Below are 72,089 nucleotides of genomic sequence, written 5' to 3'. Positions count from 1 at the left end.
TATTTTATTGTCATTATCAGTGACCAAGCCCCCCACCCCCGTGTCATCCAGTGACGCTACGCCACTGCCTGGGGGTACCCGGAATATATCCGGGTGTAGTCTATTTGGTGAGGCTACCAATCACCTTATCATCGTATTTTAATGTGATTTAATGGGTTTTAATTCAATTCATATTCAAGCAACTTGCCCGGGGTACCCGGAACATGTCCAAGTGTGTCCAATGTGGTCTGGAACACTTAAAACGACTTGCATTGATCTTATTTTTGAATTCTGTAGTAATTTGATGTGTCGCATGATGGTTTTGATACGTTTTCCGTTAAATCCAGTGTGAAGGCCCATATTCACCGGATCTTATTCCGGCCATATCTCCGGAACCGGTTCACCGATTCCAAAACCGTTCAATAGCGTTCAATGAGACCCCAAGACCTATCATTTGGCGCCGAGTTTGTCGAAATCGGTTGAGCGGTTGCTGAGAAACGTGAGCGCATTCATTTCGTTACATACACACACACACACATACACACATACACACGTACACACACACACAGACATGTTCCGATCTCGTCGAGCTGAGTCGAATGGTATATGACACTCGGCCCTCCGGGCCTCGGATCGATAGTCGGTTTTTCAAGTGATATCTATACCCTTCTTTGTAAGAAGGGTACAAAGTTATACCTTTGATCTTGACTTTTTACCTATGGGATGAGTACTTAAGGGGTTAGAATTTGATAAGTTCTTATATGCTCCCTAGACAAATCCTGATGAATGTGGGCGTCTTAGTGGAATACCTGTATAATGAGAGACAGGCAGGAAGTATAAAAAGACCAGAATTGGCTGATGTTCTTCTGATCTAAATTAGAGAGTTGCTAAAAAAAGGATGACTTAAGAATGTGCTTAGGTTTTTGAATATCATATTGCTTCAAACGGATAGATCAACTTTCTACACGGTATTTTCCAAATTTAAACCATACAATCTGGAAATCCAGCAAGCGGATGCGACGAGATTTTGAATCATATTCCGGTGCTGCGCCGATGCTGGTGGAAACATGGTGATTTGATCTGTGGGGAGACGTGCTGTCAAATCAACTTACTGGTCATTCTTGTATGAAATTGGTTCCAAACGTAAATAAACCCTGTAGGTTTCTTATGGCTTGTTTACGTTTGGAATCAGTTATGCGAGGTAGGCGACGATTGCTCGTATTGGACAGCCACCTCAATTGGATTTGATTGGTTTATCTGGTGCAGGTTGTAGCGATGTCTGTACGACTTTCGGGTCAACCGTTTGTTGTAGATGGTGGCGCTTGGTGGTCGCTTTGTGGAATTGGTACCGATACTCACTGTTGATATGCAAAGGCATTATCGTTATCTGAGAATACTCGATCACATGAGGCACGTTAAAAAAATCTAAACATTTTTAAAGTAATGGTAACAAAGTAAAAGTGAAAGCGTAAAGGTAATACGTCAAGAAAAAAAATGTTCTGCATAAAATTCTTCGACCCATTGACCCATAACATTGCTGCATTCGTAGCATTCCGATATAATCTATTCAAAATACGTAACATCCCTTCTAACAATGCATACCAGTTGTGTTGTCGACGAATGGTTAAATTACGTTGATGATTTGTGAACGTCTTGCCACGGTCAAATACCGATACACTTTTTGTAGAATTTTTGTCCATTACATATTTTGAAAATAACGTGTCAAAATATGTTAGTCATGCAAGTGCATTTAAGTGTTGGACCGGAAAAAATAAACAAAGAATATTCTAATTGACCGGCAAATTAATGGCTTTGGCTGTTAGAGGATTTCAAGAATTCAAGCACTGCAAATATATGCTACCTTTACTCTAAAATAGGAATGGTTTGTGATAACGCATATGAAATGTCGGTCAAAGCAACCAAGTTTCAACAGCCTGTATTTCGTTTACCTACACCTTCCAGAACTTAGAGCTCTGCTGTTCTAGCATTAATCGTAGCACATGAGATGAGACACATGAGATCAGCGCGAGCCTCGCGCACGCCAGGATTTTTGGGTGTCACATTTGTTTCTCGCTCGTATCTTATTCTCGCGTGTCTCTTACTCTCTCGTCACATGTTGTTTTCGTTGCGACGGGAGACGGTTTGTTGAGAGTCTCGACAGCACATTTTTGCACGCACGAGGAAAATGTAACTCTGATTAAAACTTCACAAAACACGAAAAAATGGGGCAAAATTGACAGTTGAAATTTTTTCTTCGAGCACAGCACACTACGATCTCACTAAACTTCCGACGGAACTGACAACAGCGAAAAATCGAAAGACAGCTCAAACGAGTGGAGTTTCATTGAAAATCAAGGGTTAGGTCGCTCCGCACACCAATCTTGGGTCATCTTTTTTGTCAGTGTGCCGGGCCTTTAGCGTTAGCGTTAGTGTTGTTATGATATACACAATTATGGGTCACTTTCATTTGATTAACACGGTGAACTGACTGACCCATAGTAGTTACTAGCTGACCCATAATACTGGGGTGGCTGTCCTTCGTACACATTTAGATATTTTGCCGAGATGGGCACCACCGAGCAGCTCGGCAATTTATTTTGCTGGAACACAGTGAAAAATTTGCCTAGATTCAGTTAACAAACGGGAATTTTGCCGAGATCTCAGTAAAAATAAATACCGAGCCTGCTCGGTGGGGCCAATCCCGCCAAAAAAATCTAAGTGTGTAGATTGGATACTGGCGACAATCACGACTTTTTTGAAATTCTCAGTTAGACTACTTTCAGGAATAATGCTCCCCAGCATTGAGCAAACATTGATTCCAATCTAAATAAGAATACCAGAAGCATGACTGTCGCTATTTCCGGCCACGCCCATCTTTACCATAACTAGGGATAGGGAAGAAGATTTTGATGTAGTACTTACTTAACGAGAGGCCACCGACTTACCGACACCCTGCTACGGAGTTGGAGGGTTGGGTAGGGTATTCGGTTAGGATTCGCCTCAATTTGGCGATGCAACCAAAAGTAGGGGAAATAGCTTCAATGTTGGCCTATGGATCTAATATTGGGCTAATCGCTAAAAATTTGCTGTTTATCAATTTTATCTAGATGAACGCGTCATTGGGACGGAACTAATGGACATTATTGGTCGCTATTGAAAATTTAGTCGACTGCTGAATTTATGTATGGGCGCAAAGGGAATTTAGGCCGACATTACATTCATTTCCCCCATATATTGTTTATGTGTTGCTCATTTAATCTCTCGATAGCCGACTATTGCATCTCAGAACCATAAAGTTTCGCGACTAAACGCGACTACGGTTTTGCTTGGTATGTAAAGAACGACTGGAATGCGCGATAATGCACATAGTTTCCGAGGTTGATGGTTAATCTTAAATAGACAAATTACGATGGGAATTTATTATGCTGTGGAAGAGCTTGGGGTTAAATCCATGATTTTCTGTTCAGTAAACAAAAACGATCCCTCCAGGGATTCGCCAGCCGATTGAGAATGACGCGGAAAGTGGCGGGTGTGCGAAATTTTTCTTGTGGTCATAGGATAATAAAAGTCCTCAAAGGCAAACCAAAACCTAGCCTTGCATGATGTGAAAAGCAATGGTCTATCAGCGGCCGGAAAGAGTTGGAACCAGTGGGGAACTTTTGTAGTGTGCTCTGTGTGAGTTGCAGCATTATTTGACTTAATGATACTAATTGGGGCCTCCCTTAGCTCAGTCGGTAAAGGCGCAGCTACAAAGCAAGAGCATGCTGGAGGTGGCTGGGTTCAATTCCCGGTCCGGTCTAGGAATTTTTCGGGTTGGAAAATTTCTCGACTTTCCTGGGCATAGAAGTATGATTGGACTTGCCACACAATTATACCAATGCAAAAATGGTACAGGCATCGAAAGCTCTCAATTAATAACTGTGGAAGTACATCTAGAACACTATGTTGAGAGCACGCTATGAGCTAATATGCGATATTCAATAAGCTTGAAATGCGAAGAAGAAGAAGAAGAAGAAGGGATTTGATTAACTGCCTCTTTCTCTTGAGCCCACGCTAGGACCTACATTTCGGATTTGAATATATAACTCATAAGAGTATATAAGAGAAGGGAACTGCTCGTCTAAGTTCCTCTGGTATATTCAATTGGAGGGTGTTCCTGACTATACAGTCAGCACGTAATGTTGTGAACAGCTTCAATGACAGTTGTCCAGCAGTGCTCCCATTCTATTTACAACAATCCAATGCCTACGAGATTGTACCGAAGGTGTTCCGATGGATGTGCACAAGCTGTGCCGAATCTAGTTACGGCACAATGTGCTGAAAGACTTACCCCTTGTTGAAAATACACTAGTAAATATCCTTCGTTTGGTCATATGATCCTGTAGTCGTGCAACATATATCCTATATCATACAGAGCGCCACGATTACATTTCATTGTTATTATTATTATTATTTTTCCAGTATTACGAAACCAAGAAAGTGTGGGTTCCGTAAAAAACTAATAAGTCGACGACCGTACGCGGCCATGGTCGACTACAGCGCTGAACTATACACTGATTATACTGATTATAAATCAGGGAGATTCTATTATAAAATCCTCGCTGCTAGACTCTGAATCTTGCGGGATTCTCTTCTGGAACCACACATTTTTTAATCGTAAAGGTATCCCTTCCGGAACGCCATCACTTTCAATAAGAGACGACGAACCTGTCAGCACTGAAAATCTCTCTATAGTCCTTGTGAATCCCTCTATGAACCAGACCCTCTTCATGAATCAGGATCTCTTGTTCCATTGTAAACAAACATAAAACTTAGTTTCCCTCCAATGACAGATTAGTCAAAAACCTCAAGCATTTATCCACGTCAACATTCCCCGGTCTATTCCCATCCTTCATTCCTTGCCTCATAAAGTTTTCGCACCTTACTCGGTGTCATTCTCCATTCCCATCTATCTCTCCGGACATAATCTACCCGTCGTCATCGGAGGAACTCAAACTAAGACGCACTATTAATAGTCTCCCGGTTTGCCCTATAATTGAGCCGTTTTTCCATTTCCATCCCGTCTCTGCCAAAGCAACGCCGACAGACTGACTGACTGACTGACTGACTTCCAGTGAACTCCGGAGGAAAACGACTCGATGAAGCAATCATTCTAAGCGAAAATTTTATCTTCCTGGAGACTGGGGAACCTTATTATTATTAGTTCGCTCGTTTCTCATTTCCTCGTTATGGGTGCGATAATTCAATGGAATATGAGATTTTCCCCCTTTGCAGAGTGGGGACCATAGGACGTAAATATAGTGCGACTGCTAGTCGGCAAGAATAAGTCCGGGGAGGGGGCGGCCGTGTGCAGCCAGGTGCAGCGTGAGGTCGTTCGAGTCGGTCGGTCGTTTGCATGCACAGTCCTAGCCGAACCGGAGAGCATTATGGTAATTTCCACGTTTGGAAGATAATTGCGTACTTAATGAGAACCATGTGCTAAACGGGAAAAAATATGGGAACCACCTCCTGCTCTCGGTTTCGAAGCAATTCCGGACAATTATAAGACCGTTCGGTTGAAATGAGTGTCATTTTGTTATTTTGTCATTTGACTCAGAGATTTGTCCGCTGGTGAATGGGTTTTCGGTGTGGATCCGGATGGGGCGATTAGTCTCGACTAAGCTGTGGCTGGCAGTCGAAATGGCAATGATTTTCCAAGAATGACGTAGGCCGCAGCTCAACACGTGCGTGACTGGTTGGTTCGCTGCGATTCAAGGAATCTCCAACCGACTCGCTACTTCTCGGTATTATTAGCTCACAATTTTTTTTTATAATTAAATTTCAACTCCCAGTCAAATATTTGACTTGAGCACCAGTCAAAATGGTCCCCTTCGTTAATGAGTTCAACATCACCTATCGGGAGGAAGTGGCCGATAAAAACTGCAGTAAAACAAAGCAACCGTCTCCTGAAGCTGAACACAACTTCAAAGGGGAGAGAACATGTTACCTCGTTTAAGCTTTAAAAAAAAATATCAAATTGATAAAGAGAAAATTAAAAAAACACCGCCATATAAACATAAATTGAAGAGATTGTCTTCCTCTAGGTTTCTGAAGCACCGACGACGACGACAACGACGAAGACACGGCAACGACTAGGCAAATCGTGCACGGTGACACACCGGCGACAAAAGTGAAAGCAAGATGAGTCTTGAATTGTTGATACATCCACAATCTCATTCGGCTGGCGGAGAAAACGGAGAGCTGCCGTTATTAGACTAATTAACATTAAACGGCCGTACACTTATCCGAAATGACTAGACATCCTCATGCTACACTGGTAGGAGGTGGGAGGGTGTTCAGGAAGCCAAATCCTGCTCCGGTAGTGTGGTTTCATGTACTAACTTGGTTTTCTTGCGTCTGTAGATGTGGCTGGTAAGTTCGTTGACACTTGGTAGCAGATCGGGAGACAGATATCTTTTCAATCTGAAGGAAGCTAACTTTGGCATAAATATGCCCACGAAAACGGTAATGACACGTTCTGATTTAGGAATCATTTAAATCTATCTAGACGACAATTTTAAGACGTTTTAAGTGATACTCGAGGACAGATAAGAGAGTGGATTGAATGGTGGTCTTTCATGCCGCATTGTGCTCTCTTGCCGTGCTACAGAACATTTAAACGGTAGCTACAACAAATTTAAACAGCACTTTTCAGTGCTCAATATACCGGTACATTTTCTACCTTTTTTGACTCTTACTCCTCTTCGATTCTTGTTTGAACCCTACCCGTGGTACTCTTTCTTGGATATCAATTTGCAAAATTTCTCTTCAATCCTTCAGATTCTTGTAGTAATCTGCTTGGAAGGCGATTTGGATAAAAGTGGTGCCTAAGCGCAAAATAAAAGGGCAATCTCTTGATCCCCTTTCTGATGAAATAAATTTGAGTTGCTCACGGATGATGAGAACGATCCATCATCCAGGAAAAATTCTAGTAAACTTTCCCGGTTTAATGTCAAGAAGGAAAATATTCCCCCTATTTTGATAACAACTTCCGATTTCAATGCTCTTCGCAAGGAACTTCTGAACTTCGTGAAAGTTAAGTTTTCACTACAAATTGGACGTCAGGGTGAATGCCGTGTATTGGCTGGACGGATTTAAATGTCTTCTTAAGTATCGTACTGAGAAGCAGCACCAATTTTTTACTTACGACACCAACACTGAACGTCTGTTCAAGGTTGTCTTGAAAGGTCTGCCCAGTGGTGAATCCCTGGATCAGATCAAAGATGAACTGGCAAAATTATTTGTGCCACTCCAAGTAATCAAACTGAAAATGAAGTCCCGTCTTGGCGATTCGCGCAACGCGCAATGATTTTTATTTAGTTCACTTCAAGTCTAGTGAACTAAACAACCTTAATGCCTTAGAAAAAGCTAGCCTTATGCTCCATGTCCGAGTGAAGTGGGAACACTTCAGGAAGACTGGAGGAAATTTCCAAAACCTCACCCAGTGCCGTAAGCAACAATCAATACGAAACTAACGATTTTAAATTGGCTCACCACTTTAGTAGCCTATTGGTCCCAAGCAAACGATGAACGTACCCTATTCTAGTCGAAATTTTAGTACTACGCAATATTTGTTTTGATTCGCTATGAAAGTTTGACAGATAAAATGAGGGGTTATTGGTTTTTCCTATGTTTCGAGGGGTGATTCGACAAGCTTGGGACCGAAGATAGTACCAGAGGTGAGCCAAAAAGTTGAGCACGTTTCTTCGGGACCTACTTGTCTTAGAGTTACCTCTATGCCGTAAGTGCCAGGGATGGGCCCAAGTAACAATTCAGTAACCATTTAGCATCCACTCTGATTTATGATGGTTTTATAACGGCAATGAACAATCAATTTAGTTTAAATATAGCATTTTAAAGTGTAAAACATTCCTGCTTAGTAATTCAGCTTTTTGCTGTTTTAACAACCTTTTACAGTCTGGCAGGAAAGTTAAAAACTGTCTTGTTTTAAAAATAAATTTAAAACAGTTATCAGTCCCTCCATAAAACTGTTCTGTAATTCAAGCATAAACGTCATTAGCAATTGTTTATTAATGTCATGATAAAATTCTTTATAAACGTGTTCTATCATTATAAAAGCAACCATAAAACAATTAGGTTTTGCATTAGAGAAAAAAGCATTTATTGCTGCTTTAACTCCCCAATTAATTTGTTTACAAATTGAGGTTAAAAGATGGTTCCTCGTAGTTAATAAATGCCAAATTTATGACAAGGAAATCTCGAAGGATAGACGAAGTAGGATGAAACAATCAAGTCGATTTCAGATAAATTTACTTCTTTAGAAGAACCAGCACACCACCAACGACTGACCATCTGTCGAAGATGAGTAAAGTGAGCGGGGCCCCCGAACTCATAAAACATTGTCTAAAGTTGAAAAACATACCAGCCTTCTCCAGATCTTGCGATGACAATCGAAATAACAACCGACAGCAAACCACTGAAACTGTTAGTTAGCGGAGATTAGCTGGTTTCCGATCCAAAGCAGCGATTTTATTCGGCGAAAGACTCTTCGAAAATTTCATTCAACCGTTTACTGCATCATTGGATTATGCACTTCTGTAACCATCCGGAAGGAGGGGATCTTTTTCGGGAACGATTGCGCTTCCAGCTGTTTGAAATGCGAAATGTTGTAAAACAGTATCGCAAACTATCTGAGTAACTGCTCCCAATCCATCGGGAGAAAATCGCCTGGAAGAATCTTGGATCTAACAGCGCAACTATCGAAAGATAAACAAACTTTGACGTTTAACTTTGTGCAGGCAACTTTGCCTCCATAAATGCTGCCATAAATCTGAACGGGTTAGGATCAAGCAAAATGGCTTCAGATAAATACAATTCAGCCTGCAAGTTTTCTTCATAAAAGGCATTTTAAAACCTTATTAATTTGATAAGGAATTCTTTAAAGCAAAACAACTTTTTCACAAATTACCCATGAAAATCAACTTTAATGCCACCGCCATGTTACAATTAGTTTGCTTGTTTTTTTACAATCTTTGATTTTCAATCTATATTTCCTTAGATATAACTATATTTTGGTAAATTTAGCAATGAGCAAACATTTAAATGCGAAAATAATAAAAAAAAATTCTCGACCAAGCTCGATCTGAAGAATATTTTTTTTTTCAATGTTAAATAATTAGTCAAATCGACGTTTTACGAGGGTGGGCTTAATTTTTTCGATGTTTTCACGTACATTTCACATACAATTTGATATGGCACTTAAAACTAGGCCACTTAATGAGATCTATTTTAATAAATTTGGATTTTCAACAAGATTTTTATACCATCAGTTTCTATATTGATTATTATGATAAGCTCGGATTCATAAATCCTTTTCTATCTTGATTGATGCTTTCCTAGTGAATTCAGCATGCGGCTAGGGGAAATGGCTCGGAAAGGGTTTTTATTGTTGCTAAATAGCTTTTGTTGTAGCTTTCAAATGGTTCTCAATGCGTTCGTCATACAACTTTTTGCAGTACATCAATCTTGAAGAGCTTCGAGAATACACCCTTCAGAACCTTCTCCAGGGTGGGCCAACTAGACATATTCTAGTCTTAATGAGGTTTTGGTGGATGCATTAATGACAAAATAGCCTTGACCAGGGTTTTATGAATGTTGTTTTATAGTTGCTTTGTAGTATTTCATAAAACCTAAAATGTTACTTGGGGGGTCACGGAACTAAAAATTGCTACATGCCAGCTAAATGCATGAATTGTGGTGATTCATCTCACGCAAAGGACGACTGTCCCAACCGGTGAAAACTAACGATTTAAAATTGGCTCACTACTTGACTAGCCTATTGGTCCCAAGCAAATCGATTAACGTACTCCATTCTAGTACTACACTATCTTTGTTTTGATTCGCTATGAAAGTTTGACAGATAAAATGAGGGGCTCGTGGATTTTCTTATGTTTCGAGGGGTGCCTCGATTAGCTTGGGACCGAAGATAGTACCAGAGCTGAACCAAAAACTTGAGCACGTTTCTTCGGGACCTTCTGGTCTTAGAGTTACCTCTATGATTGTCCTGTGAAGGAAGATCCTTAATAATTTAAAGGTTCAAATTGTGGTGAAAACCACAAATTCAATTTTTGGGAATGTAAGACTCGCAAAGCGATTCTACAATCTCGTTCTAAGCGACAGTTTGGAAACGTTCCACGTTCCCGATCAGGTACAAATTACTCTGCTGTTAACAACGGTCAGCGAGGAACAAATTCCACATTCGTACCCGTAGGTACAAATATCACCCCTGCTTCAAATTTTTCATCTTTACCTACTCCCCTCGCTCCTAACAATGTTCAGCGAGGAAATGGAGCTACCTTTACTGCTATTGCACCGGGTAGAAATCAAAATACTAACCAACGTAATTCTAACGAAAATTTTGAAAAATTTTACTTAAGAAGCATTTCTGCTCCTAAAATGGAATTTTTACAGAAACCATTAATTGACATGATTACTGATAAGCTAAAAACTAACTCCATGTTTGATGCTATTCAAACAAGAGTTAAATTGGTGAACAATACCGTCATGACTTTGAAATTCAGCAATGGATTTTAAAGCATTAAATATTCTAAATTGGAATGCTCGATCTCTTAAAGATAATGAAGACGAGCTATTTAGCTGTTTGAGAGTTCATAACGTACATATTGCCGTTATTACTGAAACGTTCCTTAAACCTGACCATAAGGTTAAGAAGGACGTAAATTATTTCATTTATAGAAATGATCGTCTTGATGGACCCTGTGGTGGCGTGCCATGATTGTCCATAGACGAATCAAACATAGAATTCTTTCTTCATTTGAAACCAAAGTTTTTGAAACTTTGGAAGTTTCTGTCGAAACAAAATTTGTACAAATTACGTTTATAGCTGCCTATTTGCCATTCCAATGCGTAGGCCAGCAAAAGAATTTTCTCAAGGGTGACCTTTTTTCAGAAACTTACCCGTCATAGGTCTAAATTCTTCAATATTGGTGATTTTAATGCAAAACACCGCTCATGGAATAATGCTCAAAGCAATATTCTGTTTGATGATTGTTATGCAGGTTATTACAATATTCAATATCCAAACAGCCCAACATACTTTTCTTCTGCAATTGGCTACCCATGCTGACTTCGGTTCTGATCACCTTCCAGTAACTTTTGAAATATCCCAAGAAATAATTTGTAATCCCAACAGCTCTACTTTCAATTCCCATAGAGCTGATTGGGAGCAATATCGAACATTTAGGGAATATAACTTCGATCCAAATTTTTCTTTGCAAACCAAAGATGAAATTAATTATGCTCTTGAATCTCTGACTACTTATACTATACCTACTATAGTTGAACTATACTATACCTACTATAGTTGAAGCAAGAGTTGCCTCAGTACCAAAATGCGAGGTTAAATTCGATTCAATTATAATAGACGACGATCTTCAGCTATTGATCCGTCTTAAAAATGTCCGTAAGAGACAATTTCAAAGAAAACGCGATCCTGCCATGAAAATTATCTGGCAAGATTTGCAAAAACAAATTAAAAAGCGATTCTCTGCCCTGAGGAACAAAACTTTTGAAAATAATGTTTCTAAAATAGAGCCAAGTTCCAAACCCTTTTGGAAACTCACAAAAATTTTGAAAAAACCTCAAAAGCCTATTCCAGCGCTTAAAGAAGGTGGTAAAATTTTGATCACAAATTTGGAAAAAGCTCAGAAACTTGCTAAGCAATTCGAGAGTTCCCATAATTTCAGTTTGGGTCTTGCTAGTCCTATTGAGAATCAGGTTGCTCGGGATTATCTGAATATTTTCTCTCGGGAAAATATTTTTGATGATTCTTGGGTGACTGATTTGGACGAAGTAAGGTCTTTAACTAAACAGTTTCATAATATGAAAGCTCCAAGTGATGATGGAATTTTCATCAAAAAACTCCCAGAGAGTACCTTGTCTTGTCTCTGCAGGTAAATTATCAAAATTCCTTCTTAAGGGTAGCAATCTTGGGCCTATATTGTATAACATTTTTACTTCACACCTCTTTGATTTGCCTCAGGGTTGCCACAAATCTTTGTTCGCTGACGACACAGGCATTTCCGCTAAAGAAAGAAGTCTTCGTGTTATTTGCAGCAGACTGCAGAAAAAGTTGAGATATTTTCTGTTCATATTTACAAAAATTGAAGATTTGTCGCAGCGCACAGTGGGACCATTCTGAAAAAAAGACGGTCAATACCCTTTTCTCCCCTTTAAAGTCGTTTAAGAGACTTGGTGTCTTGGAAGAAGTTTCTCGTAATAATGGCACACGTCTTTTGAAATAATTACCCAACTTTTTATTAAGCTGGTATTACACTTACAAAAACTATTTTTTTACTCGGTTCGAGATAATAGCTTTATGTCTTCAGCAATGTTGTAGGCATACAAATTATATGAAACTTTGCTGAAGACACCAAACTTCTATATCATTATCTTCACAATATTTAAGTGAACTCTTGACAGGAGTACCTTAAAATCACTGTTTTGGCTTTTTTGGTCTTATAATGTCTACTAAACGGGTTGACATGTTCTACATAGATTTAAATATCATCAAATTACACAACTTTTCTGAAGACAACGGTAGTATGTATAGATTTGTTTGAGTTTTACAGTGGTTTAAAGGCAACATAATACCAATATTTCAATTAAATTTTTTCTTGAGTTTGCAGGTTTTAGCAGCCACATTTAACATGGTTTGATCAGTCATGATGTGAAGTATAAACGAGCCAAAAATCTCAATCGGGTGTGGTCGGGCACTAAGGTTTTGTTAATAATATTTTCAAGATGTTTTTAAATTAATGTTTATTCAAAATCTTGATCGATATGTTTATTTCCGCATTTCCGCATATTGTCGCGCTTATGTTAAATTCTCATGTAGTGACGGTCGTAGCGCGCTGCTCATAAGCGCGCTGCAACTCCGCCCATAAGGATTGTACACAGGTGTGTAACTGAAGCACACACCACACGGGCAAAAATATTGTCAATACTGCCTGATGACTGTTTCAATACTGCCTATGGCGATGACGCTCATATTGATGATGTAAATGCAGAAAAATTGTCAATCTCGATGTATTGATGTATTGTCAATAAAAACTGTCGTGTGGGGTGCACTTGAGATAGCATTCTATGGCAGTGGCTTGAGGAGCAAACCCTGCATAAAGAACTCCGTGTGCTAAATCAATGGGTACAGTCATACGGTCATAAACATTATCCTGTCACACACAATATTACTTTGCTCAACACCAACGCAAATGTATGACCTGCTTAAAGCCGATGCGGTTGTATTTGTTTATATTTATTGAAACTGACAGTTCTATCGAGCGAGGAATTCGCGTAGTACGCGTGTCGTGTGTTTTCAAATTAGTTAAAATGAGAGATTATAAGCGGAAAGATTTGTGCAATGTTTGGTTGCAAAAACCAGGTACATCAAGTAAAACGAGAATGGTGTTTGTTCGCGATTACGTTTTAGCAAATGAAGACAATTTGTCGAAAAACAGAGAAAAACAAGTTAAAAAAGACATTTCTAGGTTATGCTAGGCATTTCAAAGCGCTGAAGCAAAGCAAGTAGAGTATATAGCGTTTTTGAAACCGCTAACAGAAGCTGGCTATGTGGTGATGTGTTTTCAAAAAGTGGTTTGAGAAGTGAAGGTAGGCCAAGAAAATCGTTTTCTGACTTAAATAAGCAAAACAAAAGACGCCGAGTTCAAGGATTAAGAGAGTTGGGAGCATCGAGCGAATTGGCTTTCGCAGCTGAAATGAACGCTCGAAGCGAGGGTAGTGAAGACGCTGACAAGCTTATGCAAGAGGCAATGCAGGCTTGGATTCTTCATTGATGGAGATTTTTCTAAAGATCAATGGATATAGCTTCGAAAGACGGCAACACGATGCAATGCGCCTCATATTTACCCCAGGTATAAAACACTTTTGGAAGCTAGGCGAAAGTGCTTACCAGATCACAACCATATTTTGGTCACCGAGGTATCTGCTGAAGTTCATTTGCAGGCATGGATGGATCATACCGTTCAGCGCATACTGTCTTTGGACCTATATGGAATAAAGGAATCAATGCAGCTTGGAGATCTTGAACTGCTATCAAAATGGGGGTTCGATGGTTCATCGGACCATTCCAATTATAAACAGAAGTTTGAAGGTGAAGACGAGGATGATCTATTTTTATTACATCGATGGTCCCTCTACAACTCCGCTATCGAGATGCTCCTCATAAGGTTGTCTGGATGAATAGACAGCCTTCATCTACCAGATTTTGCCGCCCGAAAAGAGTCGCGGAATTATCGTTGAATGAAAAACAATATATCGATTCACAAATCGAAAACCTAATTCCAAGCGTGATCGAAAATCTTCAAATTCATCATTCAATGATATGCAGCATGATCGACGGGAAGGTTTGTAGCGCGTTGACAGGAATCTCTTCTCAAAAATTCTGTGTTTGCCAAGCATCTCCGAAACAATTTAATGACATTATAGCTACAAAGCAAGACCTGTTAACAGGCCAACATTTGGATTTGGATTGTCTCCATTACATGCTCGTTTAAGGTAAGTTGATTCTTATAGATTCTGTTTATCTTTGCGTAAGCAATTTTTCTATTTGTTTTTCTCTATTGCTTAAAAAAGATTTATGGAGTGTCTGCTGCACATATCTTATAGACTAGATGTAAAGTGTTAGCAAGTTAGAACGCCAAAACACAAAGAAATATTGGCAACAAGAAAAAAGGCTATTCAAAACAACTTTAAACGCAGGCTTGGGTTGGCGGTAGATTTTCCAAGGCATGGATCAGGTTCAAGCAACGATGGAAATACCGCTCGCTGTTTTTTCGAGAACCTAAAAGCTACAGCAGAAATTACCGGATTGGACAAAAAAATAATTGAGAAATTCTCTGTAATACTGAGTGTGCTGACATGTGGCAGGAAAATCAACGTCAACGCTTTCAGGGCGTATAATAATGATTTTCTTCGGAACCCAGTGGTCTTACAGTTACCTCTATGGTATAGCTATGATACAGCGATATACTATGTGCGAAAATATCGCTGGTATTATATGCCACAGTATGTGCATCGCATTTTAATACATGGTGCAGAGATAATTGAAGCAGCGGTACCCATTGGATACCTCTCGGAAGAACCTCAAGAATGCCGCAATAAGAATCTCAAGCGATTCCTTGAAAAACGTGCAAGAAAGTGTTCAAGGTAAGACAATGATGAAACAAAAAATGGCAAATTTTTAACAATCATAAAGCTTTTTGATTTCTGAACAGGGTGGCAACCAACGAAGATGTTTTTAGACGGCTGCTAATGACATCCGATCCTTTCATAGCAAGTCTAAGACGACCAACAGTTAAGAAATCTAGGTAACTGTTGCCAGCAGCAATGGAGCTTTTGATTGATTAAAAGTCAGATCAATCATCTGATAGTGAGTCAGAGATGATTGTGAAGACCTCTAATATCACATTATTGTCAACAATTTGAAATCTTTTAATTGCATAAACATTAAAATTAACAAACCTTTATATTATGGGTGAGTTGGTTGGAAATGCTATACTAATATCAACGTGAAGCTTTAGTGTGATAATTTATTAACTAGAGTAAGTTCTGAAGAGGATAGGTTGATAGTTCCGTTAGAGTACGGCAGTCTGAAAATTGAATAGAAGTTTAAATGAACGAAGGGCCATTACTGCGACAAGTAAGTCAAACGCACACTTCTTTGCCTAACCCACCACATGTGTGGGGAGACTCGAAGTATCTCTTCGAATCTACAGGCCACTACGCCAGGGTCGTCCCCAGACGATCAACTTCTTTCAAGACACCAAGTCTTTAAAACGTCTTTTTTTCAGAATGGTTCCACTGTGCAGCGCTGTCAAAACACAACTTTTAATATTTCCACATAAGCACATGACATATGTGGAACTCGATCATCAAAAATCAACTTTACTTCAGTGATTTCAAGTGGTACAGAAAAACATCGATCTGTCAATTTGATTATACCAGCTGTAAAGTGAGAAACGGAATCAAGGCGGTAATCAATTCTGTTAAAATAATCATACCCTGGTTTATAATTCTATGACTTCCTAACATTTCAGTCTTATGTCTTTGTGTATAGTATACCATTTACGTCCTTTATTTACAAGTACGGGAAATGCAGGTAATGTTGGCCTAAGTGTCCCATACATAAATTCAGCAATCGACTAAATTTTCAATAGCACCAAAAATATCCATTAGTAACGTCCCAATAACGCGTTAATCTAGATAAAATTGATAAATAGCAGGTTTTTAGCGATGAGCCCAATGTTAGATCCATAGGCCAACATTAGAGACATTTCCCCTATATAGCTGGATTTAACAAATTCAACACCTTGCTTCACACAGCAAAACATATTTTAACGTTTGTATTTAAAAAGTGGACATTTTTCGACGATATTTTATGAAATGGTCTGCAACCCAACGATTAATCCTGAAATGTCATTGTTAACTATTCACAGCGTGATTTTGAAAGCGATACGTATTGTTTCTCTGGGGGACTCCACACGAATACTCGTTTAATTCTTCTAATTCTAAATTTGCACGTGTATATTTTTTCATTTTTCTTTCTGTAGATGAATAATGGACGTACTATTTTTTGATAAAATTTTTCTAATTGTTTGAAGCCAATTGCATCATCTTTTGATTTCATTTGGATACGTAGAAGAAAAAATACGACCGCGCAAATTAAGAGTTTACTGCACACATTTTGAAGTCCAGAGAGAAGCATCAACATGTTACAACAAGTGGCCCGGTTTATGCGGAAAATATGCAGTATTTTGAGGTGACTATCGTTCCATTCACAAGAATTTTGCAAGCAGAATGATACATCAATTCAAGCGCTTCGATGCTTGTTATATACAAGGATTGAACCATCCATATGTTTTTCAACTACGACCAATTGAAAAAAAAAATGCTCAATTCCCAACACAAAGATCTACTGCAATTACTTTGTACTAAAAAAACGTGGAAAGATTGATCACAAAGGCAAAGGAGGAGTTGAACAGGATCCTAACAAACTTTTTTCGACCACTATGGTTAAGGTTCCAGACTGGGACTCCCAGCTAACTGTCTCAAAGCTACCAGGAACGGCAATTTTTTTTTGTAGCAACTATAAGCACTATTTACAAACGAAAGTAGTCGTTTGGATCTATTTTATGTAGGGTTAATGTACTAGTTTTGGCCATTGTTGTCCAGGTTTTGGCTCAAAGGCCAAAATCAAATTTGAAATAAATAATCAGGGCTTCATATGCGTAGATTCATGGCAAAACATATGTTCAAACCTTGTATCGACAAAAATAATAAAGGAAATAATGTAAAAATATGAAATTTAAGTTACGGTCAATTCTAGGTCCCAACACTTACACATTCACCCTACTTTTGTGTCTAGCATTTTAGAAAAAAAAATCGACTTTTCTTTCGTGCTGAAATCATAACATTAATAAGTTGACTTACTAAGTGCACAGTCAACAATATTCCAACATACGACAGCCAAAATGTTAGTTTCATTACACCTTTTCAACGCAATCATCAAATCTTCGAATTGTTTACATTCAATTATCTTAAATTCCGTAATAAAACCAATGTTTTTCATCCAGGTCGAAGAGACGAAGAAATATTACATCTGTTAATAGGCAAAATTACTGGTTAATAACGCTCTTGATTGGCTTCTGACCGACTTGAAAATAATAGTTAAAAAATTCTTTGGTAAGCCCCTTGTAGAACTAGTTGAAAAAAGAATGGCCGCATTACCTTAACAATTTACAAATAGCCTTTTCGGCCACTCTGTAACTCTTTACTCCTATGGTAAATTCTAATCAGCAAACGTCAGTCTGTGCGTGAAACATGGTGTAAATTTTCTTACCCTTTAACGCCTATGAAAATCCCATAAGATAATGTCAAGCTTTGCGTGAAGAGACGGCGACTCACTGTTACCATGGTGGAGTGAAGAGATAGACAAATTCCGCTAGATTGCATGCACAGATTGTCAGATGTTTATGGGATTTCACCATAGGAGTAAAGAGTTGCAGAGTCGTCGTCATCGTCGATGGTGAAACAAGTCCAAAACGAATCGTTTTCGTCAGAAATTCGTTATTTGCACCTACATTCTGGATCCGTGCAAAAGGACTTTTCGTTCAAATCACCTTTGAAAAAACTCAATCCCTTTTTGGATGAAGAAGGACTTCTGCGAGTACATGGGCGCTTAAAAGCTTTGGACGCACCCTTTGATGCTCGATACCCCATCATACTTCCAGCGAAGCATCATCTGACGTACCTGATTGCCAGAAGGACTCACTTTGACACACTACACTCTGGCCCACAAATGCTCCTTAGTACCTTACATCAGCGATTCTGGCCTATTCGTGGCAGGGATTTGGTCAAAAGGTTGCTGAACAAATGCCTGATCTGCTTCTGCTGCAAACCAAAAAGTATCCAACAAATCATGGGCCCGTTGCCAGCAGTGAGGGTGACTCCTTCGCGCGCGTTTCTGAAGTGCGGCGTGGACTACTGCGGTCCGTTTTTCGTTCGCCCGCCAAGCCATCGAGGCAAATCGATAAAGATTTTTGTTGCGATATTCGTTTGTATGGCCTCCAAGGCAGTCCATATCGGCATGGTCTATGGCCTGACGTCGGGTTCGTTCATAAGCGCATTGAAACGCTTCGTGTCACGTCGCGGCCGCGTAACCGACGTGTACTGTGACAATGCTTGCACTTTCGTCGGTACAAATCGTCAGCTCCAAGAGCACAAAGAGCTTTTCGATGAGGTCCACCGATCTGAACATGTTGCGAACAACTGCACTTTGGAGGTTTGTGGGAGGCCGCTGTTTAGACCTTCAAACACCACCTGTATCGCATCATGAAGGATACCCTCCTCACCATCGAAGAATTCCACACCTTGATCACCCAGATCGAGGGAATCATGAACTCACGGCCTCTCACACCATTGTCATCCGATCCAGTGGACGTTTTGGCGCTCGCTCCAGGCCACTTGTTAGTGGGGGAGCCGTTATTTTTGATTCCAGAACCCGATCTGTGCGACTCACTTCTTTCGAGAGAATGCAGCAGAAGGTTCAACACTTCTGAAAAGTCTGGTCTCGTGCTTACATTGGTCAGCTCCAAAATCGCCAAAAGTGGCCGATGGTCCAACCAAATGTCTAGGTTGGAACGTTGGTGCTACTGAAAAACGAATCAGCTCCTCCGATGAAGTGGAATCTAGGCCGTATCGACAGCGTTTTCCCTGGCAGGGATGGTCGCACACGGGTCGTTCAAGTACGAACGGTAACTGGTAGCTACCGGCGGGCAATCACCGAAATCTGTCCGCTACCAATCGAAGATGTCATCAAGTCTGGTGGATCATCCGGTGCTCCACTTTCGTCAGCACCCACTGACCACCTAGCCTAAGTCACCAAGAAACGCCATTGGATGTATGCGGAGCATTTTTTGAAAGTTCCTTTCAACGGGACCCGGCATGTTGCGGCAGTTAATTAATAAACTAATAATTGAATTATTATGAACCCTACTAGTAGATTTGAATTTCTTGCTGAATTTTTTTTAACTCTCTATTTGTTCCAAATTCAAAATAAATTACATTTCATTTTAACCTAGGTGCTCCAGTTACTACTGTAACTTACCAGCCTTGATCGTTGGCAATTCAGTATTTTAAACAGGTTTTTTTAAACATGCATGTCAGTATAACAATTGATATCTTAAAACTAAAAACTAAAACTTAATCTTATCTAAGTATAAAGGGAATTAATCGTTGCAATTGAGGATTGCAACGATTTTTGCCTGAGATTATTTATTATTTTGAGGGATATTTTGTGCTGAATTAATAATTAGCCACTGCAGGCGAAATGTAGCTTACAAAATTAGACTAGTAAGTACTCATTCTCTTTACTCTGCCGGTATTGACCGATATCGATCGTAGGTAGAAAATTTGTGTCACTCAGCCGAATGATAACGATTATACGGTAGAAGATCGTCTGTAGCTTGATGTCAGTATCAGTCTAATAAATCGCAGTATTGTAGCCACACGTACACTCGAGGAGACTCTTGTTCACTAACACCAAACGAAAGGGAAGATGAAAGGTGTTATAGTGGTTTTAATATCACCGTTTTTATCCGGATTCTCCAACAAAGGACAACACCATTCGTCTGTCTGCCACTAAGGAATACGACCGCAGTAAGTTCCCGGAACACATGGAGTTCCACATATGTTATGTGGCGTGCTGTTGGATCTAATCCAACGCTTTTCTAGCTCTGCACAAAAGCTGACAATAGCTCTTCTCAATTTTCTGCAGTTGTCTTTCTAGCCATAGGCTAAAAGTCTCCTTAATGAATTCACGAGATTTACCTAATTTCTCCTTCCATATTCCGAACAATTCATTGCGAGCCGGTTGATAAGCACTCATTTTTCCCGAAACATAGGGTTACGGTATGTAATGTGGGTCTAGTCCTTTCATTCGGCCTATCACGCAAATAAATAATTAATTAAGGAATATTACACAAAAAATAAGGAAAATATTGATCACTGATGATTGATAAATGTGTACCACACACAAATCAATTTATATCACAACATTTCAATACATTTTCAGCTCTCGTAAGTAATAAAACTGGTTGAGAATATCACTCTGTTCGGAGTTTTTAGCCGCCATGACTTCTAAGGTTAAGATGGGAAGGTTGCACTGACGATCATCAAATGGCCTGATTATGGCATTTATTGAATGGAATTACCTGATAATACACACTAGACGTAAAACTCACAGTTACTGTTTGAATATTTTATGTTTATTTTAATTGTTTAACAACGTTTTCACAAGTAAATCATGGACCCAACTTTAGGGACACATTTCTTTTCTATGTTCCTAACTTTGGCCCATGAAATTCATTTGACAGCATATAGCAATAAGAGTAACGTCAACAATGTGGTTTGCATTTGGATGATAAGGAACGAACAGGAAGGGAGATTTTTTCTGCCAAATCTGTATAATGAACATCACAATGTTTTGATTTAGATATTCTGCGGTCGAAAGACGATAAGCGAAATTTTTAATTTTTAATTTTTAACTTGAGTGATTTAATGTAGTTTTCGTAAAATTTTCTCTAAGAAATGTTTTGAGGAATGAAGAGTATTAAGTTAACAGTGATAGTGATAAAAAAAAATACATAAGAAAACGTTACCAAGAGCGTTTTTTTTGAGAATCAAACAGGATAGGACGAAGTTGCATCCATAAATAGACCCAATTTGGGGACAATAGACCGATATTACATACATTTCCCTGGTGAGTTTTTGTCTTAAAAAAAGTAAGTTTTTCAACTTTTTGCGGTTCCTGATAGCAAACGACATGATAAGCATATCTAAGCATACCATTTAGCAGTAGAATATCGTTTGCAGGTAAATTAATTGATGAGTTATGATTAAAAACGTAATCTATGGCTGCATATTAGACCGAGGTTAGGGACGTATACCCTAATTCCTTGATTTGTTTTCCGTCGATCTTGTTTTCCGTGCTGAGCACCAATGCTACCGACGCCAGGGTGGCAGCTCCCACACCTGGACCATACCTATCGACTTTCCAACTCATGAACCTTGGACCAACGGCTTTACTTCCCTTCAGAAGGAAGGCGTGATCAATGTTATGCTTTAGATCATCCCGGCGGCGCCGACTGGAATTGAACCCAGGCCTGCTGGGGTGAGAGATAATCACGCTTACCACTACATCACCGGTGCCGCCAAAATTACGATCATGTAAATGGGTTTGTTGCTTTCTACTTGCCTACCGGAAAAAAAAGTTAATACATTGCCATTGACAGAATTTCGATTTTAAACGAAACAACAACGTTCGAATTTTCAAAATTATTGCTTTTTCCTGTCCCTTTACAGGGGATCAAATCTCCTCTAATTCTTAAAATTGCGTTTCCTAGCACATTTTAGAAAAAAAAAACTTATGTTTGGGAAGGTATATATTAGGGTTGGTTAACCGGTATTACCGAAACCGGTTTTACCTGTATTACCGTGATATTTTTCAATACCGAAATACCGTTTTTTTTTCTAAAACAAAAACCGGTATTTTCAGTATTTTATTGCAAGAGTATAATCAATTTAAGAGAAAAAAAAAAACCAGGTCTCTTAATTTTGAACATGTTAACCAAATTGGCTAAACTACACCACCAAGTCCGCTTCATGCCCAATCTGGGTAATCTCTTTGAATCGTCTGAGCAAAATGATGACAGCGTGTATCGAGAGAGGTGGAACTTAAGGTTTGTTAAGCTCTGATGACACGAATAACTCACGAACGTCATTGTTGGTTTGGTCAATGAATCTGTATGAATGAGAGAGACGGCATGAATGATTGAATATGTTTCGGGTTAATAGTGCGCAGTCGTGTAGTAATCGTTTTCGTTGACAAGTTGGCAAGCAGCGTCTGAAACATTGATTTTGAACCAATTCCGTGACGACAATGTTACAAAATGGATTTTGAAGAAAAGGTGAAGCCAGGAGTGCCAGAATATTCTGCCTGGAACTATTTCTTAAGAGGAAAACAGAACAGAGGAATTGCAAAGTTTGTCAAGTGCAATAAAGTTATCAAGTGTGAAGGTTCTAGCACAAGTGGATTAATTGCGCATCTCCGAACACAACATAAAATAATATTGGCCAAACGAAATGCATCTGCCCCGTCTGAAATATCTGAGCAAATTGCAGCAACATCCAGATCCAGTGCGAAAAAGAGAACCATCGTTCAATATTTTTCAAAGGCTTGCCCTATCGATGCTGTTCTTGCTCGACTATCTGCTAAGGACGGAATTTTATTCCACACAATATGCAAATCGGAGGACATAAGACAAGGGTTAGTTGCTCGTGGTTTCAACGACATTTCACGAACTCACCAAGGAATAAGGCATCGAGTGGAAATGTTTTTTGAGAAGGTCGTCAACGAATACCGGCAGGAATTCGAAGACATAAAAAAGGATGGAAGGAAACTAAGTTTCACGTTTGACGAGTGGACATCCAACAGGAATCGACGTTACATGAATGTAAATGCTCATGCTGTCAACAAAACGTGGAACCTAGGCCTACAAAGAGTAGATGGATTCATGAACGCGGAGCGGTGTGTTGAGTTACTTTCATCGAAAACGGAACAGTATGGAATATCACTGGAGAAGAACGTGATGGCTATCACAACAGATGGAACGTCAGTGATGAAAAAAGTTGGCAACGAGGTCCCCGCTACGCATCAAGTGGAATACACCTAGCAGTAATCGATGTTTTGTACAAGAAAGCATCTAAGCCGGCCGCCTATATGGAATTCGGAGAGAGCACAGGTAATTTAGCTTAAAATTTAAGTAACACTATGATCCTCATTATTCAATTTATAGGTTCAGACTGTGATACTGACACAGATACGATTGATGACGATGATGGAAATGTCGATTTTTTTCACGATTGGCAATACAGACCACGACGAACACACAATTATGCCCGAATACTGTACAATGGTGAAAAAAGTACGAGATACAGTGAAGCTCTTCAGAAAATCTCCAGTGAAAAATGACGAAGTACCCCAAAAAAATGTCAAAACAGACCACGGAAAAGAAATAAGTTTGCTTGCTGACTGCAGAACAAGATGGAATAGCCTGCTGGCAATGTCGCACCGATTCTACGACCTCCGGACTGCGGTTCAAAAATCCCTGCTCGATCTGAAAACCAAGAACAAGATTAGTTTTAGCGAAGAAGAACTGATAACAATCAAAGAAATTGTTGAAGCGCTGGAACCAGTTCTGGCTTCTGTTGAACTGCTGTGCCGTAAGGATTGTACGATCTATGAATCCGATGTGGGCTTACACTTTATGCTAGAGCAGCTCTCGGAACAAACTTCAAATATCGCGTAACAGTTCCTCGAGTCTCTTGTTGGAAGAATTTCAGAAAGACGGTTCGTCCACGCAGATTTGTTTGCATTTATGAGCAACCGCTCTGTCCGCGATACAATGACAAATGACTTTGGAATATTCTTCAAGACATCGCGGACTGCTTTGATAAAGCAGTCGATTGAAATACTACATCGTTTGATTTATTTGGAAGGGGACGGAATGAATGCAGAGATCGAGCGAAGAGAGGAACTCAATCGACTAGATGATGCGATGCAGAGAACGATGGTTTGACCGTGAAGGAAAAATTTGAAAGACGGTTGCAGCAGTCGAAGTTTGCAGCTTCTAGTTCTGGCTCAACGTCAACGGCAGCAAACAGTTTGACAAAAGTTGTTCGACAAGAGTTCGCCTACTACGATGCAGAGAGTTTGAAAGGCAAATACATGAAGATCATTTACGATGCCCTTTGCACTGTACGTCCTACATCAGTGGAGTCTGAACGAGCATTTTCGGCATCCGGAAACTTTGTCAGTAAGCTCCGTTCTCGTTTATGAGATAATACGATAGACGCTCTTTGCGTTCTCAAAGGTTATTTTAACGAACAGGCCAAGCTTTGAATAGTGCATATTTTTATTCAATTGTTGACCAATAAACGCTTTTTATATTGGTCAACAACAAAAGTATATATGATGTCAGAAGCGCGAGAGGACTAAAAATGATATTTCCCTGAGCCCACTCTCATTTTACAATAATGCATGTCATCAAATTGGAATCAAGTCTCCTCCAATTTTTCAAAATGTATTGTTAGACATCCTTCAAAAAACATATTTTTGCAAATTTTTACATCACTTTTTGGTTATTGGGTATTTATAAACTTACCAAAGATATTTCCCTGCGAGCCTTTGCGAAAACCACATCAAGTTTAGATTTATTCGCAGAGATACATCCAAAGCCAAAACAGGGGATCAAGTGTGTCCACTCTCGCGCAGTAAACTATGACGAACGGCATGCAAAATCGAGTCATTAATAAAGGAGCATTTTATAAATGATTATGAAATCCTGCTGAGATCCAACTCAAAATTTAATAATCATAAAACGAAACTAGCTTCACACAGCAGTCCGGAGTCCATCTCGTACTCATCTACATTTTTGCATTTATCTTCGAATCATTTATCATGTCCCGCATAGCTGCGCAGCATCCCAACCAACAGTACCTCTTTCTCATAATGTTTTTTTTTGGTCTTCTTTCAAGTTCGCATTCAAAGAACTAATAATTCTTAGGAAAGCGTCACATTCAGTTCATTGCTCTGCTTTGCACTCGGCGAATGCTCCTCTTCTTGCGCCACATCACTCATCGAGGCTATCAGATCTCGTTTGCCTGCCTGCCTGCCTGCCTAGGCTTATAACAATCCGTTCCTTCATTGAACATGCTGGGCCACGACTCCTGATGCTCTCCGAGAAAGAAAGAAAAAATCAACGAAGACAACGACTATGACAGTCCGATTTCGTGCTGCTCTTCAATGCTGCAAGCTGACCGAGATTAATGATAAAATTAAAGAAATGCCTGTCCAACCCCCCTGATCTCCTTTGAAGCCGGCAGAACGCTTGGGAAAAGACAGGCAATAAAATTATAACTGTCGTGATCCTGAGTCACGTTTTGTTACACATTAGCATGATGCGCTCGGCTCTCTGCTTGGAGTGTTCACCCGGCGATCCATGGAGACCGAAAAGTTCTAAAGCAGTGCAATGATTCGTGGCTGTCGTGTCCCAGGGATGAGCGGCTCGGATGATGCTGCGTACCGATTCGTATGCAGGTACCAGGTACCACAACAGGTCGTGAAGTTAATCTTTGCGAAAAATAAACTTTTGTCCACCTCACGTTTTTATCGTCGACCGAAAGCTGTACCCAACCACGAAAGAGTTATGCATTTCTTAGAATTTTTAATTATCTCCGCTCACTTTGCGTACCCCCATAGGCTTCTGGCAGGGGTCATAAACCCGACAAGTTGAAACCGTTGCTTCTCGCCTCAAAATTTTTCAAAGTTCCAAAAGCAAGAGCAATTTGACCGCGTAAATACCCCATCACGCAGCCCAGCCTTTGACATATGTCAGTTTTATGATAATGATCTCATCACGATCCCACAGCCAAAACTTCCCGAACGACACTTTTATTGAGGTCTTATTTCGATGGAAATTGAGCATTTTTCTCCCCATTTGAATCGAAACGATCAAACGATGCGGGTGTGCGCGTTCTCCCCCTCGGTCCGTCCCGAACTGTTGAAGCCAAAGCTCTTGCAATAAAACAAAATTCTTCAAGTCTCATTTGCATTTAGAACTACCATCAAGTCACGCCGTGGCGCGACGGGGTTCGGTGATGATGGTCAACCGCGACTGGGGAGAAATCACACACCGACTGACTGCTCGCCAAAGTACCTTCCGTATTCCCCTGTCTGGTCCCAGTTCAAATATTCGCTTCCTGTTGGAGACCGGCGCGGAGAAGGGGACTTTAATGTTGCCGAGACAATTTGATGGAACATAAAACAGATTTTTCAGATGTTGAAATTGGACTAGTAAACAAGTGGCGGTAGAAGGCGCTTGCCGATTATTGCTTCTTGGGGAGTTTTATTTTGTTTTATTTGCCCCAGAAATGCCCACACTGCCCGGCACTGGAAACTGTTGAAGTTTCCCCGGTGTGGCGGTGGTAAGTGGGTGGTAAAAATGGTCGTTAAAATTACTGCGACACACAGTGTTCGGTCATTATTAGCTATTAATTAGAGAGTACATTTTTGGGGACATGTGCAGCAAGGGACCTCCTGCGGGGTGAAAGTGATCTTTGTTTGAAAACTATAAGGGTCATTCTGCGCCAAGTGTCCGAGGCACGCGTAATTGACCTCTTCCGATTTGGACCAAATTTCGAGGAGATGTTTATTTTGGTCTGATTTATTGTGGTTTTATAACGGCAATAAGCAATCTTAGTAGTTCAACTTTATGCTGCTTTTAAAGACCTTTAAAGTCTGACGAGAAAATCAGAAACTGTCTAGTTTTAAATTGAATTTAATGCAGCACTCTATCTCTTTATAAACCTGTTCAGTAAATCAATCAAAAATCTGCTCGGAATTATGTTATGTCACGACCAAATGCGCCATAAAGGTGTTTTATCATAATACACTGGAGTCGCTTTTTACACGGTTTTTTTTTACACGGTTTTTTTTTACGCTGTTTTTTTTTACGCGGATTTCGGAATTTACGCGGTTTTTTTTTACGCGGATTCCGGAATTTACGCGGTTTTTTTACGCGGATTTTGGTTTTTTTTTTACGCGGATTTCAGAATTTACGCGGTATATCGCTTTTTACGCGGTTTTTTCTTACACGGTCTTTTTTTCCTCGGTTTTTTTTACGCGGATTTCGGAATTTACGCGGTTTTTTTTTACGCGGATTCCGGAATTTACGCGGTTTTTTTTTACGCGGTTTTTTTTACGCGGGACGTATCACCCGCGTAAAAAGCGACTCCAGTGTAAAAGCAATTTAAAACCGTTCGGTTTCCAACAGGATCAAAAAGCATATATTGATGCATTTTGGTGTCAATGAAGTGTATCACAAAAACTCCCATTGTTTACAAATAAAACTTAAAAGATAGATCCGCCTAGAGACAGAGGAAAACATAATCGGTTGGGGTTTTCAAACGCAAATCGCAAGGAAATGTTAAAGGATAGTCAGGTAATAATTCTAGCAATGCTGTCGACGGAAGAGAAAAGGAATCCAATTCCAGAACTTCCTGGGAGGCCCGCAGCTCCGACAAAATCGGTCAACAACAACAAAGCAGCCAACTTAGAAGAAGCCGTCCGTCAACTGGAAATTGGCTGCCTTCCGAACCATAGCAACGATTTCATTCGGCAGAAGGGTAAACTGTTCCAAAAATTCCAAACAAGCGCACATAAACTTCAACTAATCTGGAAGAAGAAAAACTTTTCGGCAGCGATTGAGCTTCCACTTGTTCCAAGTTACGTTGAAATACTTCCTGAGTAACTGCTTCCAATAGATGAAAATCACCCTTATCAAGGATGTCACGTGGTGCTCCTCCAAAATGCCTGTGCGAGGTTTAAACAGCTGGGAGACAACATCAAGCGGTCTCTGCAAGTTCGCTCCAAGAGAGCAATAGCAGAACTCTTGAAGAATACCCCTTCATCTTCCCAGACCACTCCAAAAAGTGGTAACACTTTTTCCATTTTGCCAGTTGATGATCTAGACTCCGACTCAGAGTTCGGTGAGGGTAGTCCATTTGTCTTTAAAGGCAATACGAGAAAACGGGCCAAAAAACATACCACTGAAAAGCCTCGTAAGGCCACTCGTACGTACCACCCTCCCCCCTTGGAAAATTCAAGAGGTAACGCAAATGCACCGAAAACCATTCCACCAGGTTTTAAACCTTGTAATTATGACATTTGAACCCGATGAACTTCAAGACGCCCTTTTATATTATGTGGGATATATTGTAGTGATGACAACATATTTCAGGTTCTCCAAATTATCCAGAAGATAAGATTTTGATGCCATACAGGATTAATAAAGTCTTGTATGATTTTCTTAGATTTATTAGATGAATCCGTGGAGCTTTGCAGGACCTTATTACATCATGTCAGTTTTATAAATAGATTATCAAGATATTTATTATTCTTTACAGCATTCCTTGGATCACATCTTGGTGATCTTCAGGCTAAACGAGGTATTATATTAACTCGACTATATTTTTGAAAAAATGATCTTGAAGATAAAGCTCTTAGAAGCTCTCGTATTTTCATGAGCATGGAGCATGGAGCGAATAGCCTCGACAGAACTGAGACTATCTGTAAAATAAAATAATGATCTGTTGAAAGTGAAGCGATAGATTCTAGCGAATAATGTGTTGCCGCCAGCTCAGCAACATATACGGAACAAGGAGCTTGAAGCGTTCGAGAGACCAAATCCAGCGGACGCTTCTTTTAGTGATCCATATGTGACGAACGATCTTGCGGAATCAACTTGGCCAAACTTTGCAGCATAAATTGACGGAACAATCATGGAACGATGATGTTCTGGGATCCCACGAATCTCCCGCGTCATAGATAAATCAAAACTAACTGAATTGCCGAAGTCGAAGAAGCATACACGATGCGGATTATGCTGTGAAGGGCTGACATCCTGTGCTATGTACACATAGTACAATGACATAAAACGAGTTTGAGGGTTTAGAAGCTTCTCAAAGTTTGCAATCACCAGTGGGTTCATAATTTCACACCAGGTGAGAGACAATTCCGAAAACAGATCAGAGAATGGCAACATGCCCGCCAACACTTCGAGACTCATCGTATGAGTCGTGTGCGCGATAAGAAGACAGCGATACTGGATACGTTATAGTTTGATGATGTGAGTTTTAGCCGCCGACTGGAAACAAAAACTACCGTACTTCGTAGTACCGTGGGATCTCCACACAGTTAAAATTATTTTGTAATTTTACACGAATTTACATGCACATAAAACGAGCATGCATATTCATGTAAAATTAAATTGGTTTTTAAATTTTCACGACTTGAAATTTACATGCATGTAAAATTAAACGTCACTTGAATTTTACATGAATGGCTTTAGATGGGCTCACTTTGTAATTCTACAGGACATTTAGAATTACACGCATTTGGCTTTTTGAACGAATTTGCATAAAATCGCACTGATTTTCAAGTACGCAGAATTTTCACCCACGCGGAATAACCCGCCTTCACGGCACAGTACACATCCTACATTTCCCCCGCTGCATCAAAACGATCAGTTAGGAGAAAAAAGGAACCACGAGTGCATATTTGAATGTTTTTCTATTTTTCTATATATCCAAATTTTTGATTTTCTGTACGAACTAAAAGTGCAGTCGCTTTAAATCAATATTTTGTCTGTCATCCATTTTCTATTTGTGGACGCGCGTTTGCACGAAAAATCGTTCCACACAACCAAAACTGAGCGCACAAAACAAAACAAACCGAGCGGAGAGAAAACTGATTGAATAATCGGTTCGTCCGCCATATTAGCTTTCTCAATGTTTGTTGATATAAATTTACACGAGCATGTAAGTTTATAGGTTTAATCGTGGAGAATTCGATACCTAGCTGAATAGCCCAAGTAAAGGGTGTCCACGATGAAATTGCCACACTATGAAATTGCTCTAACTTTTTAACCGTTGGGTAGAATTTAATGAAAATTTGGGTGGATTTAGTTCATAGTGCATTATTTACATCCTGCAAGTTTTAAAGTCCTGTGATCAAAACTCGCGGAAATTGAGTCGAAAGAACAGCTCGTGCGTGATAAAATCTTGCGCATTCATCACGAGAACAAGGATCTCTCGCATCGTTCCATCGCTAAAACGTTGGGAATCGCGAATTCCACGGTGTCGCGAGTGATTAAGCGGTTCGAGGAACGGTTGACCACCGATCGGAAGCCCAAAAGTGAAGGAAAAAGTATTCCGTACAACACCAAAAATCACAACCGCGTAGTTGGGTCCTTCAGCCGAAATCCGAACGCCTCCGTTAGGGATGTGGCTAAGAAGCTGCACCTAAGCCGAAGTTTTGTCCAGAAGGCCAAAACTAAGGCTGGGCTTCGAACGTTCAAGGTACAAAAGGCCCCTAATCGCGACGAGAAGCAGAACAAGTCCGCCAAAACCCGTGCCAGGAAGTTGTACCTCAACATGCTGACGAAAGTTGAATGCTGCATCATGGACGACGAAACATATGTGAAGGCCGACTTCAAACAGAACCCCGGCAACCTGTTTTTCACGGCCAAGGATAAGTTCAGCGTTCCGGAGCATGTCCGCACTCAGAAGATGTCCAAATTTGCGAAGAAATTCCTGGTTTGGCAAGCCATCTGCACGTGCGGGAAGCGGAGTGCACCTTTCGTGACCCAGGACACGATGAACGGACAGGTGTACATAAAAGAGTGCCTCCAGAAGCGGCTGCTTTCTCTCCTGAAGGCCCACAACGTCCCAACAATCTTCTGGCCGGATTTGGCCTCATGCCACTACTCCAAGGACGTGCTGAAGTGGTATGCGGACAATAAGGTCAATTTCGTGCCGAAAATGTTCAACCCTCCCAACACTCCGGAGCTCCGCCCCATCGAGAAGTACTGGGCGATTATGAAGCAGCACCTTCTTAAACGACCTAAGGTAGTGAAGACAGTTGAGGAACTGAAGAAAGTATGGGTTTACATGCAAAAAACGGTTGATTCACAGGTTGTGCAGAATCTTATGGCCGGGGTTAAGGCCAAGGTGCGGGCATTTGCGTATGGACTGTAAATAAAATACGAGTAAAATGGTAAAATGAAGTTTAATAGTTATTTCTCAATCCCTGAAAATTTGATGGCAATCGGATGAAAACTCGAATTTTGCGAATCAATTTTGCGTGTGGCAATTTCATCGTGGACACCCTTTAGACCAATTGTCTAAGGTATCCTGTAAGGGTCCTTGCAGGTCGACCCCTTTGGGCCCTGTGACAGACACAACGCCGTCACCTGCAAGTTGTCTCAACGTGCAGTTGGCACTAAGACAATTATCAATTTCTCTGACGTAGAAATTATACAGAAGGGGGCTTAAAAATGAACCCTGGGGTAGACCCATGTAGCTAAATCGTGAAGCTGTAGAGTTTCCATGAGAAAAGCTGACAGCAAATTGTACAAAAAGTTATTAATTAATGGAGAAAGGCCACAAGCGTGGAGTTTGTCTAAAAGGACTTCAACTGAAACTGAATCAAAACTCCCTTGACATCCAAGAACACAGAAGCCATTTGCTCTTTTTTAGCAAAACAGTCGTTTGTTCCCTTACCCCTACGGAAACCAAATTGAGTATCTGAGAGTAGGTGGTTCGTCTCAACCCATTTGTCCTAGCGAAAAAGGATCATTTTCACCAACAGCACGATATCATTGCGATTTTTGTTGTGATGCTACGGTTTCTCCAAATTATCCAGGTATTTAGTTGTTGATAATCAGGCTCATTACATACATACCTGTATTTGTACAACATCACATTTAAGATAAGACATAATCAACAATAGTACGCCACAATACTCGATTTGCGGCTGCCGCTCTCCATCCTCGGTCATGCCCAATGCTCGCTAGATCACGCTCTACCTGGTCCGCCCATCGTGCTCTCTGCGCTTCACGCCTTCTTGTGCCAACCGGATCAGTAACGAACACCAACTTTGCAGGGTTGTTGTCCGGCATTCTTGCAACATACCCTGCCCATCGCATCCTTCCGGCTTTGGCCACCTTCTGGATGCTGGGTTCACCGTAGAATGCAGCGAGCTCGTGGTTCATTCTTTGCCGCCACTCACCGTTCTCCTGCACAACGCTGAAGATCGTCCTTAGCACACGTCGCTCGAAAACTCCGAATGCTTGCAGGTCCTCCTCGAGCATAGTCGATGTCTCGTGTCCATAGAGGACCACCAGTCTTATTAGCGTTCTGTACATGGTACATTTGGTGCGGAAGTGAATCTTTTTTGACCGTAGTTTCTTCTGGATCCCGTAGTAGGCACGACTTCCACTGATGATGCGCCTTCGTATTTCACGACTCACATTGTTGTCAGCCGTCAGTAAGGATCCAAGGTAAACGAATTCCTCCACTACCTCGAAAGTATATCCGTCTATCGTGACATTACTTCCTAGACGAATCCTGTCATGTTCGGTTCCGCCTACTAGCATGTACTTTGTTTTTGACGCACTCACCACCTGTCCGACCTTTGCTGCTTCGTGTTTCAGGCGGGTGTATAGTTCTGCCACCGTTCCAAATGTTCTTGCGACAATGTCCATGTCGTCCGCAAAGCACACAAATTGACCGGATTTCGTGAAGTTGTACCCCGGCTGTTGAGCCCGGCTCGTCGCATAACACCTTCTAGAGCGATGTTGAAGAGTAGGCATGAGAGTTCGTCACCTTGTCACAGTCCCCGGCGAGATTCGAATGAACTGGATAGTTCACCCGAAACCCTTACGCAGTTTTGCACACCGTCCATCGTTGCTTTGATCAGTCTGATCAACTTCCAAGGAATGCCGTTCTCGTCCATGATTTTCCATAGCTCTGTGCGGTCGATACTCTCGTATGCCGCCTTAAAGTCGATGAACAAATGATGAGTTGGGACCTGGTATTCACGGCATTTCTGGAGGATTTGCCGTACGGTGAGGATCTGGTCCGTTGTCGATCGGCTGTCGATGAAGCCGGCTTGATAACTTCCCACGAACTCGGTCATTTTAGACGACGGAAGATGATCTGGGATAGCACTTTGTAGGCGGCATTCAAAATGGTGATCGCTCTGAAGTTCTCACATTCCAAATGGTCGCCTTTCTTGTGAATGGGGCAGATTACCCCCTCCTTCCACTCCACCGGTAGCTGTTCTGTTTCCCAGATCCTGACTATGATCCGGTGCAGGCAGGTGGCCGAATTTTCTGGACCCATCTTGATGAGTTTGGCTGCGATACCATCCTTACCAGCTGCTTTGTTGTTCTTGAGCTGTTGAATGGCATCCTTAACTTCCCTCAGCGTGGGAGTTGGGTCCAGTGCTGTAAATTTTCATATCATTCGATTGAAGATAAACCAATACAACCATTCAATCAATTCTGTGTAAACAAATTCTCACACGACCATAATTTGAAAAGCCCTTTTCTCATTCGAAGCTCATTGTCACTGTCAATTGAGTTACTCACTATCATTTGACAGTGGAGTATGGAAGAAATCCGGCAACATGGTCCCGAACAGACAAGTCAACCCGATGTCGGATCAATGTCAGGCTAATTTAAGGTCGATGTCGACCCAATGTCGTGCTGTTGTCGGGTTGGGGTTTGGTAAAAGTCAGGTTGGTGTCGGGTTGGCTTAGCTTTTTCGCCGGGATGTCAACGCTCCGTTTAGGTGCAGGTAACACTCAAATGACTGAGCAACTGATATCACCCATTCGGAGGAGGTCCCCTTTGATAGCGAATAGCTACTTTTCTCATTTTCATCAAAAAATTTCAAATGATTTTGAGGATTTACAGCACTGGTTGAGTCAGTTCCGTCCTCTGCTGCACTGACGTAGTCGTTTCCTCCATTGCGCTGGTCTCCCGTGCCTACGTTCTCCTCGCCATTCAGGTGCGCATCCAAGTGCTGCTTCCACCTTCCGTCAAGAGCCCCCGTGCTTATCCTTGCACATTTCGACTCGCGTCACGAAGACGTTGCGGGAAGCGTCGAGCTTCTGGTAGTGCTTCCGTGTTTCTTGGGAACGGCACAGCAGTTCCATTTCCTCGCACTCCGCTTCTTCCAGGCGGCGTTATTTTCTCCCGAAAGATGCGGGTCTGCTGTTTCCGCTTCTGTTTATACCGTTCCACGTTCTGTCGGGTTCCATACTGCAGCCTTACCGCCCCACTGCGTTCTTCTCCTTCAAAATCGCTCTGCACTCCTCGCCGAACCATTCATTCCGTTGACTTCTTTTCACGTAACCGATGGTGCTCTCGACTGCGTCGGTGATGACTGCTTTTACTATACTCCAGCAGTCATCTAGAGGGGGCACATCAAGCTCGCCCTCCTATGGCAACGCTGCCTCGAGATTCTGCACGTATGCTAAGGCGACATCCGGTTGCTTCAGTCGCTCTACGTTGTACCGTGGCGGGCGTCGGTACCGTACATTGTTGATGACGGAAAGTTTTGGGCACAGTTTGACCATCACCAGGTAGTGGTCAGAGTCGATGTTAGCGCCACGAAAAGTCCTGACGTTGATAATGTCGGAGAAGTGCCATCCATCAATCAGAACGTGGTCGATTTGCGATTTCGTCTGCTGTGGTGATCTCCAGGTGTAACGATAAGAGAGGCTGTGTTGGAAGAAGGTGCTACGTATGGCCATGTTCTTGGAGGCGGTGAAATCGATGAGTCGTAGGCCGTTCCCGTTCGTCAGCTGGTGGCCGCTGAACTTTCCAATCGATGGTCTGAGTTCCTCCTTCTGGCCTACCTGAGCGTTTAGGTCTCCTATGATGATCTTGATGTCGTGGCTTGGGCAGCGAGCTGCGCGTAAAAATGCATCCTTGTCATCATCAGTGCTTCCGGAGTGAGGGCTGTGCACGTTGATTATGCTAAAGTTGAAGAATCGGCCCTTGATCCTCAACCTGCACATTCTTTCACCGATCGGCCACCAAACCGATCACGCGCTTCTGCATTTCGCCCATCACGATGAAAGCTGTGCCCAGCTCGCGTGTGTTGCCGCAACTCTGGTAGATGGTACATCCAACCGGGGGATGTAAGATTCGCTTACAATTATGTGGGATTCATCATCAGAGGATGTTAGTGGAGACCCCGCATGAACCGAGGATGCGATATACTTAGTTGCGGTCCAATGCAAGAAAATTGGAGACCGAAAAATGTAGAGTGTATTAGTGAGGTAAATTAGTTATGTCGAAAAAAACAGGTATCAGATTGCCGGACTGGAATCAAACCACGAACGTTGCCATTATCAGATCTGTGCTTTCTTCACTGCTCTCTCCATGCTAATGAATATGGATAGCCTAAAAGCAAACATGAAGCGCTCATTTTCTCGCAAACTCGAGCTCGTATGCTTTTCCTGCTGGAGAGATTCGAGGCAAGTGTGTGCGTCGTTCTACAATGTTCTACAATGTGCGTCGTTTACCAGCGTACTGGTATAGTCGAAAGCGTAGATAGAACACGAAATAAAAAAGACAAAAAACCATTACCGGTTCGCGGTCCTTCAGTAGATTGGCGAGTATTCGGGTGCTCCCGATGAAATTGAGAGATCGACAGTTCCACGTGCCGAGTTTCCAATCGCAAGTCCTATTTCGTCGCTGGGGTCGTTGCCGTTGGTCTCGGTTCGTATTCCTCTGTTGCTGATTGTCCGTTGCAATGCTTTTTTTTTACGGCTGGCTCGCAGGGCCTGACACCAACCCCCTAACTTTCCGGAAAACCAGGGTGCACAGTTGTGCTTAGAGTCCTTCACTGGCACTCGGACGTAGATCAGCCGCCCCTAACATGGGGAACAGACGCTATTGTGAGCCGCTCCTCCTGGAGAACAGACGCTCAGGCTTGCCGAAGCAACCCCCCCCCCCCCTTTCCCTGTCAGCCTATGACCAAAGTTCCCACCGGGGTTGGTTACCCGATCTTCCCAAAGGTTGCTCACAGTTCCCGGCCGGTACTACGGGGAGGTATGGATAGGAGTTGCTGGGAAGAGGCTAGTGATCTCAATGGGATCTGTATTGCGCATTACCCAGCATTTACCAACCGATAATCAGGCTCAATAAAAATATTGTATAATGTCGTGATTTATTATACATTCTCACATGTATGAATTGTATTTGCGGAATATTTTTCATTCTCCAAACCACCCTGATGTTCAGAAATAAAATGAGAAATGCATACATTTTGAATAAGGTGTACGGATTCCGGTCTCTCATGGTATATGAATAACATGATCTGTACTAAAGTGATTCTACGAAGTTCAACGGATTCGTACAATAACACGAAATATGGATAAAGGGTTTTTTTTTTTTTGATTTTTAAAACAACTTTTGTCAAACTACAAGACATTTTTAAACTTTTAATACCATCGAGAATAATGTGAAGCATCGTTGTTATTGGATTTTAATGTCACATATGATATTATGGGGCTTTACGAAGCTTTACATATTCAAAATTTTAGTCGGAACATAGTACCATGCCTCGTTGAGCCTGTAGAACATCAGTATCCGAGCTCGTGAAAGATATTTTGTGATTAGATCAGGATGATCTGAAGAATCCAAAGTACTCTGTCGTTACAACTGAAAATCCCACATAATATTATAGAGCTCAACAGGTTCATAAAAATTAGTCAAGACATCGTACAGGACCTTGTTGTACCTGTAAAACAATGTTATGAGAACTCTTAAACAAGGGTCGGATCGCACCTTAGGTGGATACATACAGGTTATTATTTAAGCTGCTAAAACTATGTTGTTTGTTCCAGCAATAACTATGCATGATCAGAACAATGCTCAACGTCAACGTTTCTTTCTTTTGAGTATTTTCCGAATCGAGTCAGTACGGTTTTACCGAGTTTTTGAATTGCGGAACTGTTCGGTAAAAGTTCAAAAATCTGTGGAAAATTTATTATTGAGAAAATTTGTTCTGAATTTGTACATACTTAGTTCTGTTAACCCCATTTAATGATAGAAAATAAAATTGGTCGATGTCATTGATTCCTTACGGATAACGGTTATTTGAATTTTTACCGACTTTTTCAGTAATTCAAAACCCCAGTAAAAAAATACTGACCGCTGTAAAAAAAATCTTAGTGTGTACAGCTAGGCAATTTAATATGACTGCAATGCAGTACCTTCCCAGATAAGCAGCAGAAGTGTTCGCGCCAAAATACAGCACACCATCCAATCATATCCGATTTAGGATTTTTACGATCCCCACCAACGTGTAACAATTGACCTGTAAAATCTAAATCATGTAACCCGACCGGATGAAAAACGGCTACGATCCAAACTTCGCCGGCAAAACGTGCCCAACGGCCTAAATCGGCATCTTTCACGCAGTTTGCGTGCGTGCGTGTATGTGTCTGAGTGTTTGTGTGTGTGCGTGTGCATGTGCCCGCCAAAACCCCTTTTCAGAATCTCCAGCAAAAGTCTTATGCCTTTCTTTTATGATTTATAGACTTTCCTGCGAGTTGAAACATTTCTTCCGTCGGTCGCCATCGCCATGCGTATGATTTATGGACAGACAACGTGGTGTTGTGCCAAAACATGGGATACGCACTTTTATAGCCGATAAAATACGCCCGTTGCTGCGAATGCGAGAAGTGTGCGCAACGGAACGAACGTGATGGAGAGAACTTTAAAATCAACTTTTCATGGACCCCGGCGTCAGCAGTGGCTCATCGAAATCACTGTCGATTTGCTGTGAACGGAGAGCATAGACACGTGGTGCGATATATTGTGGAGTAATGTGAAGCAACCTGAAATCCGGCAAATTAATTTAGTTGACTGGAACCTCGTCAGAATAGGCAGCGTGGCGGAACTATCTCTCCCGGCCCGGTCACGGTTTATAGATCAGGTCGAATGGGTGCGCGAGTGATGATGGCGTTCTGCCGGGCTCTTGGGACAGCTTCTGATAAGTGTGTGTACGTGTGAGTGTACGACTCTTTATTCACCGGTTAACCAAGCAGCTACCTGCTGGTAGGTACCTACTGATGATTTTGGACGTTTGATTGTGTCAACCGGCGTGCTTCCGGTGAGTGCGTGTATTTGTTCATAATAATTGCAATCGGAAACGCACGCTCGGCGGTGATGCAGAAGAAAGTTGGGGGGAAGATGTCACGCTGAGCAGAGCTCAGTTGTTGTATTGCATCAGAATTATTCCTGCTTATGCATTCACAGGTGGAGATTCTGTGCGGAAGGGACAGGCAATTGCAGTATAGGGGAGCTGAGCAAATGTTGCAGTCCCCCATTGAGAGTTAGTGACGCATGAACTGCAATTGAAGGTTTTTTGCTGCAATATGACTTAAGTAACCCTGCCAGTGAGATAGAAAAAATTGGAAAGGCTCTAGCAATTTAAGTTAAGAGTTATGCGAGTTAGAGTATCATTATGAATGCTTCATATCGGGAATCGACTCCATGAAAATTGATTTGACTTTTATTGAGATCATCAAAATTAATGGGTGACATTACTTTACCACATGTTTTGAAGATGCCTCATACTACCCGATATTGGGATATTGATATAAATAAAAGTAGTAAACGCTACAAAACAGTTGACATTTGGCAGAACAGATATGGGGATTTTTTTCATATTATTTTACTGGTTTAGGCCGACAGGTTTCAGAATTTTGTTAAATTTCATGAACAGGTAGAGTTTATGATTATATTAGATTAGATATTATGTATCTAATAATTGGGTAAAATTTTACTATACAGTAACTGCTGTTGTGTGCTCAAAATGCTTCATAAATCACGTTCATAGTTTTCTTGGGGATTTAATACTTCAGGAGAGGCTGAAAGATAAATCCATTTAGGTGCATAAATTACGGTCTCCATGCACTGCTAATTTATTTCCCACACCAGTCCTTCTGTATTCCCTATGGGGACGGAAATGGAATATAATTGCTCTAAGAAATCCTTTGTGCAAGATCAACGAATCTCAACCACAAAAGGAAAGCTTTTTTTCAGAGTGAAATGTGATACTCAGAATAACGTGAGATCCTCCGTCGAATACCAAAAAATCGCGGCAATTATGATTTATACTGTTTTGCAAACACCATTCCTACCCAGTTTCGTTGATTGTCTGTGCATCGTGGTCTAATTTAGTAAAACAATGTATCCAAAACTCATCCGAAACTAGTGGGAGTATCGGTCTTCCCATAAAAATCATGACCAGCGGTGATGAGTTTTCGATCGCCATAAGAATGATGCAGACGTCCGAGCTCAGTCTATCGAAAATGCTGGCATCATCGCCCGTAAACCGCTCACGTTTTATGTCTTTCGATTTTCGACCCGGCTTTGGCAAGGTCCACGCGTGCGCGATAGGTCCCGGTAATCCGTCTAATGAAAAACATAAACCAGAAGAGAATGATGAAAAAGTAAATCTACTTTGGAATTTATCTGAGCCCCGGCCCCGGCAGGGCGTGGACGAGACGTTATTCCGACGGACTATACAAATCCAATTCGAGTGATATTCTGTTTGGCGTGCTAATAGCTACAAATTAGAACGCATAAATCTTGCTGTTCTAAGAAATAGGAAGTTTGAGTTTTTTATGACGGATTATCGTTTGCTCGGCAACATTGTAGCGACATTGTATTGGTAATAAAATTAAGACTGAACTAGCTGCTTTCTACCACGAACATTCCCATTTTCCGTCACGATTTTCAATATTTAAATGTCGCGGCTCATCTTCAACAACAACACGAAAAGAGCAGTGTCATTTTTTCTGTCTTACCATTTTCCCGCGGAGGTGATTCTTCTCGTTAGGGCCCGGCTGATCGCTCCTTCGCGATTTGATTGAGACCGGTTTTGGCATTTAGAGAAAAGGAAAACAACTTCATGACTCCTCCCCCTCCCAGTCCTAGTATTTTTTTTTGCATGTCAAATCTATAAGAATCATGTTCCTTTACTAACGAACAACTGCCAGGGAGCGTCGCGTCGGTGGTTTACCCCAGGACGGTGAATGGCAAACATGTCGGCGCGGGGCGAATCGATGGATCTTCTTCCCACCTTCCCATAGCTCGATGCAACCTTTCGCTTAAATATCATAACCCAACTTCGGTCGACGGTCGAACCCGCAGCTTGGAAATGGAAAGTGGTTTTAACTGCGACTGCATATGCTCCTCTTCAAATTAACCTTACATTAAAATCGCGCTTGTTTTACCCTAATCAACGTTTATGCCATCTCGATAGTTGCTAATGCTGGACTTTCTCCCGGCCAACGACGAAGCGCACTCGTGGATTAAACCCTGTAACGGCACACTGGACAAGGGGATTAACCTCTCTAAGAGGTCTCATCTGTATGGGAGCGTGGTTGGAGCAATTGCTTGATTGCCAAGCCAGCTTTCAATGCCCGACAATCAATCGTCGTCGTCGTCGTCGTCGTCGTCCCATCGAGCTGAGCTTTAAGAAAGCGCGATTGTTGCACATTAACGGGAAAGTGACTTATTTCCTATGGTACAACTTAGTCGAATTAGGCTTCGGCAATTCGATGATGTGTTCATGAGTTTGTACACTCAAAGCAGAAACTGAGTTTGAATTAAGAATGGAGTTTATTAAAACAAATATACTAAAAAAGCATTCGCAAACATGTGATTTACATAACGGCGCCGACTGGGATTGAACCCAGGCCTGCTGGGGTGAGAGGTAATCACGCTTACCACTACACCACCGGCGCCGTTTACTAATTTGGATTGATTTTGTTATGTAAAGCTAAAGGGTGTTAACACAAAAAACTTACGTTGGATAGTTCTGGAAGGCAGACGTGGAGGACTTTCTTTTGAGATTGTACGCTGGGACACTGGTGCGAAGTAAACACTTAGATTCGTATGCTCTTTGGTAACAGATTGTAGATAACTCGGCTCTTTATTACATTTGGTAGCCTATTTATAATGGTACATTTGTATGTATTTGAGTTGACTTAAAGCACTTTTAGATGAACAGTGGTTGTATAAAGCTTCAAAAGTGTGATGATACAATTATTAACCTCTATTCTTCTAATGTCGGTTCTGAGGTTGTTCACTAGAGATGTCTTGTTCACAAAAGTACAAAATATAATCGATATGATTCAAATTAGGTGAATTTGGCGTGAACATATACCGCCCCCCTTGGAATATGGAACATTCCAACAACATACAACTTCTACTCCTCTTTCTAAACTCAATGGATTTTGCATGTAACAAACTTACAGTAGAGTAACTTTATCTTGGCATATCAATTGTGAATCCTGATGAATGTGGGCGTCTAAGTAGAATACCTCTTATTGATTTCTTCTTGTGTTGTACTTGCGATGATAATATGGACTGAGGCTATCATCCGTTTCCGTATCCCGTATTCCGTGCACTGGTTCGCTGATACTGGTTTGAGAACCGGTGCAGATTTAACTGTATGCTGAATCCTCTATGGTTGCCGGTTCGATTTGTTGATTGAATATGAGAGCTCTTGACTGTTGACTGTTTTTTCACTTAATTCTGGACCGCTGAGGTCACCACTAGGGCTGCTATTGACCATAAATATCTTGCTACATGGGCCTTGGTTCTGCTGGGTATCGTTCATGCCTCTCTTAGTGCGCTCATGTGTGAATCCTAAGTAGCTGGAAGAATAGACTACAACCCATCCAACTGACATGTATGGACTGGGAGCTACTTAGACCGGAATTGATTTGCCTTTTGATGACTGACAAATCCAATCTCATCCTTTCCGCGAGCGCTAGGAAAGGATTATGCTTGCTTTCGGTGATGCAAGCTCGAAAACCACATCTTTCATGCCAGACGTTAGCAGAAAGAAGTTTTCACTTGTACAAGTGAATGGAACTCCAAACTTATGGAGCGATCGATGAGAGACACGAAGATTCAAAGTGGATAAACGATGCGATGATTGTTCCAATCGAAAATGTTAGTAGTAGCAGTTCCTTACGTAGAACTTGTCTTGACCAGCACTCCCAATATGGCGACGAACTCAAACTCTAGATGTACATCCGAGGCAAACATTTCAATGTGGCGAATAAGCCGGGACTCAGTGGTAGTACAACAAAAGATCTAGGTATGTCTTGGTATTGCTCAAAGTTCTCTTGTATTATCAAAAATAACAAAATTGCTTAATTCAATTTGGCATAATGGAAAACAAAATGGGCTTACTTCACTGTGGCCTAATAAAAAACAACATTGAAAGAAAAGATTCGGTAATTCATCAATTACTCACGCCGGACTGCAGGTCCAAATGCCAGGTGTAACAACGAATGGTGCCGTTCTCCACAGGGACGGCAGCTTTCGGGATGCTGGCACTGCCTAGCCGTATGTCCCGAGTGCAGACAGTTCATACAAAGTTGGTTTCTGTCCACTAGATCCTTCCGTCCAGCTGGTTTTAATTCGTCAAACCTGTCGCATTGGTAAAGCATATGTCCACTACCACAGACAACACACGAGAAATGTCGAGAAGCTTCAGCGGCTAGTCCAATGGCCTTCATAACGTCGTGAACGATGGTGGCGTGCCGGTTGCTACATTGCACACACACTTGCGCACTTCTGCAGTCGATTTTGCTGTGTCCGGACTGGAGGCACAAGAAACAAAGGGCATGTTTCCTCATAAAATGGCGCTTCTCCCAGAGCTCCATTTTTCCAAAATTAGTACACTGCGTTAGGCTGTGAGAATCTGCACAAAGCAAACATTTTACACCTTTATGCATCGACTGATTCTTCACACTGGATTTCTGTCTTGTTCTGGTACACTGGATACGAGTTCGTGAATTGTTTTGACAAGATTTTCAGCTTCTGGATCGTCCACAATTTCGGCAGTCAGCAAGTCACGGTAAATGTTGATAGCTACCTGTGACCAAAGCCGCAAAAACTCCATCTTGATAAGACGAACCCTTGTGGTTGGTTGAAACAAAAGAACGGCGTCGAGAAAACCGCGTCGCAAATCCTCACAACGATGGGCGATGAGTAATAAATCCTGTTTCGAACAATTTCCCCGCAAGTTGGCTTCCGCATCCAAGAGGCGTACGAGTTGAAAATGCCGTCGAAGCGCAGACGGCAACGATTTTTCCGTACTGCTCACTAGTGGGGCAATCTCCATTTTCACTTGTTTCGGTAATTGTTCTTGGGTTTCATTGTTCACTCGATCACTGTCGCAGACAAAGTGAAGCGTCCGTCCGTACCTCTAAACGATCAAACTCGCTTTTCCTTGTGTTAGAGGTTTTGTTTCTACTTTTCTTCGTTTTTAAGTTTGTGTGTTGAGTTCACGTATGGGTATGAGTGTGTTGGATATCAGTCTTAAGTTAACTGAACTGATCCTTTTCTGTTCGCGCACTTCGCACTGTCGGGCCTTTAAATTGCAATTTTGCAAAAATGTTTATCACGATATTACGCGGCTAGTGCCTTCGCTATCCGGCTCGAAGGACCAAATGTTAACACAAAAAACTTACGTTGGATAGTTCTGGAAGGCAGACGTGGAGGACTTTCTTTTGAGATTGTACGCTGGGACACTGGTGCGAAGTAAACACTTAGATTCGTATGCTCTTTGGTAACAGATTGTAGATAACTCGGCTCTTTATTACATTTGGTAGCCTATTTATAATGGTACATTTGTATGTATTTGAGTTGACTTAAAGCACTTTTAGATGAACAGTGGTTGTATAAAGCTTCAAAAGTGTGATGATACAATTATTAACCTCTATTCTTCTAATTTTGAGGTTGTTGTTCACTAGAGATGTCTTGTTCACAAAAGTACAAAATATAATCGATATGATTCAAATTAGGGGAATTTGGCGTGAACACAGGGCTTTGGCGCATTATTAGTCGGATTATTAGTAAGCAGGATTGTTGGTTACTTGGGATTGCCCCCTCACTTTCTTTCTATCAGCATAATCGAAAATTTGATATTCAGAGTTGTGCTTTCACAAAATTGGAAAGTTTGGTCCATGTTCAATATTTAATCATAATTTGCTACTTCAAGCAATCATAATTCTAAATGTTCATTCTTAAGCACATAATGAGGAACTAGAACTACAAGTGTTCAGAAATATATCTCTTAACTTTTAGCCATTCTTGCATTTACACAAAGACACTCCAACCCATTTTCAGAGGTATAATTTGTGTTGGACCGAACTAAGCACAGCATCACCTAGAAACTCGCTAATCCACTTGATACATGAATTTTGTAACAAAAAATAATGTAAAGCTCTGCTTAAATATGTAAATGAATCCCAAAATCATCAAAATTCAGTTCTCCAAGCAGAATTTCACGAATACTAGCGTGTAAATTCATAAGATTTTGACGGAAATTAACGTCAATTCTTTTTAGGTTGTCGGGGTTGTTATATAAAAATAACATTTGACGCGTTTCATATTATTTAAACGGGACCGAAAACAGTCTCAATAACTCTTTCTGTAAAATATGTGTGGTCCTGAAAACGATCAATTGTTCGATCTCCACAAATTCCCCACATCCTCTCCACCCCATCGTTGGTTGTCATCAAGGTGGTCATGCTGACTGCTGCTATTGTACCACACCGTCCGTCCGATACGAAAATGAGCGGATTCACAACAGCAGCGCTCTAGCCTGACTGCGGAAATGTTCAGCAAAGGCAGAGGGAAAAATTCCACCATTTGTTGATTTGCTCCTGCTTCTGCTTGCCACGCCGTCCTCAATGAGCGGAGGAACGACAGCAGAGCAGATCTGATAAATCCATGTTCCAATTTGTCGTTTCTCCGCTACATTCCCGCATAAGGTTCATAGTACTTTAAAAATAATTTTCCTTTTTTCAACCATTAGACTGATGAAAAATTTGCGCTCTACAGTGTTCAAACGGTTCCTATTTGGTTCCTGATAAGTCTCCCCAAATTTGAACTAATTTAGTAAGAAACTGACTTGGCACAAACCATTTGAAGTTTATATGGAAATTACTATGGGAAAACCAAATTTTGTGTTCATATCTATATAATAATTCACCCTATTACTCTGCTGTAAAAATTGATAACTGTACTTGTGATAAATTTTCTTTTTTCGATTAAATGTAAGGATCAAAAGTTATTAATGATTCAAGTCACTATTGTCTTATGATTATGCTCAATCAACTGCTCAGCAGGCAACATTGGTGTTTCTGGCGCGTAGAATAGAGCTAAACATCATGGCTACTATGTCACACTGCAGAATACAGTGTTGTCCGCAAAACAGTTATGGAATGCCTTTTGCATATTTCATACCGACTGGACACCAAATGCTGGCAGGCTCGAACACCGATGCAGAAGGAGAAACTGGCTGCAAGGAAGAAAATCATCCAAAAAGAGTTCAAGCGGTGCCTCGGATTATTGATTGATATGCCGAAGCATGGCTCAGGATCCAGCAATGATGTCAACACTGCGCGTCGCTTTTTTGCGGATCCAAAGTTAACGGCCAAGATTACTGGAATGAATGAAAAACTTGTTGAGAAATTTGTAGTAATTCTAAGTGTGGTGGCATGCGGCCAATCCATCGATGTCAGTGCCTTTAAAGACTTCTACCATGAGTCTGCCAAGTGCTACATACAACATTACGGGTGGTACTACATGCCGTCATCGGTACACCGAGTCCTGATTCATGGAATGGATATCTTCAGTGTCTTGTACGTATAATCGACAGCACATTGTAGACGAAATACGCGTATCTGTCAAAGATAAGCAAATAAGGTAGTAAAATTAAATCGAAATTACTAATCCTTTTCTCTCTCTATTTCTTTATACAGGTATTCCACTAGGACGCCCAAATTCATCAGGCTCAAGATAATTGTTTAAGACTTCTGCTTGATCAAATATACCAAATTGCTCAAAAATTAATTCAAAGGTTTCCAGGTGGTCACACATGTCCAAAAAGGCCTCAACATATTTGTTCAAGCGATCAAGCTAAAGATCAGGTATCATTATGAAGATCTTAAACTGCACATAAATTCGTTGTTCCGTAGTTTGAAGTGGTTAAGACTAGGGTTCTGATGCGTGGTCATTATCAATGCCATTAGTTAATTTTGTTGCTAAGGAATACAATTTTAACTGGCAAAGAGGTGCGCCTTCGGAGGGTGTTTCAACACTCCGAAGGGTACATTTCAATTAGAGTCGGATCCTTGCTATAAATGCAACTGTTAAAAAAAATCGAATACTTCATCATTTCTCAATAGTGATTTACATTAGATCAAATTACTGGTCGCAGTAGTGTTAGATCCCAAACAGAGGAAAAAAAAACTACAAGGGACAGCCCTATGGCGTTGTACGCAATGGTGACGTAGGACTACGTGGTCTTATATAATAAATCTTATTTGTTAACTGCAGCACGAGCTTGTATTTCGTGTAGGAATAGGAATTTGAGCGGCGTTCTTTCTGTTTATACTCTGTAGTATGACACGCTTGGCATAGATGGCCCACATCGAATCACGAAGAGCTACTGATTCCAATCAATAGCGGTGCGGCTTCTTCCTCCTTCTATGGATGCTCATGTGGGCTGCATCTAGCTGCTTGCAGGCAGCTTTTCGTTGTGTACTGGAGAACAATGTCCAACGCCACGCGCCGAAAATATTGCTGCTGCTAATGCCAACGACCGGATACCACCACACACGGTGATTGGACTGAATCCGATTAGCGGTTGAGGGTAGCCTTGATAGTTAGCTGCTTGTGGGAAGCCTTTTGTTGTGTACTGGAGAACACCACTACTCACCACGCAGTGATTGAATAAACACCGTTTGGAGGGATCGGATGAAATTCAACTTGGAAATCTGTGTTAGGGAAATCGTTTTTCGCAGGCAATCGGTGATATTTTTTGACGTAGACTACGTCTTACGGGAAGGTACTGGGGGTAAATCGAAAATCTAAAATTGTGACCGTCACGAAAAGGTGTAATTTTTTGAACGCTATAAGCTTTGTCATTTATAGATGAAATTAAAATCCGAATACACCAATCGATAGGAAATACCTTTCGTAAGCTGTTGCAATATTTTTTTTTTTAATTTTTCATAAAAAACTGTTTTAAAAGTGGACAAATAAAAAGTGATAATTTTATCACTGTTTTCATGAAATAAATGTTCTCCCCAAACCCAGTCCTCATAATCAAGTACAATTTGGTTGCACATCGTGCTGCTTGAATCAGAAAAGTTATAAAACAGCGCTGCTAATGTGCCTCAACTGTGCGCGTCGTTCCCGTCGAGATCATTGGCTGCTGGTAGCGGCGTCGCCTCGATGGCGCAAGTGCTCCTTGCCTGAATAATAATTAAAAATCTCGATTACTTTTCGGAAGGACATATCAGCTTTTGTTTTTTTTAAGATTTCGTGCGTTTTGTGAACGCACTTTCATTATTTTGCATAAGAAAACGGGAACGGGGTGTTTCTGTGATGATAAAAAGGATTTTCCTACACAGATCACAGTTTTCTGTACCAAGCACTGAAATTATCAGACGGTACCTCTATTTATGCTGTTAGATTAGCTATGAAAGTCCCTCCTACTTGGAAAATTATGCTATAGAATGGTTTATACAACCCCAGTTTTTTTTTTTTTGCATAATTCTTCAAGTAGGAGGGATTTGCAATGCTTATCTCTTAGCATAAATAAAGGTACCGTCAAGTTTTTCAGTGCTAGGTTCTGAAATTCGACAGTGATCGTTCAAAAGGGCCTACTTGTAATGTTCGATTCTCTTCATCGATTTTCTGTTTACAGCTAAGCGAAACAATTCAAGCTGAACATTGCAGTAACACTGACAAGATTCTCTTCGTCGACTTTCTCCTCGAATCCACTCGGCCCAGGTATTTTCAGCACACATATCGATAAAAGAAGTTTTTATTTAGCATCTAATACAACAAACACAACAAGAAACGATTCTGTGCTTAAGTTATTAAGGCTGTGTTCTATTTGGTGAATTTTTACCTATATTTGACAGATGAATTTTTTTTAATAAACCTGCTATTCCAGCAGACTTATTTCTGACAGACAAGGAATCAATTTGACAGACGCCTTCTCGAAAATCGGCCGATCTACATCAGAGGGATATTCGAACATCTTAATTTATTTTCGAAGTGTCAAATCTAAGTGGAAAATTTCCAAATGGAGCACAGCCTTAGTATTTTTTTTTATATTTTCAATCGGTAGATAAAAGATGTACCGAGAACTTATTGAAGATTAATGACTAATTGATATCATCTCGATCAACTAAGAAACATTGATGCAAAATTGTTTACTCCGTTTTTTGTGTGTGCATTTATTTTTAGCGTTTTGAAGTTGAATCGCTGAGGATCAATCTCATTACCATAGAAAAATTTCAAGAGTACTGATATCAGCTCTCACAAAACTTATAACAAAGAAACTAGAACTTCACGTTTGTTGCAGTCCAGTACACAAGGAGTTTCAATTTCATGAGTGATGTCACAACCGTCCAAGATTTGTGTCCTAGAAATCTTGAAGTGATATCAGCCATCATGACGGTCATTGTTGGACGCTTCAATGAATCACCTGAAGAAAGCCTTACTCATATCTGATTGAAATTTAGGAACCAAATTGTAATAGAATATGTATTCGCATTTTTATGAGGTCCTGAATTTCACCAAGTTTTACTAAGTAGGAAATCCAAAATATGTACATAGGACCGAAATCATAGGTTACTTCTTCTGTATTTTAAATCAATATCTAGAAAAAATGCACGAGAATTTCACTACACTCAACGTAGTCTACGTCAACCCTGCGGTCGTGTCTTGTGCACAACCCCACCAATTATTTTTTATTATCATTGCAATAATTGCACATTCGTGAAATTTTCAATAATTAAATTAAAAAAATTATAAAGTCTTTAATTTAAAAGATGCGTAGCAATTTTTTTGATCCATTGGTGATAAAATTTTTTGAAATTGGTCCAGGGGCAGCTAAGTTATTAACGTTCGAAATCTTTCATAATTTCGTTACATGTTCTATTTTAGATTTTCACAAAGTGTACCCCCATAAAGAAATCAAAGACGTAGTCCTTCGTCAAAATTGCCCAAGGAAAAATGCCCGATGCCGAAAATGGAAGGTAGTCATGCAGTAGGAGTACGATGCGATGATCAACAACGGTACCTGGACCTTGGCAGAACTCCCTAAAGGCAGGAGGCGATAAAATGCAAGTGCATATACAAGATAAAGCACAATTCGAGTGAAAATGTGGATCGACACAAGGCGAGGTTGGTGATTAAAGAATTCTCGCAGCGAAAGGGGGTGGATTTTGAAGAAACGTACTCCCCCGTCGTTCGCCACAGATCGCTGCAATATCTTTTCGCATTGGCAGCAAGATATGATTTGCGAATCCAACAGATGAACGACGTCCCCGTTTTTCTCTAAGGAGATCTGGAGAAGGAAATCTACATAGAGCAGCTCCCGATGTTCGAAAATCGTCAGAACTGTGCGATGGTGTGTCGCTTGAACAAAACGTTGCATAGACTCCACTCCGAGTCGAGCCGAGTCTGGAACAACAAGTTGGATTCGATGCTGAAGAAGTTTGGTGTTACTCAGGTGAACTACCCCTGGGTGTATTATCAGATTGATGAAAATCTCTGGTCACGTCTTCCTTCGGAAGGGAAGTAAATCCGTTGGTTCCGGCCCATGTGTGTTGTGAATGGGAGCGATATCCTACGCAGGTGTGGAAGCTGCCTTCCTGCACATTCGATTGCCGTTAATGGATGGCAATCGATGTCCGTCGGTAATTGGCACTAGATTGCGGAACAGAGACTGATGTTAAATAAATGAAAGACTTAGGCGAAGCTAAGAGCTGCTTTGGCATGCACATCAGCCAGACTGAGAATACCGTTGCGTTATATCAAGAAGCATACGTTGAAACGATGCTGACTCTATTCAACATATCTAACTGCACATCAACGAAGACACCGATGACCGACAAACATAACAAGGAAATGTCACCAAAAACCCCGGACGAGACGAACCAGGGCCAACTTTCCGTATCAGGAAGCAATCGCTCAATGTCCCCGACCGGATATTCTTTTCACTGTGAATCAGACGTTACAATTCAAATCCAGGAATGCAACATTAGAGTGCGCTGTCAATCATTTGTTCCATTACCTCCGTGGAACTTCGAAAATGAAACCGTTGTACAAGAAGGATGCCAACGAAAAAGTTATTGGATACAGTGACGCGGACTGGGCAGCTGATCTGGACGACAGGAAATTGACAAGTGGTTACATATTCAAACTACAGGATGCAGCGATTTCCTGGTGCTGTAAGCGGCAGCCAACGATCGCTTTATCTACGTGTGAAGCTGAGTATATGGCCCTATCTGCAGTAGTTCAAGAAGCAGCGTTGCGGAAAGGATTGATGTCACAATTCCAAGAGATTGGTTCGATCAAGATCCTTTGTGACAATCAAAGTACAATTGCCGTTGCTAAAGCTGGTGGTTATATTTAATCCCAGAACAAAGAATATCGATATTAGGCATCACTATATTCGAGATGCACTGAAGAAAGAAGTGGCCAACATTGATTATGTCACCAATGAAGACCAACTCGCTGATGGGCTGACGAAACCATTAACCCACGTAAAGCTAAGCAACAATCGTAAAGCCATTGGAATTATAGCTTAAGGACGAGTATTAGAATAGTAACCCATGACTCCTATCGACGAAATAAATTCAAGACCCTCAATTGAAATGGCCTTAGCTCTATTTTGTAAACAAACCTTGTAAGGCCATTTTCTCGCGAACCGAAGTCCGCAAAGGCAAACCTACCCGATTGTGGTTTAGGTTTGCGTTCGCGAGAAAATGGTCTTATAAGGTTTGTTTTCAAAATGGAGTTAAGGCCGTTTCAATTGTTGGTCTTGAATTTCTTCATTCTGTTATTGAACGTCAAAGGAACAAGACATATTCTCAATAAAGCATTACAATATTGTAATTTGAAGAAAACTCTGCAAATCTATGCAGTTTTATTATTTCCTAAGATTTTGGAGATTTTGTTTAGGTTCCTATTCCTCTTATGAAATGTTTTATAAAGTATCCGTTCGATTTTGGCAACACGTTCTCTTCTAATTTCGGCAACATGTTCTCTTCTAAACTGCTTGTGCTCTGCAGTTATATTATTAAATTCTGTTTAATAATTTTCTTAGATTTTCAGTAAAATTTTGGAGCTTTAAACGTCACCTGCAGGCCTGTTCTGCGAGTAGTATGGCTCTCTGTCGCTAGTAGGGTGACGATGGTCGCCTCGTGTGAGGTGACTCTTCATTTGATTGCACGGAGAGTCACCCTACTAGTGCGTGACTTTTGTTGACTCATTGGTGGTGGAGATTCACACGACTCGCGGAATAGGTCAGATGGTAAGATTTGCATTTATTAAAGATTTTGAAAAGCTAAGAAGGCAAAATTGTGTTGACAAAATCTAACGGGTAATGCCGATATAAATATATATATATATATATATATATATATATACACACATTAAATGCAAAGGGGAAGGATGGGACCACCAGGGCACCGGATTGAAGCGATTTGGATGGGGAGAGTGGAATTGCCAACTCCCTATCATTAACATTTCGTGAATTGACGGCGGGCTCTTCTCCCCACTCATTGGGACGTTCCCTCGTATGATGGCTTGTTCTACATCGGGTTGTAGGATTTTATCATTGGAAGGCGATTCTCCTGATCCCGCGGATTGCGCGTAAGTGTATCTGCTTACGGGTCCGCCCCTCCGTTTTTGGCCCTTCTTACAATGGTAAATTGAATACAACCAGGTATCGTACTTGATCAAGTCATACTTGGAGGATGATCCACTGTCTAATGGCTGTGCCTTGCAGCAATGAGTGGTATCCTTTACATACATACTATTCCTCTTATGAAATGTTTTGCAGTAGAAGGTGCAACTATTCCATCAATCTTCTAAGCTGATGCCCATGGTTGAGAATAACTTTCTGTGGAAGACATCATTATTTGAATGATATTTTTTTAATTTTTACTCCACTTTAAAGATTCAAAGCCAAAACAGCCATTTCAATCCCATTAAAACAGTTTCAGAATCGTTGTGAATTTTCCCACGAACTAAATACTTTATCGATCCCATCCATAATTCGAATTAATTAAAACACCAAAATTATCGCTCACTTTCCGAACGCATCAACGTTCCCAAATCCAATAGAAACGTGGCCCGGTAGTTCTCCATTTGGACATGGAAAGCTTATCACCACTTATCGGTGATTCGAGGTACGACGACGGGGAGAGGTCGTTATTTGCAAATTCCACACGATTATTCCCCATAATGAAATAAACATCAGCAAATTCAATATTTTCATTGCGTGAATGTGTGTGTGTGTGTGCTGATTTTATTTGCGGGAAAATGTTGTGTCAATTTGAGAGACAGCCATCAATATCGTCTACATCATACAGAGGGGGGGGGGAAGTATTGGAATGCGTTGACGCATCATCAGATCGCCGTAAATTGTGCACTGCCTGAACTCGCCTGCAACTGAGTTCGAGTTCTGGTCGTTCCACGAAATAATTTGGATTATTTTACTTGCTCCCAGAGGCACACACGGTTGCAATTCCCGGCACACTCGGCAATATGTCCGTTTGGTGGCGCTGTTTTCCTCGGGTGGATGATGAATGGACGTATTTATCAACGCCCTCTGGTGGTCCCCCGTGTCGCCCGATGCCAAGCGCGATTGTGTGGTGATACATCACAATTAATTTATTGGGGCTAAAGTGGAGCAATAAAAATCCGATATTTATTCAATTATTGCGTTTTAACGAGCCATGGAAAAGTGGTTTGCCGGTACGGGGGAGTGACATTCGGATGCAATTAAGGGGTCTTTGAGGAGTCGTTGAGCGTCGAGTCTCTGTGTTGATCCGTTGGGGACTTGGTGACAGGGTGGAAATTAGTGTCATACTCAGTGTGGATAAGGCAAATATGTGCGTTGCTTGTGCCCTGCTTGATTAAGTGTTGTTTGAACATTTGTGTGAAGCATCTTTCAACGCTGCGGAAAGTCATAAATCCCTCTTGCTATTCCGAAGCAAACATTTATAAAAAGAACAGCAATTCAAAAGCTATTTGTAGTTTTTCTCGTTTATTCAGAACTTTTAACCTTCTTAAGATACTTCTCAAGGACGGCCCATTAACAGGAAGATGAATGCCAGAAAGCAACCCTATAATGTTGAAAAACTTTTCCCATCCCACTTACGACTTCTACTGCAGCTTTTCCTCTCCAATAGAAAAAAAAAAGTTTTCCTCTCGCTATCTGCCGGGGAACGGTGTACCCAAGCCAAGCTTCGCATTTTGCATACACAATCAGGTAAAACAGCTCGATTTAAGCTTCATTATGAATCAATCAATATATTCTAGCGTAAATCAGCTTAAACCTTGTTTTGATTGCCGGGGAACATTTTTCAACTACCGCATCCACCCTGGCTTGGATCCTGGCCGGGCAGGCAGGTAAACATCAAATATAGACACAGCTTATTATAAATTCTGACCGTGCAGTTTCCTCGGTCGAAAAGTACCGAGGATCAGGTATTAAATTTAGACCGTACCATTGCTCCACCCCGGAGACAAGGGGAGGAGTGGAGCAATGTTTGCCAAATTTCTGCCATCGATTATTCAATTACCAGGCAATAATAATGGAATTATGACATTGAAACGTGAAATTCATACCGCGAAGCCACGGAAAATGGAACGCGTGAGTGTGCGGTTCGAAATCTAATCAGGATATTTTTGACCTAGAATGTCATTATTTGGACTACTGCTGCTGCGGACGATGGCCAATGTGGGTTGTAAGCTCATCGGGGAAAATGTGGTTTGCTGACGTAGTTTCCGCGAATAGAATGATCACGATGCTGAATTTTTCGATGGAGCAAATTGACTTGTTCGGCCGTGCTGTTGTCGTAAAATTTGACCAAAGAAGACATACGCTTTTCCCCCGAAGAACGCGAACTCGGTCTACACGAATTCCATTTACGTTGGTCTCGCGAGGGAATCGCGTAAATGGAGTACACGTAGCATATGGGATTTTACCTAAAAGGGAAACATGGAATATCTCGCGATCCTGGACATATAGAAGGTTACTGTCTTTGGCGAAGTTGTTCAGTGGATCAAGACCCAGGCATGGAAAATCAATAAACATTCATTTCATGCATTCATTTAAATTCATTTGCCTCTAACTTTTTTCATCAACAGCATTCCGCAAAATGATGTATCAAGCTTTTGTAGGTTTTGTTATTAGCTACTACTTTTGTAAAGAACTCAAATCTGTATCTCTTATGCATCACGAATTAGAGCGGGCAGAACTCGTTACTGTTTTTCAAGGAATGTAAAATACATTCACTGAAAATCAGTATTGGATTCTGTTTGCTCTGGTTCGTCATGCACAAAAAATACGGATTTGAATTCTCAACAAAAGTTGTAGCTAACAACACAACCCACAAAAGCTCTATACATCATTTTGCGGAATGCTGTTGATGAAAAAAGTTAGAGGCAAATTAATTTAAATGAATGCACGAAATGAATGCAAATGATTTTCCATGCCTGCCAAGACCTTATCGTTGGTGAACAAAAGTTCGGAATTTTTTTCACTACGCGGCGCTAGTGTACATGGATTAGTGATTTCCTTGTTTGTGTGATATCTTGAAATCCATGTCATCTAGGAAGTTGCTTTCTTCGGTGAAGTTGTTCAGTGAATTGAAACACTTATGGCCCCGGAACCGCTTAGTCCCACAAGGGAACCAGCCTAAGCCCCGAGCTGATGGTCTTAAGCCAACGGCAGTTCCTGGGGTGGGCACTCAAGGCCTCTTTTGGTTCCGGGTCCCAGGGCGTTTTTGCGTGGGGAAGCTTTCGGATTGTGGGGAATTCGTATCCAACTATAAAAGTAGAATTTACCTTACATTTATTTGTTATGCGAACCAATATGATGAGCTTGGCATTGTCTAGATGGTGGCGGCCAGTTAGTGATAGCCAGCTGTTGGTGACCAGATGGCGGCAGCCCAATACCGTATGGTAGCAGCCTTAGGGAAGCACGCCTATGGCGGTGGCCGGATGACGGTGGCCAGATAACAGTGGCCTGATAACGGTGGCCTGATGGCGGTGGCTTGCGGACGATGATCTGATAGTCGCTGTCTGATGGCGTCGTTCTGTCATGAAAACCCTCGATCTTCATCTTCCTGCAGTGACGCGAACCTCGTGCTTCGCATCTCACGTCCACTACCGTCTCTACCATTATTCCACCGCACGTCTGCCTTGTTACCGTTTTGGTTCCTGTACCCTATTGGTTCACTTCGAGCGAGAAAAATCAGGAGATAGCGAGAGCGAGGAATAGGGTATATGTGTGTTCATTGTGAATTCAATCTGTATGTCAGTTTCTTGTATGCAATATTGTCTTGTTTTGAATGTAAATATAATTAAATATGTAAGGCAAATGAAAGACCACTCCCAAACCAACGGTCCAATTAAATATTGTAACCCAGTCACACCAACAACACATAACACAGAACACATAACGGGAAGGAGTAAGGATGAAGGTGGGCGTTGGAAACAAGAGAAGGATATGGACAAGGGGTGGTGAAAAAGTGGGAGGGAGGTGGAAATGGGCTTATGTCAAGGGGGAAGCTACTGGGTCAAACTGAAGAGAAGGTTCTCTTTCACTTTAGCGATTGCGCGAGATAGATCGATCTGCCAAGTTAAATTTATTAAAAGTTCTGAAGAGAAGTGAAAAATATAGAGTCGCCAACAAATACCGGTGAAACTACCGAATACAGAGCCAAGACCCATTAATTACGGGCTAAACCACGAGGGCGTCCATTAACACGCCAACACCCGTGTAGCAAGCGTCCATCGGTAATACACCGACAACCACTGGGAGATCACCGTCGATCACCCGATCGAGCCCCAGTGCCACATCTGTCGTGCCACACGGTGACAACCGTCGAGCACCGGCATCCACTGGGAACAGTCCGTTCATCCGCCGCCGAAAAACCCCACCCGTTGCAGAATTCCGTCATCGCTGGCCAGCAATCTACACACCCACACTACAGACATAACAAGTGAGTGAGAGAATAAAGAGTAAAAGTGATAAAGAGGTGTTTTGTACGTTTGATCAGTGCCGACAAGCCAGGAGCCGACCTTGAAGCTCCAGGGTTTCAAGCTCGAGCTAGCCAACAAAAGAGGCGAGTGTAGCCCACCCCAGACGATCTCCGTGGCTAGACCAGAGGTTAGGGGAATCCCTTTAAACTAGCCCATCTGGCTAGCCATTAACAGCCTAGAGGCAACGCTACACACCGACTCCCCCGAACTCTCTATCCTCCTCACCATCCACCCATAGTCGCACTCACACCACTCAGCTCTCTCGTTCGCTACCACATTTCCGTTCCAATTTCTGCAGCTGACTTCACTCGTCACCCACAATCGTTATCGGTGCTAACGTTCGCAATTTAAATTGGAAGTTTGCTGAACAAATGGTGCCCTACGTTCCCACACAAAATAAAAATACAAAATGTCACCATTTAGGATGGTAACAGAATCAAGACCTTATCGTTGGTGGACAGAAGTTTGGAATTTTACCACTAGCACCGCGCTAGTGTACATGAATTTGTGATATCCTTGTTTTTGTGATATCTTGAAATCCTTGCCATCTAGGAAGCTGCTTTCTTGGGCGAAGTTGTTCAGTGGATCAAGACCAATATGGATGGAATATGGATATTTTCGGAATCGGGATGACGTCTAAAACCCGTCAATCGATTTACGACGCCATTTTAAAATCCAAGATGGCGGTTTCCAGTTTCAGAAAAAAGTGGGAAATACTGGTAAATACCCTTCAATGTGTATATTTTCGGAATCGGTATGACGTCTAAGGAGTGAAAATCGATGTCCAGCGCCATTTTCAAATCCAAGATGGCGGCTTCCGGTTTCAGAAAAAGTTGAAAATACTGCCAAATACCCTTGAATATGGATATTTTCGGAATCGGGATGACGTCTAGAGACCAAGAATCGATGGCTAGCACCATTTTGAAATCAAAGATGGCGGCTGCTGATTTCAGAAAAAAGTGGGAAATGCTACCAAATACCCGTCAATATGGGTATTTCCGGAATCGGGATGACGTCTAGAGACCAAAAATCGATTTCCGACGCCATTTTGTGATCCCACATGGTGTCTCTCAGATTCTGAAAAACTGTAATATACTCTATAATATGAATATTTACGAAACTGGTTCGACGTGTACATCCCGAAAATATATGTCAGACATCATTTTGTAATCCAAGATGGTGGCTATCAGATTCAGAAAAACTATCAAATTTTGGTATATTCGGAACAAGTACTACGTGTACACCCCGAAAATTGAGGTCTGACGCCATTTTTGAATACACGATGGTGGCCATGGACTTCAGAAAACTATCAAATCCCCTATTATATGGATATTTTCGGAACGGGGACGACATGTTGATGCCAAAAATCGATGTCCGACGCCATTTAGAAATCCAAGAGGCGGCCAGTGACTTCAGAAAAACTGTCAAATACCCTATAATATGGATATTTTCGGAACTGGTTCGACGTGTACATCCCAAAAATTGATCTCTGACGCCATTTTGGAATCCAAGATGGCGGCTTCCGGTTTCAGAAAATGATAGAAATACTGTCGAATACCCTTCAATATGAGTATTTTTGGCTAAGGAATGACGTCTAGAGAATGACATCTAGAAATAGAAAATGAGTGTCATGAAATCCACCATGGCAGCAACAGGATATAAGCCGGCGCCGGTGGTGTAGTGGTAAGCGTGACTGCTTTCTAACACCCCAATGGGTCTGGGTTCAATCCCAGCCGAGGTCGGTGGGATTTTTCTGAGGCATAAAAATCTCTGGTCACGTCTTCCTTCGGAAGGGAAGTAAAGCCGTTGGTCCCGGCCCATGTGTGTTGTTGAATGGGTGCGATATCCTACGCAGGTGTGGAAGCTGCCTTCCTGCACATTCGATTGCCGTCAATGGATGGCAATCGATGTCCGTCGGTGATTGGCACTAGATTGCGGAACAGAGACCGACGTTAAATAAAGGAAAAAAAAAAAGCAACAGGATACAGGAAAAGATGGAAATACAGTCAGGAATTCTTATTGCCGGATTCCTTATTGCTGGATTCCTTATTGCCGGATTCCTTCTTGCCGGTATCCCTTATTTCCGGATTCCTTATTGCCGGGCTATCCGCGAATAAGGATACCCACAGCTTATGGGATTTTCACTAATACGGGCTGTGATGGATTATCTCATTTGTTTCAATAATAAAGCTATACTATCTTCGACAAATATGTTGTACTGGGATAGACCAACAAGCCTGTGTCATTGGATTCAGGTTTAATTGGGAACTACGCCGCTAGGGACGCTTCACTTTTATGTTACTTATGACGGGCGTTATAATATATGGATCTTAGGCCCAACATAGAATATTTCGTGATCCTGGCCATACAGAAAGTTACTGTCTTTGACAAAGTTGTTCAAGTGACCAAGTACTTTCGGATGGTGGCCATATTAGCTCAGAACTATCTCATTACGCAGCGCTAGTGTTCACATGAGCTTCCTATATAAGCTGTATCTCAAAATCCTGGCCAAATAGAAGGTTACTGTCTTGAGCAAAGTTGTTCAGGCGACCAAGTCCTTTCGGATGGTGGTCATATTATTTAAGAACTCTCTCACTACGCGGCGCTAGAGTGCACATGAACTTCCTTAATATGTTATTTCTGGAAAGCTTGTCCATATAAGATGTTGCTGTGCAACGTGAGAACACGAAACGGAATAGGGATGACGTGTGGAGAGGCTGTTAATCGATTTCGGACGTCATTTTGAAATTCAAGATGGTGACCATCGGTTTAAGAAAAACTGTCAAATACCCTACAATATGGGTATTTCCGGAAAGGGTACGACGTGTAGGGTTCGGAAATCGATGCCAGACGTCATTTTTGAATCCAAGATGGCGGCCATCGGTACAAGAAAAACTGTCAAATACCCTACCATGTGCATATTTCCGGAAAGGGGAAGACGTGTAGAGGCCGGAAATCGATGCCAGGCGTCATTTTGGAATCCAAGATGGCGGCCATCGGTTCAAGAAAACTGTCGAATACCCTACAATATGGGTATTTTCGGCAAGGGTATGACGTTTAGAGGCTGGATATCGATTCAAGTCGTCATTTTGGAATCAAAGACCATCCGAAAGGACTTGGTCACCTGAACAACTTTGCTGAAAACAGCAACGTTCTATATGGCTAGGTTCTCGAGATACAGTTTATATAGCAAGTTCACATGCACACTAGCGCTGCGTAGTGAAAGAGTTATGAACTAATATGGCCACCATCTGCTGAAAGTACTTGGTCACTTGATCAACTGTTTCTGAAGATAGCAACTTTCTATATGGCCGGAATCACGAAATATTGTATGTTGGACCTAAGATCTATATATTATAGCACCCGTCATAAGTAACATAAAAGTGAAGCGTCCCTAGCGGCGTAGTTCCCAATTAACCCTGAATCCAATGACACAGGCTTGTTGGTCTATCCCAGTACAACAACTATGTCAAAGACAGTATAGCTCTATATATTGTAATAAATGGTATAATCCACCACAGCCCCATTGGTGAAAATCCCATAAGCTGTGTGTATCCTTATTCGCGGTTCCTTATTCACGCCCCCGTTTCCCCGGCAATAAGGATTCCTGTCAAATACCCATGAATGTGGGTATTTCGGGATTCGCGGTGATAGCTACGGACTAACAATTACTGTCCGATGCCATATTGAATTCCAAGATGGCAGCTTCTGATTACAGATAAACTGGATAGTAATGTTAAATATCCCCACACTACGGGTATTTTCGGAATGGGGACGATACTTAGAGGCAAAATCGATGTCCGACGCAATTTTGGAATCTAAGATGGCAGTCGTGTTTTTCAAAAAAAAACTGCCAAATACCCGACAAAAGACGAAAAATTGATGGCTGACGCCATTTCGGCATTTCAATTTTCGACATCTGCATGTCGTCATTGTTGCGAAAATATCCATATTGCAGAGTATTTTACAGTTTTCCCACTTTTTTTCTTAAACCGGAAGTCGCCATCTTGGATTTAAAAATAGCGGTGGGCATCGATTTTTGGTCTCTAGACGTCATCCCGATTCCGAAAATGTAAACATTGAAGGGTATTTGGTAGTATTTCCCACTTTTTCTGAAACCCGAAGCCACCATCTTGGTATTCAAGATGGCGCTGGATATCGATTTTTGGTCTCTAGACGGCATCCTGATTCTGAAAATATCTATATTGAAGGGTATTTATCAGTATTTCCCAGCTTTTCTGGAACGGGAAGCCACCATATTGGATTTAAAAATGGTGCTGGACAGCTCGATTACGAAAATATACATATTGACGGGTATTTGGTAGCCGGCGCCGGTGGTGTAGTGGTAAGCGTGACTGCTTTTTAACACCCCAATGGGTCTGGGTTCAATCCCAGCCGAGGTCGGTGGGATTTTTCTGAGGCATAAAAATCTCTGGTCACGTCTTCCTTCGGAAGGGAAGTAAACCCGTTGGTCCCGGCCCATGTGTGTTGAATGGGTGCGATATCCTACGCAGGTGTGGAAGCTGCCTTCCTGCACATTCGATTGCCGTCAATGGATGGCAATCGATGTCCGTCGGTGATTGGCACTAGATTGCGGAACAGAGACCGACGTTAAATAAAGGAAAGAAGAAGGGTATTTGGTAGTATTTCCCACTTTTTCTGATATCGGCAGCCGCCATTTTTGATTTCAAGATGGTGCTGGATATCGATTTTCGGTTTCTAGACGTCATCCCGATTCCGAAAATATACATATTGAAGGGTATTTAGCAGTATTTCTCGCTTTTTTCTGAAAATCGGAGTTGCCATCTTGGATTTAAAAATGGCACTGGATATCGATTGTCGCTCTCTAGACGTCATCTCTATTCCGGAAATATCCATATTGAAGGATATTTGGTAGTATTTCTCACTTTTTCTGAAATCGACAGCCACCATCTTTGATTTCAATATGGCGCTGGACATCGATTTTTGATCTCTAGACGTCATCCCGATTTCGGGAAATACCTTAAGTATTTCCCAATTTTTCTGACATTGGAATCCGCCATATTGAATTCCAAAATGACGTCGAAAATCGATTTACGCGTTTTAGCCGTCATCCCGATTCCGAAAATATCCATATTCCATCCATATTGGTCTTGATCTACTGAACAACTTCGCCGAAGAAAGCAACTTGTAGCCAGCCCGGGCGATCCGTCTCTAAAAACGTGTGGCTTAAGCGCCACTCCACAAGGGAGACCACACGCCCAATGTAAATTTGCCCGGTTGAGACTCTTCTAAGGGCGAGTCCATTAAATTTCCTAGAAAGGGTTTACGGATCAGGCAAGCCGGCTTTCAACTAAACGTCCAAAACGGGAAAACCCTATTATCCCCATAAAACCACAAACACGATAGTCACTCAGAGTCGGTGAGAGCTCACCCATACCTAAAAACCTCTACAAAAGAGAATTTATCATCATCGGCAGTCTCGTCACTTGCCACTGGACGTCGCCTCGATCTGGAAGTGGACTACTCTCCCGAACATTCAAACTCTCAACATGAGGACGGGACACGAAAACTACAACGGAGAACGCGAAGTGATGTCGAATACATTCAATTAATTAAAGCTAGGGAGATGGAAAACATTTATTATTACGGAACTATTCAGGCGGTATATTTAGTGCATAACGGGTGTTCCAACATTACTTATCCTACGTATATGTATTTACATGTTCCAATTAATTTCCGTTTACTTGTGTGTGTTCGCTCCTATCTCTTATGTGTGTGCGATTTCTCTCTCCCTAACTAACGTGCTCATGTGCTCTACTGGTTCATGTGTGTGACGTCACTTTATCGGCAACTCAGCTCCAAACGAGTCTGCGCTCCTGGTGACAACGACGTTGGCGTTGAAAAACGTTACTTTTCAAAGGCGGGAATGCCACATCACGAGTTCCGGAAAAGCGTGTCACGGAAACTCGGCGCTACTCGCTCTTCAGTCTTAGACTGGCAAAAAATCACTCCATGCCTCGCCGGACGCCACACTCTCGGCTTGACTCACCAGATGATGTTGATTTACGTGATGGTCACAGTTGATGACCTATCGACGGGTTCGACGCACTCTTTAGTGATCGTCGATGGTGATCCGATGAATGGAGGTGCTTCGCTGACAATGGCGTTTCACACGCCGATGCGATGGTGGTTACTCTGCCGTGGCGGTAGGTTGACGAACCGGCGGGTGAACCGTGTCCACGTGGAGATCCCCTGAGTCTCCTCGGACCGATTACGTAACGGATCCGTCCGCTTCCGGCCAGTTGGCGATTGCCGGGAAATTCCGTCCGTTGGGGAGAAGTTGCTGCGTTTGGGCACGGTGAATTGCTGCGAACGATTTAACAACACGACTACACCAGAACAGTGAGCACAAGCACGAGCACGGACATGGACAGCACATATTGAGCACATCAACAATTACCTGTAGATTTCTCTAGCATTTCTCCTGATCGCACACAATTTTCTACACGCACACTTATGCTACTAGCTAAAGGAACGAACAAAAATCTTTAATTAATTTTAAACACTAGACATCACTTTAAATTACATACTTTAACTAGGAAAAACGACCACGAACAAACGCGCACACTTCAAGAACGTTGGGAAGTCACGGACGAAATGATCGAGACCGTGAATCCTCAGATAAAAGAAAGTAAAACTCGGACGAACCGGAAGTCCATCATTTCCCGAAACCCTTCGTGTCTTATCGTGAATCCAAACACACGAAAGATAACTTGACTCGTTTAATTGTGCGACTGTCCTTTTCCTACCTTATCCATAAATTAAATGGACCCGTCTTAGGAAAGATTTCAGCAAAAATGCTTGTGTCTTCCTACTGCCTACCCTAAGGAATTTAATTCAAACAATTTAACCTTATCAAAATATATACAAATTAATACTAAATTCCTGATCGTTACAAACTTCCTAGATGACAAGGATTTCAAGATATCACAAAAACAAGGACATCATTAATTCATGCACACTAGCGCCGCGTAGTGAGAAAAATCCGATCTTCTGTAAATCAACGATAAGGTTTTGATCCACTGAACAACTTTGCCGAAGAATGCAACTTCCTAGATGGCAAGGATTTCAAGATATCACACAAACAAGGATATCAGAAATTCATATATCTCCTAAATAAATAAAAATTCATGTACACTAGCACCGCGTAGTGAGAAAATTCCGTACTTCTGTCCTTCAACGATAAGATCTTGATCCACTGAACAACTTCGCCGAAGAAAGCAACTTCCTACACACTTAAAAATAGCTATTTTTACACGAGACGTAATCCACCTTTGACGTAAATTATGAAACGTAAACAAACATGTCATGTAAAATTAAGTGTTCCCAAACCGAAGCATACGCAACTCGACGAAAAGAACAATTGATTGAAATTATTTTCTCGTTTCTTTCTACTGATTATTATGTCATTTCGGCCGCTCGCATGTGTCGGTCTCAGGGCACCGAAAATTACATGAATTTTTGGTAGTGTGTAGATGGCAAGGATTTCAAGATATCACACAAACAAGGAAATCACTAATTCATGTACACCAGCACCGCGTAGTGAAAAAAAATCCGAACTTCTGTCCACCAACGATAAGGTCTTGATCCACTGAACAACTTTGCCCAAGACAGTACCCTTCTATATGTCCAGGATCGCGAGATATTCCATGTTGGTCCCTATTAGGTAAAATCCCATATGCTACGTGTACTCTGCTTCTTCTTCGATCTAGTCACTGGTGAAATATCACTGGTTTGAGGGGAACAAAACTGATCAGAAGCACATTGTATTTTGAACTGATTTTATCGTTACTGATCGCCAGTATCATGCCTATCGGTTGCTCTTTTGATTATAATTTCGATCTGTTGGATGCTGCGAGAGTGAGACTGAGTTCCCTCTCGCAATCATCAGTGAAGCTGATGATTGTTGTAGAGTGGGTTTGATATCATTAAGAATGATTTAAATTAAAGAAATAATTTACATACTCTATTATAGCTAATTCGATTTACGCGGTACGTTTTACTCGCGTTCTTCGGGGGAAAGCTGAAATTTATTTTTCTTTTGGTACTGAATATACACAAACAAAATGGCGCTAACGTGATCAAAATCGTGTCGTCAAGAAACAATCGATCATTTATTTTCTTACGTTTTACCATTATCAAAAAGTACAATAGTAATAAGTATGACTAGTATATCTTCATAGTTTAATAGTTTAATAGTTACAAGGTGATATGACACCCCTTTCGAGTTGAGAAATCGATTGGGACTCTGGAAATGTTAGACGTTGATTACTTTTAATTTTTCCTAATGTTTCTTCGAAAGCGTGGTTTAAAGGCTTGAGGCATTGTCTGATAGATTAATTGATCAGTAGAAGGTCTTCTGAATAATTAATCAATCTGAATCCTTGTAAAACTATCCAAGGGGCTTTGAAATTCTGCGATGTTCAGTTGGCCTCAGGAAAATTTATTACACTCTGCGGGCGCACCCGGAACATGTCTGGCCAGCGTGGTGCTGAGTACTCAATATGGCTACCAATGCTCTTATTTTTGAATTCTCATGTAACTTTATGTTTCACAGAATCCTTATTATGTATTATATTATGACAAACGAATAGCACCATAATTGTGACATCATTGATGTTTTGAGCGGTTCAAGGCCAGTCCTAAAGTAAACCTTAATAAAACGATGCTGCCTAATATCGAAGACACCATATCAAGAAGACTGGTAACTTTGCTAGAATCCAAGTGACAGATACAATAGCGCTGCGCTTGAGTGAAGGTGGAAGATACGCATAGAAAAATGAGCAAATACACAAACCTTTCTTCTGTGGATGTAATCTTTGCTTTCAAATTCGTTCGAAGCATTCACCCGCAGACAAACAGACATAACACTCACAATCACATTCATCGCAAATAATTTTTTAGTTGGGAATGTGCTTGCATTTGTCAGGGTGGCGCCACTGAAGCATTGAGCAAGCCACCACATTTTGAACTTATCAGTGATGCCAGTTCTTTTTCACGTCTAGCTAGTAGATGTCAGCTCTTGAAAATGATAAGTGGTCAAGGCATCCCACTGGAGATACATACCAAACCTGACGAATACAGAAAAAAAAGTTGTTGAATATTACATCAAAACTGCTTCACATTAGTCATTCCGTTCCTAATATTACGTTGTACGATGTACACAGAATTCGATAAATCATGTTGATGACTGTAATATTCTATTAAATTTTACCAGTTATTGATGTTTAATACTTCACCATGAATATCATTGATTGATACGTATTATTTTTTCTTCTGTGTACACATTGAAGTGATGAGCGGTGGTTGAAAGGGCACTAGTAAGTGATGCATTACCTCGTTTAAAAACTTGTTTCCAGCAAAAGAAAAAGCACACTAAGCAAACAAAACTAATCCATAAAAAAGTCTTAGTTTTTGAATTTTTTTTTCCTGCGGATCCGTATTTCTGCAGAATTTAATCAATTCTATAGATTTTCGGAAAATTTCGTAGTACCGACATCACTGGCTTCCATCTGTTTTGTTTTTATTCAACACAGCTGACGCGTTGACAGAACGAGGGAAAAGAAACAAGTTCGCATGCAAAATACGCTTGACGATATTTTTTGAAGAATTTTCTTCTAAGAGTTATGTCTGTTTGTCTGTGATTTACCTATGAGCGGCAAATGACGCGATTGTGCCTGTCTCATAGCGTTCGGTTGAGATAATGGAAGAGTTGCCAGTCTTCTTGATTTGTTGTCTTTGCTAATATCCATCCACCATCCTTCCTCCCTCTGCCAATTTAACAGCAGGGCCCAGCCCACAACTCGAAAATTAAAACAAAGAACAGTAAATGACCATCCCCGAGAACAAATTACATCCGTTTTACTCTACTAAATTTACACTTTGAATGCAGGCAGCGCCGGCGACTGTGAAAGGACTCTGTTTTGTAGCATTTTTCGCATACGTGGCATACTATATTTTTTTATTCCTGACTCGCTTCCATTGCTCCCAATGGGTCGTTCGGGCAAGTGTGGATCCAAGTGCTCTCTATATGTCTCTCGTCTCAAAAGAAGGTAGGTACGGATTCCCAAGTCGGTTATTGTGCCAGATGCTGGCTGGCCCTTGCTCGAATAAAACAAAAAAAAATATTCCGAGAGGGACACCGTTTATGGGTGTAACATATGTGCAAACCAACCTTAAATTTCACTTAAAGATTAAGGATGGTTCTCTTCCCAGACAGCTGAGGGCTACCGAGGAGCAAAACCAACCTAGCAGATTGGTGAGCAATGAAAAAAAAATATAGAAGGAAAATTCACCGAGCGAGAAACTGGGAACCACCGAAAAAAGAAGAGAGACAGGAACAATGCAATGTTCGGCGATAATACCCAGAGGATTTTTATTTCCTTCTGCTGGCAGACACGGGATAGTTTGTGTTCCTTTTCGTACCGTACCAGTGTAAAAATGTGCAATGTCCAGTAGCAATAAAAGCGATCGGACTTTAAAGAACAAGTGTGCAACATGCTGGAAGGAAGCCAGTCCGGTCGGTGGACAATGGGACACATACAGCAGCAGCAGCAGCAGCAACAAGCCCCCGGAAGTGCTTATACGTGATCTGACATATTAATTTCTGCTTCTTCTTGGACTGTGTGTATGAAAGGAACCGTTTGTATGATCCTCCTCGGGCGGCGGCGGTCAAGCCGGGATAGAGTGCGCTTTTATTGCACTTTGAACGATTGCTTTTGTCGGGCAGGGAGCCGGTCGAAGATTACCATAAAAAAAAGTGTTCTGTTGCTGCTTGCTTAGCAAATTGCTGCATGGGTTAAAAATTACTGCAATAATAAAACAATTTAGCACAGATGTATACTCACAAAATTGTCGACGGTCTTTTTGTGGGACACTGTGCTTCGGACTTATGATGAAAAAGGATCAAACTAGCGAGGTATCGCTCCATCTTAGATCTCTACACGAAAACGAATACCATGGTAGAACGTACCATATCAAAGGGTTAGTGCACCGTATTTCAATTGAAAAAAGGCTACACATAATAATGATTGTACCGATCCCGTGAACGCTAGGAAGGTGGGGGATTACTTCAAGCGTAATCCGAACCTTTCGATTCGGGACGTGGCCAAGAAGGTCAATTCTTCCGTCAGGTTCGTCCAGCAGACAGTGAAGCGGGCTGGACTTCATGTCTTCAAGGTAAGGAAGGCGCGTAACCAAATCGATGAACAGCATCGGTGACCAAATCCCGCGCCAGGAAGCTGTACCGCGAGTGGTTGGTTCAGTCGAAATGCATCGTAATGGACGACGAGACGTCGGACGCCTAGCAAATCCCCGGCCTGGAGTTTTTCGTCGGCATGGATGTTCCGGAGGAGTTCCGGAAGAAGAAGGTCGATAAATTTGCCAAGAAGTACTTAGTGTGGCAGGCGATCTGAGGGTGTGGCAAATTCAGCAACGATAACGACCGACACTATCAACGAATGAAGAATACCTCCAGAAGCGCCTGCTGTCCTTCCTCCGATCTCACGAAGGTGACACTCTGTTTTGGCCGGATCTGGCATCGTGCCATTACGCAAAATCAGTGATGGAGTAGTACGAAGCCATCGATGTTGTTTTTGTGCAGAAGAAGGCAAATCCGCCAAACGAGAGAGTAGGCTGTGCGTGTGTTCAAACCTGACGTTTGTTTTTTTTTCGTGGAGTTTAGTTTTAGACATCATTTAGTTACTGATCTGGCCATAACCAGGCCCAGGAGACAATTTCTAGTTCCTCATTCTAGGTCCCTATTATTTGCCGCTGAGAAGCTTTTCCGATGACAAGTAGAACCTCCACGAGGCGTACCATAATTAGTTCCATGATCCATTGAGTCGCAACGTGAACCTGACTATTTGCCACGGAAAGGCTTGCCAATGCACATCAAAAATCGACTACATACGTCCGAACATTAAATTTTGTTTATCTCAAATCGAAGGAAGACATTCCGCGCAACTACCATAAAACGGACTAGTTCATGTTGATCTTCGTCAAGCTTCGTCTACAATTTGGACTTTTACATCAACACATGTAAGGCAGCCTTCAGGTTCAATTTTTATTATTATTTTTTTTTAATAATACTCTCCACTAACCTCCACACCAAGGAGCTCGCACAGAGAGCTCCCTGGTACTGGACACTTACTAAATAAAACAAAGAAAACGCGCAGAAAAAACAACAATTAAAAACAAAGTAAATCCCAGTGGAACATAGTTCCTTTGAAGGGATTCACTTACTCAACAGAAAATTCTAAATAATTTAAAGAGTGATAACGTTTGTGGCTTATCATAAAAAATTTGAGCTTATTAAACTATATTATAATTACTGATGCAGGAAAAAAAATAGCAGGAGCCAGAAAAAACCTACATATGCAAATGGTAGACACTTTTAGAGAACATGTTCATTTACGTTCATAATTATATACTGCTTCAGCTTGCTTTTAAAGAGAATTTTGTTCATTATTGCTTGCAAGTCGATGGGAAGTATATTGAACTTTAAAGGACCGTAGTTTGTGATGCGACCTAGACTTAAGTTCGTGAATGTTCTGCTTCTCAGTAACTCATTTGCATGTCTAGTTCTCTGAAGCTTAACTCTAGTCGAAAAAACAATGTTGTGATGGAAATTACAGTTATGTAACGTTTTGTGCACATACCAAATTGTTGGAGAATCGCGCAAGCCTAGAATGGGGATAATTCTGTGGCATGAACTAGTATAAAGCAAAACTGTTGAGAATAAGGGAGGTAAATTAAAGATTACTTTCACACATCTATTCTGCAATATTAGATTTTTTTTAAGTTTTGATTTAGCAGCATGACCCCAAACGCTGATTAGGTATTGAAGTATGGAATGAATACATGCGTAATAAAATCGCAGCAATGATTGATTGGGCACAAAACAGCGTACTCTTTTCATGAGGCCACATAAAGATGACACTTTTCTAGATACATGCTTTAAGTGAGTGTCCCATAAAAGACAAGAATCTAAGTGCAACCCTAAGTATTTAAATGATTCAACTTTTTCAATGCACAAATTTCCGACACATAGATCGGGGTATTGCAAGATTTTTTCCGTGACGAGTGGAAAACCATGTACTTTGTTTTCGTCAGATTCAAAGAAAGACGATTTCCGTTAAAATATTCTATAAGACTCACCAGATCTGATTCGATGTCATTAACAATGGACGAGGATAGAATAAAGCCGTGTCGTCTGCAAAAAATCTTGGTGTTCCAAGAAGTTTTAAATTTCCCAAATCGTTGATATATATCAAAAACAGCAAAGGACCTCAGTTACTTCCTTGAGGAACTCCAATATTAACCGGGCGTAAACTACTACAAACACCATTTATTGCTACAAATTGTTTTCGATCTGAGAGATAGCTTTTTATCAAATCGTTGGCAACTCCTCTAATCCCGTATCGATCAAGTTTCTTCAGAAGAATTTCGTGGTTAATGGTATCAAATGCTTTTTTTTAGATCGATGAATAAGCCCCCAACAATCTTTTTTTCGGTCAGAACATTATTGGAACACAAAGATATTAGAAGCCGGCTAGTTAAAAGTTTTTCCAAAATTTTATTAAGAACTGACAGGGTTGAAATTGGTCGATAGTTAGAAGGGTCATGGTAGTCGCCAGATTTAAACACTGGCGTGACTTTAGCGATTTTTAAAACATTAGGATTAGATCCAGTTACTCTTATGCTATTGAAGAGCTTGGCAATAATCTTAGAGAGTGGACAATTGGTTAAATTTGGTGAGTTCGTTCCATTTTGTAAATTTTTATCTTTTAAAACCAGTAACGTTGGGAGATCACCTTTTTGTGGTGCGTTACTGGTATAAGATCTACCACCGAACCCTAGTCGTGACAAATTCAAACTGGGGAATCAGGATTTTCCAGTAATCAAAGGATTACATTTAAGTGCTAGTTACTTTTTATGACTGGATAATATTGACAAAACTCCGGTAGTGACCACCGCCGTTATGCATTTCTATATTGTATATTTCAAATCCAAAATATTGTATATGTTCATAGAGTTTACATAATCCTTTTCCCTTTGTCCTTCTCTTTTTCCTTTCTCTCTTCTCTTTTCAGAAAGCGAGTAATGGCGCTAGAGCCATAAGCCATAAAAGGCTAGGATAAGAGTTAGTGCTAACGGCGCCGGTGGTGTAGTGGTAAGCGTGATTACCTCTCACCCCAGCAGGCCTGGGTTCAATCCCAGTCGGCGCCGCCGGGATGTTCTGAGGCATAACATCTCTGATCACGCCTTCCTTCGGATGGGAAGTAAAGCCGTTGGTCCCCGGTTCATGAGTTGATGGGTCGATAGGTAGGGTCCAGGTGTGGGAGCTGCCTTCCTGGCACGTCGGTAGCATTGGTGCTCAGCACGGAAAACAAGATCGACGGAAAAAACAAACAAAGGAAAAAAAAAAAAAAAAAGAGTTTGTGCTCATGTCCCGACCATCAGAAGAAAATGGAGCATCACTTAACCTTTCTAGCTCTGATGATTCCAATAACCAACCAATAATATAATTACCAAAATCGGAACGTACGGTACGAGATGTTTTCTTAATCATCTTGCCCCTTAAATGCTGCACAGTAGGCCTGGCCGTTTTGATATGTGTGACGCATCTTCGATGTGAAACATAGATCAAATAGACAAGAAAAAATATGTAGGTATATCCATAATTTTCCAGGATGCTTTCAAGAACTGTCTGTGTTGGTGTTAGATTAGATAATATTAGATTAGAGAAAGAGGCAAATCCGCCAAACTCGCCAGAACTTCGCCCAAGAGAAAATTTCTGGGTGAATCTGAAGGGCAAGCTCCGTAAAACAGGGAAGGTCTTCAAAAACGACAGGGATTTGAAGAAAGAGTGGATGAAAGTGTGTAAGAAAGATGGCGCAAGTGTTGCACAGGATTATACCAGTTTCAAGTACAGCTTGGCTGCTGTAAAGCGGTTTTATAAAAAAAATCAAAATTTTTTCTACCAATACTATTCTTTCGTATAGTAACGTATACGGTATAGTAGAAAACCGAAAATTCCGACACTGGCCAATTGATTTTACTCTCTATCTGTATGTAAAACATAACGTCCGACAAAATGCACTGTATTCGCACAACTTTGTATTTGTAAAATCTATCGAATTGAAACATGCTTATGGCAGTAGCCCTCGTGAAGCAAACAAAAATTGCTATGTAGCCTTTGATTGTGGGTGTTCCTCTTGTGCGCTTTTCCACCAGCGTGATTGGCCCTGCGTAGTCCACCCCGCAGTGAAAGAAAGGCGTTCTTGTGGCATGGGACACATTTCCAGATGGTGTTTCTGGCTAATTTCCTTCCATGTGGAACCCAGAACGTTTCTCTGACTGCGGACAGCAGCGAAGTCGCTCCGAGATGGTGGTTACGAAGGTGTTCGTGGTTGAATATTATGGTCGCTAATCTACTTTCTGTCGGGATGATCAGTGGGTGCTTTGCTGTGTATTCCAGATTGGATCTGGCGAGCCGGCCGCCCACCCTGAGGAGATTGCTTTCGACGAACGGGCTTGCATTTCTCTAGTGATGAAATCTCTTCCGCATATGCTTGGTGTTGCGTGTGCGAATGAGCAACGTTTTTGCTGCATTGATTTCGATGACGGATAACGGTCCGACAGTTCGTTGGGCTCGTTCCAGCTGGCAATTCTCGCTGAATCGGATGATCCAAGCTGTCACCCTGAGAAGTTTCGTGTAGGACGAGTATTTGTGGAGTATATCCTCGATGACGTCCCTATATGTCATGACTTCTTCTTCTTTGCATGTTAGGTTCGGAGAGGTGCCTCCGTGGTAGTGCTAGGTTCCCAATCTGGTCCGTGCCACCACAGCTTCGACAAGGCAAGCGC

The 72,089-nt window shown here is 41.4% G+C and overlaps 1 protein-coding gene across 1 annotated transcript; it reads right to left on the bottom strand.

Annotated features, from left to right (window-relative positions):
• Positions 1-32,863: 32,863 nt before the first annotated feature.
• LOC135702848 (uncharacterized) lies at positions 32,864-52,271 on the bottom strand. The gene is made up of 3 exons (XM_065223889.1): positions 52,214-52,271; positions 33,289-33,482; positions 32,864-33,031 (listed from the first exon to the last, which is right to left on the bottom strand). Exons 1-3 carry the CDS (start codon positions 52,269-52,271, stop codon positions 32,864-32,866), a joined length of 420 nt encoding a protein of 139 aa, XP_065079961.1.
• Between the last annotated feature and the right edge of the window lie 19,818 nt (positions 52,272-72,089).

Source organism: Ochlerotatus camptorhynchus, unplaced genomic scaffold (assembly GCF_037179485.1).
Source record: "Ochlerotatus camptorhynchus isolate MF236.1 unplaced genomic scaffold, CSIRO-AGI_Acam_v1.1 ptg000201l, whole genome shotgun sequence".
Lineage (NCBI taxonomy): Eukaryota > Metazoa > Arthropoda > Insecta > Diptera > Culicidae > Ochlerotatus > Ochlerotatus camptorhynchus.
Note: the sequence above shows the minus strand (reverse complement) of the source record. Positions and strands in the feature narration are given on the sequence as shown.

What these genes read in the sequence shown, in the direction of transcription:
- LOC135702848 (XM_065223889.1), bottom strand. Translation starts at nt 52,271, where the DNA reads ATGGAGAACTACCGGGCCACGTTTCTATTGGATTTGGGAACGTTGATG. An exon ending in AACGTTGATGCGTTCGGAAA is followed by an intron (nt 33,483 to 52,213) that starts GTGAGCGATAAT and finishes GAAAATTTACAG; the next exon opens with CACTGGACCCAACTCCCACG. An exon ending in CGGTGGAGTGGAAGGAGGGG is followed by an intron (nt 33,032 to 33,288) that starts GTAATCTGCCCC and finishes ATCGACTTTAAG; the next exon opens with GCGGCATACGAGAGTATCGA.